Source organism: Neofelis nebulosa, chromosome 14 (genome assembly GCF_028018385.1).
Source record: "Neofelis nebulosa isolate mNeoNeb1 chromosome 14, mNeoNeb1.pri, whole genome shotgun sequence".
NCBI lineage: Eukaryota > Metazoa > Chordata > Mammalia > Carnivora > Felidae > Neofelis > Neofelis nebulosa.
Genome location: NC_080795.1, coordinates 60,598,031 through 60,670,119, shown reverse-complemented (window position 1 = coordinate 60,670,119; position 72,089 = coordinate 60,598,031).

Below are 72,089 nucleotides of genomic sequence, written 5' to 3'. Positions count from 1 at the left end.
CTCTCTCTCTCTCTCAAAAATAAACATTAAAAAATTAAAAAAAAAAAGAAATATAGCTTGGATAGAGTAGCTGCTCATGAGTACTTCTTCCAAAGTGACACTTATTCAGGACATATTTTAAGAAACTATTTTGACACAGTAATTCATAAGACTGAAGATTATTCATCAGATGGAACTGTTTACATTGTGATTGAAACATCAGTGGTCAAGTGGAGAGACACAGAAATAGAGTCAAAGGTAGGCTTCTTTTTAAATATCCTAGTTTTCCACAATCAAAGGAAGTCTTTGCTCCTCCACTGTTGGAACCTGCGTATGTGTACCTCAGCCCTCAGGATATCTGCTGGAGATGGTGGAAGTCGGGAGTGAGGCTGGGGAGCAGGGTGGCATTCAGCTTTGCAATTTCCTATACTCCTAGTCACTGTCAGGGATGTCTTTTCCAGTGATTTATAATGAGCAGCGATGTACGGGGATAGCCCTTGGTGGTTTAATCCACACTTGTGACTGTTGGTCTTCTTTCTTTCTTTTTTCTTTTTTACTGAAAAGTTTGGGTAACTAACTTCCTCAGCGTCCTAGATCATGAGGAAGAGATGGGAGAATCAGGAACCGGGTCCCTAGACAGCTTAATTCTTTGTTCCACATGAATTGATGGGGCCATATTGCCTAGGTTTTTCAAGGGTTTTCCACATGGACACTCCTACCCCCACTTTCCTTTGCACCAGGAGACTTTTCCTGTTTGATTCTTCCACATTTTGATGTCCTCCTTCCTGAGGATACTCCATTGTCCTTACCAAAAAGGAAGCCCTTGGTAGACTTTCCTTCCACTCAACCTTTTTTGACTCTAAGAAAGGGGGAGGTGCTATGTCTGATGTCTCCTTGGGGTGATGTCAAGGTGTGAGTAGTGGAGGCTTAGGGTGGAGGAGCAGGAAGGAGAAACTCTGGGACCTTGCAGAGGGTTGTGGGGAAAGAGCCAGGGCTTCTATTTCAGGGAGTTACTGTTTTCTCATGAAGAATTTGATATAAGCAAAGCTTCCTATGGTAAGAATTAATTTTGTTCTAAAGATCTTACTATCCGGATTACATGAGAAATTTATTTTCCTTCTAATAAAATGGCTTGGGACACAGCCCCTCCCCCCCCCCCCCCCCCGACCTTTTTCTTGTGAAATAAAAATCCCAGTTTCATGACACCAATGGAGCACTTGGCCCACATTTCAGTATAGAATGAATGTCCCAAATCCAGCTCCCTTTTCCTTAACACGTAGGTATGTATGCATGTATGTTTGTATCTATGTATTGTATTTATGCATTTACAGCTGATTTTTTTATGGGACAGGCTATGTGGGATAGTGTCAAGCTGAAAAATTGGTAAAGATAAAATGGGCTATTGGAACGTAAGAAGGGGGAAAGACTGGGGAGATCAGAAATGGTTTTGTTAAAGTAAGTGAGTTAGGTTTTAAGGTAATTTGGGTATGCAAAGGAAAGGACCCTTGAGGCTAAGAGATGGAGAATCAAAAGTGTGAGCTTGACAGTGGGCACTTTAAGAGAAGATACTTCTGGTGAAGGCTAAATTTAGGAGTTTAAGCATATCAAGTTAAAGTTCAAACTGGATCTTACACTCCCAGAGAGAACCAGAAGACTTTTGACTAGGGACATATCACTGGCCATAAACTCTGCAAGTACAAGACCATCATGTTTGTCTTCTCTTTTCTGCACTCAGCTAAGTGACCATTGACATGCAGTCAGGGTCCAAGCAATTTCAAATGAATAAATGCACAGAAGCTATATTTCAGGAAGAGTACTCTGGGGACCAGGTATAGGATGAATTGGAGAGGAAAGACAGAAAATAGAGCAAAAATAGGGGTGAGTTTAAAGACAACCACATTAGTTTCCTTTACCAAATATACCATGTGAAATGATCAAATTTTATGTCTCCTTGCTAGTACCACAAGTATAGTTGGAAATAGCTGAACATGAACCAATCATTGCACCAGGAGTTGTAACCAGAAATAGGAAATGTTTCATAAAAATCTGTTTGTTTCACTTTGACTAGTGGCCATGTCTTACCGTGCCTGGTTTAGGATATTCCATGATGCAGCATGATGAAAAAAACAATCAGGAAAATAGAGTTTGTGTTTGCCTCGTCACAGTCTTTTTCTGATTGGTGTGAGGAATAGCTTATTTAATAAATATTATTTCTTTTCATTCATACCATCTTCAGCCCTGTATCTGAGAATTAAATAATTTTTAAAAATTCACTTTTTTAAATAAATGGAAGCCAGGTAAGGGTAAAGGGTTAAATCTGAGTTATCAGAATGGATTTTCTTCAATTCTTAATTCTTTATTCTGCCCGGGTACTTGGTTGATATGTTTAGCTAGAAGGACTCACTTTCAAAATCTCTGTGTTATTGGGTTGAGAAAGAAGGGCTGAAGTCTATCCCCGGTTACGTCAAGTGGTGTCAAATTTGGCTTGCCATTCTTACTTCCTGTTGACTCCAAGAGAGAGGCTGCAGTTGGCGTCTCACAGTGAAAAACACGAAGCTCTGAGACCAGTCTGAATTACTAATCACTACATGTCCTGTTCAGTGTAACCACTTTCCAAGCGATTAAATGAACCGCCAGGTCAGTGACTCAGCTTCCGAGGGGGTAGCCAGCAGTCCAGGCTGATCTGCACATCCTGGTTTTAATTCCCAAGGTTTGATCCAGAACTGCCTCAGAAAGACGATTTCCCTTTGGAACTTGCCTCTCCAGGGACAGAAAGATGGACACAGATGATGAAGCATATAGTCTACTGGAGAAGGGCCATCTCACCATGAGTCCTTTGAGGGAAAGAGTTGCAAGAATGTCATCTTTCATCAGCTGGTGTCACTGTTTGGAACCAGTCACAAGTCATTGGGTGTGGCAGGGTGAAGTTGTCTGAATTTTGAAAGGAGAAAATATATTGAGTAGGAAACATTAACTTTTTTCTTTTTTGGCTTAGCTGTCAGTAGATACAGTATTCCGTGTTTATTTCAGTAACTTCCGAAGGTTCTTGAAGATGTCACCATTTTATAGTATATTTGGTGGGTTTTCAATGTGATTAGCTGAACTTTGCTGCTTTTTCTAAGCTTCATGTTCAGTTACCATAAAAAGCAGCACGTAGTCATTGGTGGAAATAAGGGTGGGAGTGTAAGGGCCACAGGGGAATGCAATTCCAGGAACTCCCAGTCTCATATGCAAATTAGATTAAACTGTTCCGTGGCCAGGGCTCCCAGAGCAAATAATTCCCATTCCCACCTCTTAGCATTGTCTCTTGTGGGAATAAAGAAATCACTTTCAATTTATGTCAGCTACTGTCTTGTTTTAAAAAAAGTACATTATATGCCTATTATATGCCTGTTTGTCCACCTTACTTAAGAAAACTCCTTACCAGGTAACCTTTTTAAATACCTAAAAAAGAAAAAGATTTTGATATCCTCAGAAGAAAACACTGTAAGCACATCAAAGTCTTATTTTGTTAGTAAGAAGTTGAGTCTTTTGAATGGCTGGTGCCACCACATCCTTCAGGCAGTTTTCATACTTGGCATAAAACTTTTAGACATTTCTCATATTCCCTTTGTTTTGATTAGTTAGTGCATGATAACTTGACAACACTTAAATGTGAAAGCTTGAGAAAGGGAGGGTGTCGGGGAGGGAAGAAGCCCTCCAGCCAGCAATTCTTTCTTTAAAATTGTTTTTCACATGAATATTTCTCAAACACATTGACTGAAGGTGAACTTGAAGAATACATCCCAAACCACAGCCTCGATTCTCTGAATGTGACCATTTCAGGGCTCTCTGGAAACAACGTGTGAGGGTGTGCACGTCAGAGAGCAAACATGTAAATCACTTGTTTCCCAGGACACTTCAAGTGCTGCTGCTTTATCCGCACAGATGTGCTGTGGGCCTTGCAGATAGCATCTGTTGGTTCTATTTATGGGGGAAGAAAGCATGTATTTGTGAGCTCAGCATGAGCACAGCTTTCTTTGTGGATATTTTATTTCATTAGAATTAAAAGTTTTTTGTATTTTGTGGGTGCTTGGGTGGCTCAGTCAGTGGAGCATCTGACTCTTGATTTTGGCTTGATCATGATCCCAGGGTGGTAGGATCAAGCACCATGTCAGGCTCCGTGCTGAGCGTGGAGTCTGCCTAGGATTCTCTCTCTCTGCTTCTGCCCCTCTCCTCTCCCTCCCCACTCTCTCTCTAAAATTAAATGTTTATTATTATTATTATTATTATTATTATTATTATTAGTTTTTGCATTTTGGAACTACAGAATTTGAGTAGTTGGCAGTTCCAGGCAGTTCTAATTCCTTTTTGTGTTCATTTCTCATTTGCTCCCCCTGTTAATCCCAAATTTTAACAGAGTTAAAATCAGAACTGGAGAGATGAAGTCACTTGCACAAGAATATATGGCATTTATTACTAGTTTCACTCATCATTATTGGTCGGTCTATCTATTTATCTCAAGGACCTATTATATTCCAGGTCACTGTTGAACATTCTGGAACCTGGTGGTGAAAAAAAATGCCAGTTTCTGCCTTTGTGTATTTTATAGTTTACTAGGGAAAGACACAACAATAAAAATAGTCATACATAAATATACAACTTCATATCTGACAAGCGCTACATGATGCCTTAAGAGCCTAACATAGGCCAATTTGAGTTGGTCATAGAGGTAACAGAAGATTTCCTTGAGGAAAGAATGCCTAAGCAGTGATCTGAAGGGCGAGTAAAACCCAACAAGACATATCAAGGAGGGAAGAGTCTTTCTGGCAGAGGGAAGGGCATGGGAGAAGACCCTGTGATGGATAGAAGCATGAAACTGAAAGAGTCAGTCTGGTTGGAGTGAAGGGAAAGAAGGAGCAGGACGAAGATGGGCTGATCAGTGAGTTAGAATCAGACTCTGCAGCACCTCGTAGCTCATTTTGAAGTTTTGTTTTGGGGTAATGAGAAGTCCATATAGTAAACAACGGGAGAGGCAAGAGTGGGTGAAGAAGACCACTGGGGAGTACTGTAATAGTCCTGGCAACAGACAATAGGTGCTTGGTCTAATATACTGAGTGGTGGAAGAGAGGAAAATGGAGTAGATATATTCAAGAGGTTCTCAGAATGTGAAAATGACAGGATATGGGGAGGAAGGGAAGAAGTGGGAACAAAGATGACTCCAGGCTTCTGAATGGGAAAAAAGCTGAATAGTGGTGCCATTTACAGAGATGGAATGCTAGAAGGTGGGGAAGCGGGGAGGATGGTAAGTTTATTTTAGGAAGTATTGGTGTTAGATGTTAAATTATAGGTGGACTCTTTCTTGGGTCTGACCCTCAAAGGCAAGGTTTGGGCTGGAGAGAAAATATTTGTGAATGAATTGCTTATAGTTTTGATACTAATACGATCTATTCCTCTTCAGTGTCTTTCCAGAATGACATCTCTGTAAGTAGGGATGAGTCCAGTGGTCTTGGACAGCAAGCTAAGTGAGCTGTTGAACAACTAACTCTGCATGGCAGGAATTTGAGGGACCTTTAGGAGGCAGTTCAGGTCTCATGTGGATGAATTAGGGAGCTGTATAATTTGCAGGATATCGAAAGGTACCTCTGTATGCAAGTATCTGTATTCTTCCTCTTGACCTGCCAGAGGGCCTAAAATTACTGGCCATTGCGTTGCTCTTTTACTGATTCTCATTTTATTTGGGTGAGAATGATAGTTTTGGTGTGTGAAGGTAAGGTGAAAGTTGTATACTGTAGACTTCTCACTCAAAATGAGTCTGCTTTACAAAATCTCTAGACATACAGCCTCATCTTAAACAATGTCTGTGATTGTGAATCCATGATTTGAAAAGGCAGTGCAGATTTTAGTTCTGTTCCATAAATTCTTCCTTTTATTGGATTTTCCCATCCAGGATGATATGAAGCACTTCTGCTTCCTCTTCCACACAGCAGACAATTGACTAGTGTTAATCCATAAAGCATCACTGTTCTCAACTAAGCTGCCACAGAGATGAATGGTTTAGATTCAATTGTGATTGAAATCATTGAAGCCCTTGAGCATATATCACTTCACTTCGAGTTCACAGTGACCCTTTGAGATATGTATTATTATTCCACAAAGAGATGAAGAAACTGAATCTCAGGTTAAATGACTTACCCAGTGACGTGTCGCATGAGTAAAGAACAGAGCTAGGATTTGAATCCAGGAATTTTGAGTCCCAGTCCCAGTCCAAGCTACCTTGAGGACCTGGGTTAGGGCTCTGAGCTGACTTCTAGAAGGAACACTTCAGTAGGGACCATCGAGTGCTCAGCTGCTAGCAGTGAGGTAGAGCTTACCCACCTGGACCTTTTGGGCCAAATGATGCCTGCCATCTTGTCTTGCTCAGCAGATATTATGAAAAAAAGTAATTACAGATGTTCCAACTGGTGTGAAGAAGGCAGGACGGGAGCGGTCTACTTTTCTACTTTCTTTACTGCACCCTTTAGCCCCTGGATTTCACCTATCTGCATGGCCTGCAGGTAGGCACGGGCTATAAGGCACTTGTGCTTATAAGGCACTTGTGCTTATAACTTTGTATCCCTTTAAGAACTGGACAGAACTCTTAATTTTCAAGTTTTTTCAGATTTCACTCCCTGTTAGTTAAAAGAAAACTTGAGCATGTATCCCAAATATTTTGTCTGTATATTTTTAGATTCAATACAAATATTCATGTAGATTACTGTATTTCAAAATATATTAAATATAAATTTAACTGACCATGAAATAATAAATGGAAATCCTAACATTTTCTTTTCTCACCTCAATGAATCATCTTCATGGACCATCTCCTTATGCTCCCACTGGAGGGACCACTGAAATGGAGTAGGGGAACAGGGGCAGGAGAGGAGCCTAGTGTGACAGGCCATGACTAGTTGGATGGAGTACAACACCTGGGGATGTATGGACACATGTTAGATATGCTGACGTTGTGCCTTCCTCTTTGTGTTGCCCAGCTTCAGCTCAGTTCTGAGGCACACACGCTGCTAAGATCTCTCTGGAGTCATAGCGAGTGAAGGGCTCATTGCTTTGGTCTGCATTGTTTGTCCTTGGTTTTAATTGCCACTTGTGTCCTGAGCTATGTGGCAATAGGACTAATAGCTAACATTTGTTGACTGCTTACTATGTGCCACTGTGCTAAGAGATTTATTCACATTACCTCATTATCCTTATTACAACTCTGAAATTTTGCTATCCTTGTTTTACAAATGGGAAAACTGAGGTGTGGAAAGCTGTGACTTACCCACGGGTGTAGGGCTTGTTAGTGACACAGCTGGGATTTGAAACCCAAGTTTGTCCTCCACCAAATCACTCATTCTTGACTTATATTTTCTACTGGTAGGATTAGTGCTTAAGTTACTGATAGTGATCTGGGTGGATTTTACATCACTAGAAGTGACTCAAAGGGTAAGAATCACTGACTGCACGGACCAAAAGTTTGGGTTCACAGGAGGTGTGGCTATATGAGAGGAAACAGCCAGGTTTATAGAAATACAAATGTGCCAGTGCAGTTGAAAATGAAACTCTCCAAGAAAATCTGGGTTCTTCTTTATTTCTAGATAATTTGGTCTCATTGTCACCCATAGCTCCAGGTACAAAAATGTGTTGATACTTTTCTCGATGAGACTGTTGGAGGCAGCAGTTGTTACATAAGGCATCTGAGTTCCATTATAGGCTGTACGTGTTTCAACCTGGCATTCCAGTGCTTGAACATGACACAGAGATGTCAGGGGATCCTGGAGTTCTCTTTAGTAACTGCCAGAGTGCTTTCAGCCTAGTGGAGTCAGACAGACCTGGGTTTGAATCCTCACTTTGCTATATATTAGCTATGAGAACTCTGGCAGGTTGTCTAAGCTTTTCAGGTCGGTTTCTTCATCTTTAAAGTGGACATAATAATACCTTCTTCAAAGTGGGATTGTTGGGATTAAATCCTCTACCATATGTAGAGTGCTACACACAGTGCTTGGTGCATAGTAGTGCTCAAAATTTGGCATCGGTTATTGTTGTCTGTGACCCTGCTTTCTCTAAAAGGAGGCACTGATTGATTATTTATGGCATAAACCCATGTCCTCTGCTGCATTGGTTATGTCCTATATGTCCTATTTGTAAATGAGGAGGAACCTTTTCCTAAATCCTCTCAGTATCTTGCTTCCACAGAAAAACAAATCTGTTTCCACAAAAGAAGAACAAGAACTGGAGACATTGGAAGTTTATGGGCTAGTGAAGGCGGCTCCAAGAAGAAAAGAATTCTAGTGATCAGCGACACCCTCCTGAGGGGGCCCAGATGCAGGCCAGATGCTGAAAATCTGTAGAGACATGTTAGGCTCAATGAAATGACTGTTATGCCATGACTTTCATCCATGTGGGCATAAAGAATATTGACTGATCTCACTAAGATTATTAAGAGTGACTTCAGGGTTCTGGAAACATGGAGGCTGGGACTCAAGGGGTGGTCTTGACAATCCTCCCAATTGAGCAAAAAGAGTATCTGTAGACGACAGCCCGCCCTAGTGATGGATGCCTACTTCACATGCCTTGCCTCGTGCTACCCCCAGATGGGCGCGCGGCAAAAACCACTGGAGATGCTTCAATGGGGAGTGATTTGAGATTTCTGCCTAAGCAGAAATCATCTCTAGTGACTTTTGTGTGGTGTTATTAAAGTTATTTTGATGGGATCCTAAATACAGTGGTTATTCCTATAATCACTTTTCTTCAGTCAGCCTGTCTGGTTGGTCTCTTTTCTGGCTGGACTTTCAACACATACCACCTTTTGATAAGCATGTTTTATTCTTCTAAATGTAAAAGGATGGCGAAAATTTCTCTTTTTATGACTGGTACATTAATATAACTCTTTTTAAATAAGGGCCAAATGCGAGAGCTGAACTCTGGACACAGAAAACATGACGTTGATGGTTGCTGCTTTTCTGCCTTCAGTTTCCCCCTTCTGGTTCCTAGTCAGTTCTTTTCCACTGCAGCCAGAGTGACATTTCTACCTTCATCCCTGCTAACTTAATTTTCTATTGCTCCCATAACTAGTTACCATAGACTTGGTGGCTTACACCAACACAAATTTACCAGGTCACAAGTCTGCCATGGGTCTCAGTGGGCTAAAATCAGGCTGTTTGGCAGGGCTGTGTTCCTTTCTGGAAGCTCTTAGGGAGAAACCTCTCCCTTGGTCTTTGCAGCTTTTGGAGGCTGTCTGTGTTCTGTAGCTCATAATCCTTCTTCATCTTCAAAGGAGCAATGTTGCATCTCTGTGACTGTGCTTCCACAGTGCCACCTTCCTCTGCCCATAGCTGGGAAAGGGTCTCTGTTTTTAAGGACCCATGTGGTTAGACTGGATCCATGTAGATAATCCAGGATAATCTTTCCACCTCAAGGTCTTTAACTTAATCACATTTGCAGGTCACCACTTTTGTCAGGTAAGGTGACATGTCACATGCTACAAGTTCCTGGGATTGGGATGTGATATTTTGGGGTGGCTGTTATTCTACCTACCACATCTACTGACCTGCTTTTTAAGCCCATCGTTTCTCTACTGCACAGTGGCAACTGCTTCGTAAATGGTTTCTCTTTGCGCACCCTTGTTCTACCACTTTCACCTTTTGTTATTTATTCTCCCCTTCCCTCTGATATAACCACACTGGCATCCTTTTTTTTTTCTTTGAACACACCAAGCACACTTCTGCCTAAGGCTTTTGCACTTGCTGTTCTGTCTGCCCGAATTTCTTTTCACTCAGGTATTCTCATGACTGCCTCCCTCAGGACTTTTTGAATGTCACCTCTTCAGGGAGGTCTTTTCCTGAAACATTTATGTGATTGGGCGCCTTTTCCTTGCATTTTCATTTATCTGTCCCTTTGTCTCTCCTTCTTATGACAGAGGACATGTTTGTTTGTGTCTAGTCTCTTTCTCTCTTTCCTTTTTCCCTCTTTATTTCTCCTTCATTTTAAAAGATAGTTTCACTGATTATATAATTCTGGGTTGGCAGTCCCCCCCCAATATTTTAAAGACACATCCGCATTGTTTTCTGGGTTGCATTGTTTGTCATGAGAAGTCTTGTTATTTTTGGTTTTCTTCCTTTTTATGTAACTTTGTGCATTTATGGTTTTCTCTTTGATAACGGTTTTCAGAGATTCAGTTATCATTTGTGTTGACGCAGTTCTTTTTGCATTTCTTTTGTTTGAGTTTACTCAGGTTCTTCAATCTTTGGGTTTACAGTTTCATCAAATTGAGCTATTATTTCTTCAGATATTTTTGTTGTCTCCTCCTTCTTCCGAGACTTCAATTATGAACATATTAGTTCATTTGATGTTGTCTCACAGCTCACCAATTCTCTGTTTATTCCTTTTTTGCCATGGTATCTTTTCTGTGTTTCATTTTGTAGAGTTCTGTTGCTCTGTCTTGCATCTACTGCTTCTGCTGTGTCTAATCTGTTGGTAATCCTACCCAGGGTTATTTTTCATTTCGACACTATGTTTTCATTCCTACAAGTCTGATTTGTATCTTTTCATACTTTCCACATCATCTCATCTTAAATAGACTTTTCTCTACTTTTTTTTAATATATGAAGTATATTTACTATGGCTGATTAGTTTCCTTTTACTAATTCTATCATTTGTGTCATTTCTGGGTCTGTTGCTACTGATTGACATTTATCCTCATTATGAGCCATATTTTCCTCTCTTTGCATGTGTGATAATTTTTGATTCATTGTAGATATTGTAAATTTTATATTGTGTAGTTGTTAGGTTTTTATTTATTTAAATAATTTTGGACTTTTTTTTCTAGGACACAGTTACTTATTGGCAGTTTTGTTAAGGGAAATCTATAACAGCTTTTAGTCTAGGGTTAATTTGGTCCTACTCCTGAGGCAGTATTCTTCTGAGGACCCTGTTCAGTACCTTGTGTGATGGGAGTTCTTTGTACCCTGTTTGGTGAGGGTAGCAACTCCTCTTCACCCTGTATTTTCCTTGAGGATTGTTTTGCCTGCTTTTTTCCGATGGTTCTTTCTTTGGCCTTTGTAGTTTTCTCACGTGTATGTGCTAATCAGTAGTTACCTAAAGATTCCACAGTAACCCTCTGAATATATCCAGAGCTTTTCCAGTAAAGATTTCTCCTCTCTAGTACTCTGCTCCAAAATTTTATCCACCTTGGGCTCTTTGAATCCAGAACTCTATCTACTCATTTCAGGGAGACTGTTAAGCTCTGTTTGGGTCCTCAATCTCTATGCTGTGGTCGGGAAGTGCTACCCGGGTGTTAAGCACTTGTAGGTATTGATTTCCCTTCTCCCAGACATTACTGTCCTATAATGCCAGTTGTCCAAAACTATTGTTTCACATATTTTATTGGAATTTTAATTGTTTAAGGTGAGAGGTTAAATTCAGTTCTTGTTACTCCTTCTTGCCCAGGAATAGAACTTTGTTCACTGATTTTGAGGTCCATTTGTATCGGAACTGTGTTTTCACAAACTCCTGGCTCTGTGCTCTAACTCTGATCCCTACCTCTGGCCCTGCCAAGATCTACTGCTCTCTTCACCATCTTTTTCTTGGTATTTGAATTTATATTTTTCTCCCCAGATTCTAATTTGGCTAACCTTTCTGACCCTTTATTTCCAGTCAGTTCAGTTGAGGGTCCATGTCATTGTTCTAGATCCTGGATCTTCATTCTGATTTCTTTAGTAAGCCTTGAATCCTTTGCTGTGAATGGAATCCGGACAATTATCCATTTTTTAAAAATGCATAATAATTTGATAGTTGGAAATAAAAACTCATTTTGATTTTTATTCTTTGATGACTGATGAGGCTGAATTTTTTTCCAAACTTATACTATTTACATTTCTTTTCCCATGAGTAGACACTATCCATTTTCAATTTTTGATTGCTTTTCTCTGTCCCAGAGACTCCACATTGAAAACTAGCTCCTACTGTAGTTTGGATAAATTTGTGGGACAATTGGTCATGCCAAAATTCCAATGCTTTCTCTCTCTCTAACAAATGGGGAACTCCTTTCAGATGAAGGAATTTTTTGCATTGAAATCTTCTTGGAGAGGTGTTTGTTTTAGTTTGAAATATTCAATGCTAGGAAAACATATCAATTATTGATTTTTTTCCCATCACTTTTTTCCCCCATCACTTTACCACACAAATTCAAATGCCAGGAACAATTCCCAATCACTGAATTTGAGTCTTTAAATTAATTTTAGTTCCAAAGGTAAATTGGGCACTATGTCTAAATGAAAGAGAGATGAAAGTATATCATGTAATGCATCCAACATTTTAAAGAGTGATTAATGAGTGATTTGCTATTAAAATCTTTTGGGGAGAACTGATGAGTGAACTGAGGAGAACTGGGAACTTTACAGACTGTAGTTTTACAATTCAAGCTTGGCCTAAATTTTATCTGAGTGATGTTAGTGGATTTATTGGTGTAGAACAAGTCATTGGATTATCATTACTCAAAGCTGCCCTTGATTATACTACATATGAACACCATCATCATTATAATGACTTTTAAATTTGCTATCATATTAGTCAGTCTCTAACTTTTTTCTTACACAATGATTTGAATTCCTGATAGATTTTGATCGTATCCATAGCCCACAATTTAACAATCTCTTTCATAAGCCCTCAAAATTATATCTTTCCCTTTTAATGTCTCCACAAAATGAAATTATCTTCTGAGATAACAGTTGGAGTAACGCAATCTTCTTAGCTTGAATGCTGGCTTCGTGTTAATGTCAAGATTCGGCAATTTGCAATTTTCTCCACCATCTAACAGAGTCTGCTTCCCAAGTGATGCCTTGTTTTCACTGATATTTTATAGGTTGGCGCTTTTTTGAGGGGGAGAAAAGGGTTTCAGTACATAACCCACCTTTTTTGCTCTTCCAGTTATAAAGTTGGATCCAGGCATAAGATAGACAAACATCAATGAATTGTGTCAGTGCTATCACTGATAAAACAAGTTGGAGCATGTGACATTTATTTTTTTGGCCAAGGGAATTTGCTGATACTTCAACCTGAATAGACAGACTTTACATCCACTGCCCCTTCTGTCTCTGACACAGCAGGAAAAATGCAGGTTTTCCCAGATGGAAACCCCTTACATTTGCTCAGGAAGGTACTTAGGAAGAGAAGAGATAGGAAGGATCTCAGAGAAGCATGCTAGTCCTATCTCTGGGCTACTGATTACCATGGGTTACTTAACCTCAATAGCCTGTTTCCTTATCTAAGAAACAAGGACAATACTACCTGCTCTTTTTACCTGCTGGGTGTAAAAATTCAATAAAGTAATACAAATGAATGCGCTTTATGAAGCACATTCCTAAATGTGTTTCCAGTGGCCAATTATTGCTAAACGACAAAAATTTGCTTAGAGATTATAATAGTAATGTAAGTAATAACAGCCACCCTTTATGTATTCCTTTTCATATCAGGCCACTGTGCTAGGGGCTTTACATGTATTTTCTCCATATTTTCTTAACACATATTCTGTTTAAATTCTTACTCTATTTTCTGTATCAACTCTCCATAAAAATTAGAACTGTATCCAGGTTATTCTTATCCTGAGTTTACAACTTGAGAGAATTGTTTGTTTTCCTCTCAAATACATGTTAAGTTTTTCACTTCAACTCTTTGCAAAACTTCGCAAGAATCTGTTGTTTTTGCTTCTTGGGAAAGGACATCTTAACGACCCTAGTTATCGTGCGCAAGAGAAAAGGGGGACAGAATCTTTAAGTCTTCTCAACACTAGGACATTCTCTGAAAACAAGCGCCAATAAAGGGAGCAAACAGTGCATTCAGGGAGCAAGCAGGCTGGAGGAGAGATGTCCTGTGTGTCGACATATGCTTGGTAAACACAAGGAAAAATTGTTCCCCTCCCATCTAGCTCCTTTGATGTTTCTTTTTGCTCTTCCTGCATCCCCACCCACAGTGGTCCCGGTTCTAGTATATGTGCTGCCCAAGTGAGCACATGGTCCTGGTTCTAGGAAACCGGAGGCAGGGGAAGCACTGAGCCTGGCACCATACCCAGCTTCCGGCTGCTCTTCCTGTGTGTCTTCTCCGCTTGCTTCTGCTCCTGCCCTGATCTCTTTTCAGACTGGGGCCCCAGGTTACACTGCACAGAAGGGCAGGACGACCTCTTCCTTCTTCTCCACTGTGCTTGGGGGAATTAAATACAGTAGATGCGCTCCGTTTTGGCTTTGCCTCATTAAGAGGTCTCTATGGATTAATTCCTAAGAGATCGAATCTCGTTACTTTACTGTGGCAAAGTGAAATTAGTGTGAAGTAACAAGGAGCCAGATTAATGTGACCCCAGGAAATAATCCATAAAAAACTTATGAGGCCTTTAGCAGGCTGTAAATTGGATTTCAGACAGGGTGAGGGGAGGGGAAGAATCATGTTAAAAACAATCAGTTGGTAATGAATAGAGCTAATATTTTAGCACTTCGAAATAGAAGAAAGCACCAAAGTAAATAACTCTGAGAACCCAATGGCAATATTTTCTAACGTGTAAATAATTGAAGTTGTGATTATAATCCTAACTGAATTTTTCTTGCTTTATGGCTGCTGGGAAGTGTATTGTTCATTAAGCATCATAGAACTCTAAATCAAAAGAACAAAGGAGAAGAGGAAGGCAGAAGAAAAAGATGGAAAAGAAAAATGTCTTGTCTGGGGTGATCAGTTGTCCAGTTCAGTGTGTAGGCAGGAGAGAAAACAAACAACTCATTAGGTCCATTTCTGTGATAAGGAAACTGAAAGAGGGGGTGGAATGGTTTGGAAGCTGATAGGATACTGATTTCTTTTTAAACTTTTTTTTTTTTTTTTTTTTTTTTTTAGCAGTGGCAGGAAGGGAGAAGTGACAAGTGCTTGGCATTTGTAACAGCAATCCTGTGTCATCATATGGTTAAGAAAGGATGCCATGGATATTTCACAGAAATGGAAAAGCATTGTAAAAATCCTAAAATTCACATGGAGTCACAAAAGATTCCAAATTGCTGAAGCAATCTTTAGCAAGAAGATCAAAGCTGGAGGTGTCACAATTCCTGCTTTCAAACCATATTACAAAGCTATAGTAATCAAAACAGTATGGTATTAACATAAAAACAGACATATCAATGGAACAGAATAGAGAACCCAGAAATAAACCCACATATATACTATCAACTAATTTTCAATGAGGGCGGCAAGAATACACAAGGAGGAAAGGACAGTCTCTTCAATTAATGATGTTGGGAAGATGGAATTATCCATACGCAAAATAATAAAATTGGACTCTTGTCTCACATTGAACAAAAATCAACTGAAAATGGATTAAAGACTTGAAGGTGAGACCTGAAACTGTAAAACTTTAGGGAAAAAGCTCCTTGACATTGGTCTTGGAAATAATTTTTCAGGTATGACACTAAAAGCATAGGCAACAAAAGTAAAAATGAACAAGTGGGATTACATCAGACAAAAGCAAAGGAAACAATACAATGGGAATTTAACCTACAGAATGGGATGAAACATTTGCAAACCATATATATGATAAGGGGTTAATATCCAAAATATATGAGGGACTCCTACAACTCACCTGTCAAAGGACCTGAATAAACATTTCTCCAAAGAAGACCTACAAATGGCTAACAGGTATTTGAAAAGGTGCTCAACATCACGAGTCAACAAGGAAGCATCAATAAAAACCACAGTGAGCTATCATCTCATACCTGTTAAGATGGCTATTATTAAAAAAATAACAGATAACAAAATGCTGGCGAGGTTGTAGAGAAAAGGGAACTTTGGTACACTGTGGATGGGACTCACAGAGGCGAAGGATAAAGTACTTGCCCTGTAGGCTCCCTGGAACCTGAGTGAACTGCAGACAGGAGCGGTCAGTGCCACCAGTTAATCCAGCAAGAGTCTGGGGCAAGAGATGGGAGGTAGGTTTCCAGTGTCTAAAGGGAATTAAAATCTCAGGCCTATCTGCTCAGCTTTACCTGTCTAGACAGTTATTTTTCATGTTAAATGAGAATTTATACCTTTCCTAGGTTATTCATTTAGTGCAATTTTAATATAATCCTAATTTTTGGTGAAACTTAAGAAAACGTCTCTGAAATTACCTGGAATAATAAACAGGTAAGTATAGCTAATGTGATTTTGAAAAACAAGGGTAATGAGGATATTTATTCTGAAAGTTAATAAAACATTATAAAAATGTAATAAGCAAAGCAATCTGGTATTTGGACAGGTAGATAGAAAAATAGATTGTAATGTAGTATTCAAATCCAAACTATAGAATATATGAAAACTTAATATGTGGTAAAGCAGATAACCATAATGAGAGGGAGAGAAGTTACTTAATTATTTTGTTTGGGGAAAGTTGATTAATCATTTAGAAAAAAAAGTTGAGATTCTCATCGCTTAGGTAGCAACATTTCTAGAAAGCGTGTGTGTGTGTGTACATATACATGTTCTGGATTGACTTGTGTTCTCCAAAAAGATAAAAGTTTGGTTTAACAGCTCTGGGAAACTAACACTGTATATATTTACCTGCATATATGCATGTATATAATTATAATATTTTCGACAGTTGATCTGGACACTGAAGTGCTAAAACTAGCTAATATAATTTGACAAGGAAGCTTGTGTGGCACCTTGCCTTTACAGGTTTTAAAACATTTTATAAAGCAATGATAATTAAAGCAAAGAGACCAATAGGTCATTAGAATGGAATGGGGAATTTAATATATAAAATATATGGGAGGCAACTAAGGATATGGGCGAGCAACTCAGTTCTTCCCAATGTGGATCTGCTTAGGCTTCCTTAGAATGTGGTGTCTGGGTTCTAAGAATGAGCATACTGAGAACACAAGGTGGATGTGTATGACATTTGTATGACCTAGTCTCAGAAGTCATACAGTGTCATTTCTGATATACTCTATTGGTCAAGGTGGTCACAAGGACCTGCCTGGGCTCAAGGGGATGGGGCATAGACTTCACCTGTTGATGGGAGAATGGCAAAGTTCTAAGAAAGCATGTGGAATGGGAGATTGGAAAGCATACTGTTATTGCCATAGGAAAATAGTCTGCCACAATTTGGACATGGGAAGTCCTTGCCTTCTCCATATATAAACTGTGTTGGGTATATAATTGGCTTTGCTTCCTGGGTTTCTTGGATTTGTTCTCATATTTGCACGTTTCTGACCTCTCGCTTTGGCCTCACTTTTACTATCATTTATTGGGGCAAAATTGCTGGACACTGGTGATAATTTTATTTTGTGGGACCTTTTGGGAAAAAATCTGAACTTGATTTCCATCAGGGTTAAAGTGATTGTAGAATTGTCCTAAACATAGCAACACAATGATTCAAATGTAAGACACAGAAAATACTGGGTTTTTGATAGTTTTAGATGATACAAATTTGGGGAATTGTCAAAGGAATTGTGAGCATGCCACATAGCCACACATGCAGGCTTCTAGATGTTTACAGTTATGGAATGGCCACAAGAATTTTGAGTTCTCTCCACATTGTTTTGGGGGTTCAAGGCAGGCCCTACCCTACAAAACCTAATTCATAGGCCATGTTAAATCTGTGGACTAGATATACTGTATTGACAATGCTATGACTTCAGCTTTGAGAAATTCCTTTTGTTCCTTGTACCAGGACTCCCTTTTTGTCTCCCCCACCCCAGTCCCTACATTCAGCCAACTATAGCCTCGATGGAGGTTGTCAGATAATGTCAAAGAATAAAAGATAAGTTTGTTTTATAGATTCTGAAGAAACTCTACTGACTTAAAACTCAACCCTGTATCATGGGAATCAGCTAGACCACATAGTGTCTCAAGTTAAGATCAAAGGAGCAAACTTGGACAAAACTTTATGTAAAGTAAAAATTTTCACTGCTTCCACATCACCATAGAAACCACATCCTGTAACAAGTAGCTGCTGTTATCAGAAATGAACTTGGAAAAGTAACCTTTACCCCAAAATGGAGTTCTGATGTTTCATACAAGTGATTTCATAGCCCATGATACCCATGGGCTAATTAGCACTTGAAAGCAGTCATTTGGATGAAGGTCAGCAAGTTATTGATATCGGAGATACTGCTCTGTACTCTTTATGTCTTAATACTGGTAAATAATGTCAACCCAGTCAATGTGGAGATGATATAGAATTTCAGCTTTATTTTATCTATGCTCTAATCAAAAATAAATGAAAGTAAAGGAACTATAGTATTTTAGAGAATGAGAGAACCATTATCCAAAAGGGGAAATGTGTGTGTGTGTGGCCAGGTGGATGCTAGCATATTCTCAGGCCTAACACAGTGCCTGCACATACAAATGATCAGCATAAATTTGTTGAATAACAAAATGAAGGAAAGAATTGGGATTGTATCAGTAAAAGAAGATAGAAAAAGTATGTGGAATGATGGATGCCTTAGAATTGAGCCATTGCTACATTGAGCATTAAGATATTCATTATCGTGTTGTATTTTTCACTAGGGCTATGGTTTTTCTTTTGAGGGAGGGGCCAGTTTGAAATCCTTAGCTTGCATTCATTGTATTGAATAGATCTCAATGAGCTCTATAAAGACTATAAATTTTGATGTGGCTTAACTTCAAGTAATTATTTTTTTGGTTTCATAGCATCTGGACAACATTTTAGATTTTGTTCTTTTTTGCATCTGATGCTTCAATGGCTGATTTCAGGTGGGGTTAGCAAACAAATTTTGGAAACAAGTGCAGGAAGTTATTGAGATTGTATTTTGACTCACTTCTAAACAGAGGGTGGGGAAATGCAATTGCAAGAATAATAAAAGTGATGAAAAAAGTCCTTGTGTAGTGCTTTCCCAAGGCATTTGGTACAACTTTGAAGATATTAATTAATGCTTGTTAAAGTCCTATGGGGTAGGAAGGGGGCAAGGATTATTAACTTGTTTTATAGGGGAAATGAAGCAAGAGAGCTTTAATAAACTCTGTCGTATCAAGCAGCAGTTATGGAAAAGAAAAAGGGTCAAGCCTCAAACTCCTTTTTCTCAGGGCCTTGCTCACCAAAGCACAAGTGTGATTGCTCTTGCATTGCGGCCTTGAGTGAATTTCAGCAAGCCTCATTCGTATCTCTCTTACCTTCACAAATTGTTCCTCAGATCAGGTGTTCTGAGTCCTTATTCACACTGTTCAAACCTCAGCCCTTTACTTCCCTCCCTCTCAGCAGATGAAATTACCTCCTATTCACAGAGATCCTTGAAGCCATATACGGTGAACTCTCAACTTCCCTTCTCTCTGACTCAAAATTTATTTTTATCTTCATCCATTTTCTGCTCATTCCTCTTCCTTGTTTCAGAGTCTCATAGCCTTGAAAAGTGGAGTCTGTCTATCCCTCTTCTGAATTCCATGCATGATAGTCTTCTGGCGGGGGTGAGGGACTTTCTGCCACCTGCCACTCGCTCCCCCATATCTTAATCTTTCCTTAGTTCTTTCCTGTCAAGCTAAAACCAGGCTCAAAACTCTCCTTCCCTAAAAAGACTTTTCCTTGGCCCCACTTTTGTTTCATGCAACTTCCCTATCTCTCTCTTTTCCTGTGATTGCTAAATTTATGAAAAGAGTGGTCTGTGTCTGTTCTTACAGGCTCTTAGTAAAGATCATTTGGACTACTCTTGTTTTCCTGAGAGGCAGCAGAAGCGTTGGAACCAGACTGCCTGGGTTCAGTTCCAATGAGAGCAAGACTGGCCTTATCACTACTCTGCTGTTCTCTGGAAAAAAAGTGATTACTGCTTTAATACTGTCCTTTCAAGCACTGATTTACCATGCTGCAGTTTACATCAGCTCTGCTGGGGGAGACATCTCATTTGCTTTTATTTTTCAAATTGGACCTCATGTCTGACATAAAGTCTTGTCTTTCCTATGAAATTCAGTTGAGCTTGTATACTGTTAAGTAGAATAACTTCCAGTTTTGAAATTTAGATTTTTCTTCTAATAAAATGAAGAGAACAAGAAGAACAACCACCACAAACTGAAAAATCTATTTACACATAATGGCTGGCTACCATTCACAGCTCTTCAGCTTTTTCTATTAAAAATCTCTGTACACACAGAACCAAATGATCACTCAGGTCTGTGGGGAAGTGATTTTTGTTCAACTTTAAGATAAGGATAAAGCAGTATTGCTTCACCAGTTACCTGAAAGGCTTATGAGCAGTTTTTTTATACTTGGTTTAAAGTCGCTGATTTGATAGATAGGAGAGGTCTAAATATATCATGGAGATTGTTCTAGAATAAGGAATGTGCTCTGATTGAGGGGAGAGAGAAGTAAAAACAAAGGGCTAATAACAGTTCGTGGTAATAGTTCTTTGGGTAAATAAAGCACCATTATGTTAACATGAAATTCCATGACAGTTATAACAAGAGACTGCTGACCTAAAGATACAGAGAAACCCAAGAGAGCCTCAGCTGCTTCCTCTAGCTGGTGACTACCAGATAGACATTCATTCATTCAACAAACATTTGGAAGCAGGAGTGAATAATACAGCTGTTGTTCTGAAGGAGAGCACCGTCTAGAGCATGAGACAGATAAACAAAAAGAGTGTGTGTGATAAATGCAGTGGTTCAGGTTTCCCTGAAGGTGTGATGAAATGGTATAGACTCAAGGAGTCAGGCAAACATCCCAGTGAGGTGCTGACGGAGCAGCTCTCGGGAGGACTCAGTCCAGCGTGGAGGGGTAGGAGTGGAAAGGCATTCAGGGAGAGATAGAGTCGGGAAGTTTGGGGAGCTAAGAAGAGTGGGGGGTGCAAAATAGGGTGGGAAAAGTAGGTCAAGTCTAGATCAAAAATTAAATGATGTTGAAATAATACCCGTGGCAATAAAATCGGGGGTGAAAAAATACAGATAAAGAACCAAGCACTACAAATAAAATGCTCTGGCTAGGAATGAGAAATGTAAACCATGACTTAAAATCCCCTCGGAAGAGGACTGTAAACCAAACTGTGTGTGGGTCTGAGTGACCTTGACCAAGCTCAGTAATTCCAAGTGCCCGAAACTCTTTACGCGGTCTCTAAGACTCCAGATCTCAGTCCTGATCTCAAACATGCCATGTTCTTATATTTCAAGGGAAACCCACTTTTCACCTGTGTTTATTTTTATCTTTGTGCTTGGTGCCCTGCTGCAGGGCAGTGAGGACTAGAGGTGCCTACTGAAGTGTAAGTTTGGTTTGCTCTCTAGACATTCCTTCTAGTCACAAGGATAGATGTGTAATGTCCTAGGCTGTGTTTGCTTTGTAGATAGAAGTCTGGAGTGGCTGTATTTCTACCTTTCCCCTCAAAATTTTCCTACAGATGTTATAGCTAGTGGAAGTGATGCTTGATGCTTTCATGATCTCACGTAGCTCAATTTTGTAAATGAATTTTCATAAGTTTTATATGGAAATAGGCAGTTTTTATAAAGAAAACTACTACTTTCCCAATTTTACAGGTATGGAGTAACTTCTCATTCAATTCTGGACAAATAACTTTAATCATGGCAGTGAAAATGAAAAGAAAAATAGAGATATTGAGATGGTTGGTTTTTTATTTTTTTTCTGTGGTGTATTTGCTCTGTTGAAAGATAGACTTAAGAGCAAAACTGAGGGGAGTAAGTATTTATTTGGCTCTTGTTATGTTGAATTTGTTTTCACATAGGTTACTTTATATATGTTACATATCTAGTGAGGCAGGAAGTGTTACTATCTCCATTTTCTAGAGGAAGAATAAAAAAGATTAAATAGTTTATAGAATAGCAGAGAATTAGTAAAAGAGTTGTGAGTCTAGGTCTTACCTATCCAATGCTAAAGATTCAACTTTTCCTAATGCATTAAGTTGTAGAAGTTTGGGGGCTACTTAGGCTCACAGGACCCTGTCCTTCCTCTTTGTCAATAAAAAAGTTACACTTTTCATTGAAGTAAAATATACAACAGAAAAATGCACAGGTACTTTAGGGGTATAGTTCGATGGGGGTTTCACAGACTGGACACATCCATGAACTAGCTCCCAGATCAAGACACAAAGGATCATCAGCATCCCCAAGTGTTCCTCATATTCCTGTCCAGTCACAGACTCCCACCTCCTGAGTAACCACTGTCCTGACTTCTGTCATACACTAATTTTGCCTCTTTCTGTATTTTTTTTTTATTTTTAAATTTTTTTTTTTCAACGTTTTAAATTTATTTTTGGGACAGAGAGAGACAGAGCATGAACGGGGGAGGGGCAGAGAGAGAGGGAGACACAGAATCGGAAACAGGCTCCAGGCTCCGAGCCATCAGCCCAGAGCCCGACGCGGGGCTCGAACTCACGAACCGTGAGATCGTGACCTGGCTGAAGTCGGACGCTTAACCGACTGCGCCACCCAGGCGCCCCGCCTCTTTCTGTATTTATTACACCTAGACTCATGTCATCTGTTTCTGCCTTCTTTCACTCAATATTATGTTCATGAGATTCATTTATAATACTGCAAGTCATTGAGAAATTTCATTCTTACTGACATATAGTGTTCCAGTATGTGAATAAACCACAATTATCCATTCTTTAGTAGCTAGGAAGTTGAATAGGTGTTTTTGGTAGACAGAATAATGGTTGCCAAGATGTCCATATCCTAATCCTTATGAATATGTTACCTTACATGGTAACCTGACATGGCAAGAGGTATTATCCAGGTAGGTCCAATGTAATTGAAAGACTCCTTATAGGAGAGAGGCAGGACAGTCAAAGTCAGAGAGGAGATGTTATGATGGAAACAAAGGTTGGAGGGATGCATTTTGAAGATACAACGTAAGGATGGCAGGTGGCCTCTAGGAGCTGGCAAAGGCAAAGGGACAGATTCACACTTAGCTCCTCCAGAGGGAATGTAGCTATGCTGACATCTTGATTTTAGCCCTAGGACACATGTGGAATCCTGACCTGCAGGATGGTAAGATAGCATGTTGGGGTGTAACCCATGAGGTTTGTGGTAATTTGTTACAGCAGCAATAGTAAACTAATACAGGGCTATTATGGGTAGAGCCACTAGGAGCATTCTAGTACCTGTATTTCGGTGAACATACAAACATATTGCTTTAGAATATATATCCCTGGGGAGGAGATTGCTGAATCACAGGATATGCATGTGTCAGCTTTAGTTGATAATATCAAATATGTCTCCAAAGTGGTTATACTTATGTATACTCTGCACTAGAGTGATGAGAGTTTTGGTTACTTTACATCTTTGTTGACATTCGAAGTTTGCTTTCCTCATTTTAGAAATTCTGGGGGTGTGTAGTGGTATCTCTTTGTGGTTTTAATTTGCTTTTCCCTGATGAGTAATGAGGTTGAATGCTCCTTCCTGTATTTATTCACCATTTGAATTTTTTGTGAAGTGTTTGTTCAAGTCTTCTGCCCATTTTTTCCCCTCCCAATTGGGTTATCTGTCAGTCTTGATTATTTTGACTATAGAATTCCATTCAGCTCTGCTTTCCAGAAACTGTACTAGTGCTTCAAAATGAGTTTTCTCTCTTCTTTCCCATTTTTCTAACTCTCGTTCTTCAATTTCCCCCAAAGAAATACATCATAAGCTGATTCGGACCTAGTCATGACTTACTATTGGAAGTTTGTGATTATGTCCTTTAGAGCTTTGCAATTATTTTTTAAAAGAGGATATCTGGTCTAATTTCTTGACAGCACCGGCATCTTCGCAACCTCTCCTTATCTAGGTCTGTAAGGTAAGGCCTGGCCACTCCACATTTAGACACCTCGGGGCTTTCCACCAAAAAGCAAAGTCTACTTACCACACAGCTACTCTTCCCTGTAGCCAAATCTGATGGTTAACATGTAGTTGGAAAGCTCAGTGGCTTATGGAGTTCGGGCTTGGTGGGAGACACCAACATAACTGTAGTTCTTTAGTTTCTTCCTGATATTGGTGACTTGTGACCTCTCTCTTTTTCTTTGTCAGTCTTGGTAGAGATGTACCAATCTTATTGATCTTTTAAATGGCCAGTTCTTAGTTTCATTTATTTTCTCAATTGGCTTTCTGTTTTCAGTTCCATTGATATGCTGTTACTTTCATTAATTCCCTTATTCTTTGCTTTCAATTGTTTTAAGGTGGAAGCTTGGATTTTTTTACTTATGATCTTTATTCTTTTGTAACATAAGATTTTAATGCTACACATTTCTAAGCACTGCTTTAGCTACATCACACAAATTATGATATTTTGTATTTGCATTTTTGCTCAGTTCAAAATATTTCCTAATATTTTTCTAATTTTCCTTTAGTCTCCTTTTTTGACCTATGGGTTGCTTAGAAATTTAGTTTTTATTTCCAAGTGTATGGTGACTTTCTTGTAGTTCTATAATTAATTTCTAGTTTCATTCAGTTATGATCTGAGGACATACTTTGTATGGCTCCAATTCATTTAAGTTTGTTAAGGTTTGTTTTTGGCCCAGAGTGTTTTCTATCTTGGTAAATGTTCCATGTGAACTTGGAAAAAATGTCTGTTTTTTCAAGATGTTTTTGGATAGATTATCTGCTGCTTTTAGGTGGAGCTCTGTATACAACTAGATCTACTTGACTAATGGTGTAATTCACTTGCTATCCGTGCTGATTTTCTTCCTTCTAGTTTTGCTTACTACAGAGAGAGCAGTGTTTAAGTCTCCAGGTATACCTGGGACTTGTCTATTTCTCCTTTGAGTTCTGTCAGTTTTTGCTTCATGTATTTTGAAGTTTTGTTGTTATATGCATACACATTTAGAATTGTTACATCTTTTTGGTGAATTAACACTTTTATCATTATGTAATGTCTCTTCAATTGCATAGTTTAATTTAATTTTTTAATTGGTGTATGTAATCTGAGAAAAATATGTCTAGGGCATTATGGATTTTTGAATGTAGACTTAGTCCTGATTATATCATGCCTATTTATTTATTTATTTATTTATGTAGAAATGTTTATTTATTTATTTTTGAGAGAGAGAGAGTGACAGAGCACATAAGCAGGAGAGGAGCAGAGAGAGAGAGAGAGAGAGAGAGAGAGAGGCAGAGAGAGAGAGTCTGAAACAGGCTCCAGGCTCTAAGCTGTCAGCTCAGAGCCCGACATCGGGGTTGAGTCCATGAACTGTGAAATCATGACTTGAGCTGAAGTCGAACACTTAAGCTACTGAGCCACCCAGGCACCCTTATTTATTATTTTTTAATTAAAAAAAATTTTTAGGGGCACCTGGGTGGCTCAGTTGGTTGGGTGTCCGACTTCAGCTCAGGTCATGATCTCACAGCTTGTGAGTTCAAGCCCTGCATTGGGCTCTGTGCTGACAGCTCAGAGCCGGAGCTTCTTTGGATTCTGTGTGTGTGTGTGTCTCTCTCTCCCCTCCTCTGCTCATGCTTTTTCTCTCCCTGTCTTGAAAGTAAATAGACATAAAAAAAATTAAAACAATTTTTTTTATATTATTTTGGGAGAGCATGAGCTGGGGAGGGACCAGGAGGGAGGGAGAGAAAGAATCCCAAGCAGGCTCTGAGCTGACAGTAATATAACACTCAACCCCATGAACTGTGAGATCATGACTTGAGCCAAAATCAAGAGTTGAACACTTAACCAACTGAGCCACCCAACTGCCCCTGTGTTCTTTCTGCAAAGCTGCTTTGTAAAGGTCTGGACTCTGAATGTTAGTTGAACCAATATCACCTGTTTGGCTATATCTTAAACAGAAAAGTTAGAAGAGCTGGTCACTGTTTTAGTCGAGTGAAGTCACAGACATTTGCTGGGGCCTGTGAGTAGCTACATTTTCTCTAAAACTATGTGGTGGGAATTGTCTGTTTTTAAAAGACTTAATTTTAGTTAATGGATTCCAAGTGAATGAAGTTAGCTTCCAGGATCCTTGTCCAAGGGCTTCATCTGCTTTGGTTGTCCTTCAACCCTGCTGGTGAGAAGACTGGTACAGTTTCTGGAAGAGAGAGGATATCTACCTGTGACACAGAAGGCCAAAAAAGATGAGCGGAGAGAAAAAGGATATTGTGGGAGTGAGAGAAACCACAGCCTAAGAAAGACTCTTTCCTTTCCCTAGCAGCTTTAAGTTTTAGTCACTCAGTTCTACTGCACTTCTGCTAGGCCGATGATCTGATGGAATGTGGCAAATACAAGTTTCTAGACTGTTCTCCCTAACCCATGGCTCAGCAATGGAAACCACACTGGCACCGACTGGTGCCAGTCGTCCCTGAAACAACCACTCCTTATTCCTAGTCTGCACTGAAGCAGGATATGACCATCCTGGAGAGCAACATGGAGATGCAGCAAGAGGTTAAGAAGATAGGAGAAGGGAGAGAAGTCCCTGAAAACATTTCTCTTGCTTCTTCTATTTGTCAAGTTAATTATGCTTCACCTAAAATAATAGATGGTCACCAAATTGAATACCACCCCAAAACTCATTCTCAGCATTAAACTACCATGGTTTAACTGCTGAAATGGTGAGCTTTAGTTTATAGCATCAGCATAGCCCTTGAATGAATTATGGACTTGTATTCACTCCAGAACAATCTATTACCCTCCCACATAACAGAAAATGCCATTTATTGCAATTTGTACAAACTATAAATCAAGACATTATTACTTAGAGGCATGTGAGCTGTGGCCATACTGCATACTCCTGCATTTGTAATGGTGTGTGTGTTGGGGGTGGGGGAGGAATAGATACAGATTAAAAAATTCCCAGGGGATTTAAATGGTAGCTGCTATATCTCCTTATGTTGTGAAGTGGCATCTCTGTTCAAGTGTTCCTTCAGTTGTGAAACAGGTATTGACCAGTCTCAAATAATCAGCCTTTGAATGTGGTTTTAAATTGGAGGAATTGATTGTGCACACTCTAGAAGGTTGTAGAATCCTCTTTCAGAGATTCCAACCCTGGGTGTACACTGGAACCATCCGGGAGGTAGGGCAGACTTTTGGAAAACACCGATGCCTACACGAAAATCCCAAAGGATTTTCGTAAAAATTTTGGAGTGGCACCCTGATGCCAGAATTTTTAGAAATCCATCCAGATAATTTTAATGTGTAGCCAAAGTTAATAACTTCTGCTCTACAGAATAGGGAGAGGAAGAAACAGAAAATGTAAAGGGAGGGTAGTTATTGGCTGTAATTTTCTCAAATCAAAATGGAAATGCATCTTCGGGATTTCAGATACAAGCAAATCCATGGGATGCTGCTTACAGTATTTCTGTGAACACTCTGAGGAGTGGAAAAAAAGATAAAATTAAGTGTGTCTGAGAAGAAGTAAGTGCTTAATAAATCCTTATTTCCTTCCTTTAAAATGCAGATACCTAACAGAGACCTACGTGTGCAAATAAGCACCTACCAGTCTTGCATAAAGCTTTGTTGCCTTGCTTTGGTCTTTCATGCAGTGCTTCTCGAACCTTTTTATATAATGGTACACTGAGAAAATGATGTTTGATTTGCACACTGGAGTAAATACCAGAGGCTGCAGCCCAGTTACCCCGAGTTCTGAGGTGTTGACATCTGGTGGGAAAAGGCTGTGACTTTTTGTCCCCGGAAGACTGCAGAGTTTGCAAGAGTTGCTGGATATTTCTTTTTTTTTTAATTTTTATTTTTTAAATTTACATCCAAGTTAGCATATAGTGCAACAATGATTTCAGGAATAGATTCCTTAGTGCCCCTTACCCATTTAGCCCATCCCCCCTCTCCACAACCCCTCCAGTAACTGTTTGTTCTCCATATTTAAGAGTCTCTTATGTTTTGTCCCCCTCCCTGTTTTTATATTATTTTTGTTTCCCTTCCCTTATGTTCATCTGTTTTGTCTCTTAAAGTCCTCATATGAGTGAAGTCATATGATATTTTTCTTTGACTAATTTCACTTAGCATAATACCCTCCAGTTCCATCCATGTAGTTGCAAATGGACAGATTTTATTCTTTTTGATTGTCGAGTAATACTCCATTGTATATATACACCACATCTTCTTTATCTGTTCATCCATTGATGGACATTTGGGCTCTTTCCATACTTTGGCTATTGTTGAAAGTGCTGCTATAAACATTGGGGTGCTTATGTCCCTTTCAAACGGCACACCTGTATCCTTTGGATAAATACCTAGTAGTGCAATTGCTGGGTCCTAGGGTAGTTCTATTTTTAGTTTTTTGAGGAACCTCCATATTGTTTTCCAGAGTGGCTGCACCACCTTGCATTTCCACCAACAATGCAAAAGAGATCCTCTTTCTCCTCATCCTCGCCAACATCTGTTGTTGCCTGAGTTGTTATTGTTAGCCATTCTGACAGGTGTGAGGTGGTATCTCATTGTGGTTTTGATTTGTATTTCCCTGATGATGAGTGATGTTGAGCATTTTTTCATATGTTGGTTGGCCATCTGGATGTCTTCTTTGGAGAAGTGGCTATTCATGTCTTTTGCCCATTTCTTCACTGGATTATTTGTTTTTTGGGGTGTAGAGTTTGATTAGTTCTTTATAGATTTTGGATACTAACCCTTTATCTGATATGTCATTTGCAAATATCTTCTCCCATTCCGTCGGTTGCCCTTTAGTTTTGCTGATTGTTTCCTTTGCTGTGCAGAAGCTTTTTATTTTGATGAGGTCCCAGTAGTTCATTTTTGCTTTTGTTTCCCTTGCCTCTGGAGATGTGTTGAGTAAGAAGTTGCTGTGGCCAAGATCAAAGACGTTTTTGCCTGCTTTCTCCTCGAGGAGTTTGATGGCTTCCTGTCTTAAATTGAGGTCTTTCATCCATTTTGAGTTTATTTTTGTGTATGGTGTAAGAAAGTGGTCCAGGCTCATTCTTCTGCATGTCGCTGTCCAGTTTTCCCAGCACCACTTGCTGAAGAGACTGTCTTTATTCCATTGCGTATTCTTTCCTGCTTTGTCAAAGATTAGTTGGCCATATGTTTGTGGGTCCATTTCTGGGTTCTCTATTCTGTGCCATTGATCTGAGTTCTGCCATTGTCTGTTCTTGTGCCAGTACCATATTGTCTTGATGATTATAACTTTGTAATATGTCTTGAAGTCCAGGATTGTGATGCCTCCTGCTTTGGTTTTTCTTTTTTCAAGATTGCTTTGGCTATTTAGGGTCTTTCCTGGTTCCATACAAATTTTAGGATTGTTTTGTTCTAGCTCTGTGAAGAATGCTGGTGTTATTTTGATAGGGATTGCATTAAATATGTAGATTGCTTTGGGTAGTATTGACATTTTAACAATATGCATTCAGGAGCAGGGAATCTTTTTCCATTTTTTTGTGTCTTCTTCAATTTCTTTCATAAGCTTTTTATAGTTTTCAGTGTATAGATTTTTCACCTCTTTGGTTAGATTTATTCCTAGGTATTTTATGGGTTTTGGTGTAATTATAAATGGGATCAATTCCTTGATTTCTCTTTCTGTTGCTTCATTGTTGGTGAATAGGAATGCAACCGATTTCTGTGCATTGATTTTATATCCTGCAACTTTGCTGAATTCATGAATCAGTTCTAGCGGTTTTTTGGTGGAATCTTTTGGGTTTTCCGTATAGAGTATCATGTCATCTGTGAAGAGTGAAAGTTTGACCTCCTCCTGGATGATTTGGATGCCTTTTATTTTTTTGTGTTGTCTGATTGCAGAAGCTAAGACTTCCAATACTATGTTGAATAACAGTGGCAAGAGTGTTCCTGACCTTAGGAGGAAAGCTCTCAGTTTTTCCCCATTGAGGATCTTAGTGTTGGGTCATTCATATATGGCTTTTATGATTTCCAGGTATGATCCTTCTATCCCTACTTTCCTGAGGGTTTTTATCAAGAAAGGATGCTGTATTTTGTCAAATGTGTTCTCTGCATCTATTGAGAGGATCATAGAGTTCTTGTCCTTTCTTTTACTGATGTGATAAATCATGTTAATTGTGAGTTGCTGGATATTTCTTGACTAAAGTGTACCCTTTGAGGCTATTTTCATTTTACCTACAGCATCAACAAGGCACTGGAAGTTGGTGAGATGGCTGCCAACATCATAAGGTAATAATAAGAGCTACAATTTGTCAAATGAATCCATGAGCATCTCCTATGCTAAAGTGATTCTGATACCTCAGCTCATTCAATTCTTCTGACCAGTAAGGTAGGCAAATTTATTCCCATTTCCCATTTTCCTGATGAGGAACTTAAGATCCAAGGGGTAAGTGATTTGCTACCCCCACTTCTCCTGACCATCATTCTGTGACACTTTAACTACATCATCTCCATTCCATTCGCTCTCCATATCTAATTATTCCTTCCTGGATTTGACTGTGGCCGGGCCTTTTAAGGAGTATTCTACCCCAGAGTTTGGCTACGTGGAACCCTCCTCCTTTTCATTTGTGATTTAAAACCTGCCTCTATGATGACCTTCCCTGACCACCATATTGGTCTCCTCTGCCTTGGAGTTCTGTGGCACTTAGAGTCTGCTATGTTGCACTCACACTTTCTGTTCCATGTGGTTAGTACATTTGTGTGTGTGTTCATGCGTGTGTGTGTGTGTGTGTGTGTGTGTGTGTGTGTATGTATGCTTTATTTGCCCAAAGAGCTTACAACTCTTGGGATCAGGTCTGTGTCTCATGCTTCTGTTTCTCCACAAATGCCTTAATTCATTACTAGTACCTATTGAGCCCTATTATGATTGTTCTTCAGGAGTTTTTAACAAATTTTTTTCCCCTTGAGGAGTGGAATAAAACAGGGTAAGCGGTGACCTGTAGTGGAAAAGGTGACATTTTGAGGCAAGGCAGACCTGGGTTTTAGTTCTGACTCTGCCATTCACTGCTTGCATGGCAAGTCATATAGTTCCGAGATTGTCTGTTTTTTTCATTTGTAAAGTGGCACTATAGTATTACCTTGCAGAGACTGGATCATTTGCCTCCATGGAACAACATTAGTAAGGTTTATGAGCGAATGAACCAAAGCAGTATCTTCTTTGTGACTTCACTTCATGTCCTTCTCTCTTAATCACCAACAACTGAAGTGCTGGTTTAATTTATCATCCAGTCATCCAGAGACACTTTTGAGAGTGAAAGGGCTGCTGCTGACAATTAAACTAGAACAGGGATAAATTGGGACTTTTCTGGATCAACCAGGTTGTATGGCTATACTTCCTCTTGATTGCACTTCTTTGTTCACCTAACTTCCCTACCAGATTGTGTTCTCTCCAGGGCCGACCGTGTCTCACTCATCTCTAGACTCCCAGCATCCTATGTAGGGTCTAGGACATACCGGGTGCTTAGATGTTTGGTGAATGAAGGAACTCATGAATTGACTAGCTGGGGATACATTGGGTGACCTTGAGCAGCTCAGATGAACTCTTGGTGCCTCTGAAAAATGAGCAGTAGACCAATGATTTCAAGGTCCTTCCAACTTCCCAGCATATGACTCCTCCCACTGTGGGCAGTTTCGCTTATACCCTGTCCTCTTGGATGACTGAGATGTGCTCTGTGAGTACCAGAGGAAAACCCTGGTCCTGAGCTGGAGCTGGTGAGATGGCTCCAGGGAAAGATCTCTTCACGTCTGTGGGAGTCTGAATGGTAGAAGGGAGAAAGAAATTAAGAAAACCATGTTTGTGCCTTTCTAATTTATGGTGAGAGAGAGAGAGGTAGAGTGCCTGGAGAGGAGGCTCAACAGTGCCAAGGTCATACAATAAATTGGTGATTGGGATAGGAAGAGCCTCAGACAACTATTTACTAAGGGAAATCTTTCAACCTGAGCTGAGGGAGCTGAGCCTGTGGAGTTCCTCAGCACAAGCACAGGGCGGTATTTTTGTCAGCAGCAGCCCTTTCAGGGAACCATAACTGCAGTCATATTGAATCATGAACTAGATTAGCCACATTAGAGGTTTAGCTACAATATATTTCAAAGTTAAAACACAGGCTGTGGCAGTGGTATCAAAACCTATAATTTCTGATGCAAATGAACGGCATGAAAAATGGCCCCTGGCTACTGGGATAGACAGAGGAATATGTGAGTGAAATAACATGGCAGTTATGTCAAAATTGGAAGAATAACTGTATTCCAGAATAGTAAATTATTATCACGGCCTGACTGGTAGAGTAACCCATAAGGTAAGAGAATGTGTTTTTTGGTACCTGTATAAAATTACATTGTCAATTTTGTTTAGTCCCTCTTTAAAACCTGAGCATTCATATTTGAAAATATGTGTGGAACATAAGGTGACATTTGGAAAAAAAGCATAATTTTCAAAGAATACTGATCCCATTAGTTCTTATATTACAGATGTCGATGAATTTAACTTTTATAGTGTTGCTAACACATGGAAGGCATAAAATGGACTTTCAGCTACCTAGGCTTTTCAACAACATCTTGGGAAAGTACCTGAGCTTTATAAAATGTTTTTGGGGGTCATACTGTGGCATCAGGTTTCATGGGCACAAGCCCATGGAATCAGAAATCTCTACCTTTAAGTGCTAGGGCCATTTCTTATTGGCTGAATGACATTATGCAACCTACCTAATTGTACTCAGCCTAACTTTGCTTATCTATAGATAGATAGATGGGGATAATAATACCTTTTTTATTAGGGACTCATTAGAAATGATAATATGGGGAAAGTTTTAGTAAATATCAATCTTCATATATCTAAACACTCTCTAAAGAACAGCTGATATTACCGTGAAAGCAAATATAGTGGCTTCAGTGTTTCGTTTACACTTTTGACTTTTGTACATGTTTGTATTGACTCTGATAGTGGGTTCTGTGTATAGTGAGTCAACGAATCTTTCTAAAGTTACACTTTTTAAAGTTTTTAACCAATTGTAGAATCCTCTCAATCTGATGGAAAATATAGATATATTTCATCTTTATTAGAATATCATTTATTAAACATTAGATATTGAAATACAAAATATATAAATATCATTTATTAAATGTTATATTCAGAGTTACCACAAATTATGTATACACACTCACACACATAAGCATACACACAGTAAGCAAATTTATGTATTTTGATTAATTGCATATCTATTCCAGACAACAACAAACCAAGGTGGCAATAATGTTGTTGAGAGCAAGCCTTTGGAGTTAGGCAAACCTGGGCTAAATTTGTGGCTTTTTTTTTTCTTGCTAGCTGTGTGACCTTAGACTCAGCTTCTACATGCCCCATCTAGGAAATGAAATTAATATCTATTATAGAATTTTAGGGATTAAACAAGGCAATGCATATAAATGTTTGGCATGGTACCTATCAAATGGTACAGTCTACATAAATACTGTCTGTTATTAAAAAGTTATCTAGGGTTTAAAACTATAATTTGATCAGAGTGAAGAAATATTCACAGGGTTATTCCATACCAAGACGTCATGTAAATTTCCAAATAGTTCTTACAAGATGGTTAGAAGAATGGATCTAATTTCTGTGTAGACAATGGGATCTTTTTGGTCATTTTCATGACTGAATGGGGTTATTCACTTGCTGTTTGAATGCATTTCTTAGCTCCCCAAAACTCTTGCAGAAAGAAAAGCAAAATTGAACATTGTACATGGTTAACTTAATATTATATTTGGAAGAAGAAAGGCTCTTTTAAAAAATATGTTATTTTGGCTACCAACAAGTAGATGTGGTCTTGTGTTAATGTTATAAGTAAACTTAGTTTGATTCAGTGCATTACAGTGTTCTAAGCATTTTTCACAACCATTATTCCAGCAAGAAAGTATGGATATGATAAAGAAGTGAAGCTGATATTGATAAATGTAAGGAAAGCTAGTAAAAATGTTATGGTCTGAGTGAACATTTTTGTAGACCTGTTTATCAATATATATCTATATGTCTACTACCTCTGTTTATCTATCTATCTATCTATCTACCTACCTACCTACCTACCTACCTATCCATCTATCTGTTGTTTGTTATTTGAGGATTTGAAAATGGTCATCTAATAATTTTGGTTATAGGTATCATTTCTTTTGTTAAAAACAGTCAAATTCAACAATTTGCACTGGCTTTCCCCCATGGTGACTATAATGCATTATCATAATTCAAGTCATATTCCGTCAACTCTCTGGTTTCAGGGAGCCCATACACTTCAAATTTATTTCCAAGGTCACGAAGCCATCCCTTATGGCAAGTGCAAAATGCCTTTGATGTGGTGGGTGCAACATCTGTGCAGACAGACACAGTTAACTTATGCAGTGCTTTGATTTCACATTTTGGTTGAGAGGTAAGGTCTTTTGAACCCAAGTACATTTAAAACAATTTTTTTAATGTTTATTTATTTCTGAGACAGAGAGAGACAGAGCATGCATCGGGGAGGGGCAGAAAGAGAGGGAGACACAGAATCCGAAGCAGCTCCAGGCTCTGAACTGTCAGCATAGAGCCCGATGCGGGGCTCGAACTCACAGACCATGAGATCATGACCTGAGCTGAAGTTGGACACTCAACCAACTGAGCCACCCAGGTGCCTCTGAACCCAAGTACATTTAAAGTTAAGTCATATTAAACAGCTAGGCAAATGGGCCTTGTTAGTTGGGGAGATAGCATCCTGGTTATAAAGTCTGTCCTGGAACACCTAACAAGGAAAGAGAAAGAGTCGTGTGCTGTTATCACCATCATCTTGGGTTACATGCCAGCAGTAACTCAGAATCAGCTCTTGAAATGCAACATGTTGAACATTAAACTTCTGAGCTCCAAAATCTGCCTTTTCTCTTGGTTTTCCCAACTCAGTTAATGGCATCAATGTCTACTCAGGTGACTGTACCAGAGCCCTCGTGTCATTCTTAATCCATTTCCTTCTCTCATCTTCATTTCTGTATCTAATGATGACCATGACTACTGAATCACATGTGTCTAGCACTGCTTTTTCCTCTTCTCTTACTTGATAATCACTACAGTTTCCTGATTTCCTTCCTGACATAGGCTCACCCCACTCCAACCCTCCATTCTGTGGCCATGATGAAAATATTTTTATTATTTTTATTTTTTTTATGTTAGAAAGAGTGAGAGAGTGCTAATGGGGAAGAGAGGGAGAGAGGGAGGGAGGGAGGGAGGCAGAGAGAGAGAGACAGAGAGAGAGAGACAGAGAGAGAGAGAGAGAGAGAGAGAGAGAATCTTAAGCATGCTCCATGCTCAGCATGGAGGCACATGTGGGGCTCAAACCCATGATCCTGGCATCATGACCTGAGCTGAAATCAGGAGTCGGTTGTTCAGCTGACTGAGCCACTCAGGCGCCCTGCCATGATGAAATCTTTAAGCTACTTTCTTTCCTGCACCAGTTTCTGCAAAGGATTTCTCATGTGAATTCCAATTTCTATTTTCTTGTTGACATCACCTGCTGACTGTAAACTCTCAGAGCAGGGAATAATTCCAGTACCTAGCAGAGTGGCACATATTCACTGTTCAAAGAATATCTGTTAAATCGATATATGATTTTAAATCTGCTCCTCCCTTTCCCTACAATTCAACACTAGATCTTGATATAGGTTTATCTATATAGCTGAGTCTGTGTTGGGCATAGGAAAGGTTCTTGTATAGAAATGCCATTGGAAACCTAGATTATTGTGATTTAATGAAATATTATTAAGAGATATTGGAGCATGAAGTTCCATCTCTCGTCTGCAGGTAGTGGAAGTGGAGCAGAACTGATGTACAGCTTCTTGTAGGGTACACGCCAGGGAAAGAAGTATGGGGAAAACAGGCACAGTGGAAAGAATGTTTTGTGCACACATTTCTTTCCTCTCTTCAGTTTATAGATCTTTTCTGAATGGTGGTATTTAGTTGGGTGATAAGAAAATTCATTTGTCATGTATGCAAGTTAATTTTCAAGGGCTGTCATTTGGGCAAGGCTGAGCAGGCACCCGTGACACCACACAGGAACATGGTTCCTGCTCTAAAAGATTTGGGAAGATTGAGAAGATGAGATTTTGAATAAAAGTATCAATTAGAAAAAGAGCCAAAACGGGAGTTATTTAGATAGTGATGATAATTGAGGTGAGAAGTGCTGAATAGATGCAGGGCAAAAGAAGTATAAATTCTCAGTCACTTCTCTTCCATTGGCCTCCATAAAGTGAAAGTTCACACCAGAAAGAGTGTGAAATTGGAGACACATGAGTTTGTCTCTGTCATATCCTTGAACAGAGCTGTGGGACATTGAGAAAGCTGCTTAGTCACTCTGATGCTAATTTTTCTTATTTAAAAAAATGGGGATAAGACATATTTTATGAGGTTATCATTACATAAGATCACATGTGAATTAAGATGACTCATGCAAAATTGCCTAACATTATAACTATTTGTTTAAATGTCAGGGCTCAGAATACACAGGAATTATTACATGCATAAGGGTAGAGGAAAAATTTAGAGAAAAGGCAAGTTTTTGTTTTTAGCTTATTTTTTGAGGGGGGGAGAGAGAGTGAGAGCGAGCGAGCAGAGGACAGGCAGAGAGAGAATCCTAAGCAGGCTCTGTACTGGCAGCACAGAGCCCGATGTAGGGCTCAAACTTAGGAACCGTGAGCCAAAATCGAGAGTCAGATGCTTGACTGAGCCACCCAAGCACCTGAGAAGAGCCAAGTTTTTAAAGGAAGATTCAAGTATGTAATAGTTTTGCCCAGGATCTGGGAGGTAACATTATGTGCAAATAATATAAGCAGGATGGAGCCATCACATAAAAGGAGTGGGAGGTGTTTGTGGGGGCAACCAGGCGTATGCCAAATCAGGCACTACCATGGCTGGCCAGGAAGGAAACATGTTTATGCAGGATTCTAAGATAACCTCCCATTGATCCATGCCCTTGTATCCCCTCCTCTTGAGTGTTGATGTGACTTGCAGATATGATAGAATTTCTTTTTCATAATTATGTGGTGATATATGGGGAAAGGATTTTACAGACATAATTAAGGTCAACTAATCAGTTGACTATGAGTAGATCAGAAGGGAAAATATCCTGGGTGGGACTGACCTAACCAGGTGAGCCCTATTTATAAGAGACAAAAAGCAGCAGTAGAATCTCCAACAGTTCTTGAAGAAATCGGTCATTTCCTTTTGAGATGAGCGGTCCATATGACAAGAAACTGAGAGTGGCCTTTAGGAGTTGAGAGTGGTCCCTGTCTGACAGCCAGCAAGAAAATAAGGACCTTGGTTACACAGTCGCAATGAAATGAATTTTGCCAGTAGCAGTGAGCTTGGAGGAGGATCCCAATTCACACATGAAACCATAACTTTGGAAAACACCTTGATTTCAGCCTGGTGAGACCCTCAGCACCTGGCTAATCTGTACCTGGACTGCTGACCTAAGAATATGTGTGGTAATAAATTTGTGTTTTTAGCTGCTAATTTTGTTCTGCAACACTAGAAAATGACCATACTTAGTCTTCTTTGTCTGCTCCAGGCAGAAGTAGTTGTTTCGTCCTTTAGGTTCTTGTAGGCTTCTGGTCTCTCCTTAATGAGAGCCCCAGTCACCTTATTTTGTAATGCTGGATTATGGCTGTGTCTTTCCACGAACTCTTTATAAGGAAGTGAGCTCTTTATGGAAGCTAGGTGTAGTGGAAGAAAATCAGATTCCTTTAGAATCAAGGAGATTTATGTTCTGTTCTTGGTTCCACCGATTAATCATTGTATAATTTGAGCAGCCTGTTGAACTTCTCTAAACATCAGTTCTCATTTACAAAATGGCAGTAACACTACTAGATCAGTGGTTCTCACAGGGGAGCAGTTTTGCAACCCCCAAGGGACATTTGGTAATTCTTGAAGATATTTTGATTATCCCAACTCAAGGTGGGGATACTACTCACATCTAGTGGGTAGAGGCCAAGGATGCTGCTAAATATAATGTGCAGGACAGGCCCCATTACAAGGAGTTATTTGGCCCAAAGTATCAAAAAGGCTGATGTTGAGAAATCCTTTAATAGACTAATAAAATTGTTATGAAGAATGTGAAATGGTCTGCATAGTGCTTTATATTCTGTGGGAAAGGTCAAAATTCCCCATTGAAAGGACTCTTTAAATTATTTGGAAAAATTTCTATAAACTACACATGTGCTTCTACTTTTCTTACATGATCCTGAATTTGTCTTCTTGTCTATTTCTCACCACCCCTAAAATCACTGCACATATTAAGAGATATTACGAATGGGAGTTTCTTGTGTAAGAAATAGCATGCAGCCAAGAAGTAGTTTGAGAACCACTGGCTATAAAACATAGTGGATGCTGGAGTGCCTGGGTGGCTCAGTCTGTTGAGCGTCTGACTGGCTCAGGTCACGATCTTGCATTTGTTGGTTTGAGCCGTGTTTGTTGGTTTGGTCTGACAGCTCAGATCCTGGAGCCTGTTTCGGATTCTTTGTCTCCCTCTCTCTCTGCTCCTCCCCTGCTCATGCCCTCTCTCTCTCTCTCTCTCTCTGTGTGTCTCTCTCAAAATAAACATTAAAAAAATTAAGACACAGTGGATGTTGAATGGTTCCCTTTTTCCTTTCTGAGGCATATGATTTATATCTCATCATTAGCACATATCTACAAGCCTAACCTATATCAGGAATATTTTCAGTACCTAACTAACTGCTTGAATAGATGAATGCCCTCCTTTGGTGGGGGAGAGTTTATTTATTTTTGAGAGGCAGAGAGAGAGAGAGAGAGAGAGAGAGAGAGAGAGAGAGAGACAGAATCCCAAGCAGGTTTGTGCTGTCAGTACAGTCCCATGAATCGTGAGATCATGACCTGAACCAAAATCAAGAGTCAGGCTTAACCAACTGAGCCACCCAGGGGTCCCGATTGTTTAGAAAAAAAAAAAAATATATATATATGTATATAATATATATTATATATATATAATATATATATATTTTTAAATATTTTATTACATTTATTTATTTTTGAGAGACAGAGTGAGCTAGAGCACGATTGGGGGGGAGGGGCAGAGAGAGGAGACACAGAATCCAAAGCAGGCTCCAGTCTCTGCGCAGTCTGTCAGCACAGAGCCTGATGTGGGGGTCGAACCCACGAATCATGAGATCATGACCTGAGCCGAAGTCGGACGCTCAACTGACCGAGCCACCCAGGTGCCCCTAAAAAATATATTTTGTAATTTATTACTTCTCTGGCATTTTGGTCCTATTATGTTGTATTTTGAAAATCAAACCTTATGGTATAAATGGACAGAGAATAAACTTGCAATTGGAAACTAACTGTGTTACATTGAGTTATTGATAGGACATTTCTGAACCTCTCGTAAGGAGATGTAATAACATCTGTCCCATAAGATTGCAAGGATTAAAGGAAAGCTGATAAACCACTTCCATCTTTCAAGATTCAGTCCGGATTTCAGCTCCTTTGGAAAAACTTGGTGACTCCCATAGTGCTACTGTTCTGTGCAAGGAATTTCATCTCTGTGTCAATGATTGTACATATTTATGGTATGTTTATTTGTACTTCTGTTACCTCTGCTTGAGAGATGTGTGGGTCATTTTCTAATTAAACTAAAATTTTGAGATAATTGTAAATTCACGTCTTATAAGAAATAAGATAAAATCCCATGTGTTGTTTACACAGTTCCCTCAAAGGTAATATCTCACAACACTGTAGTACCAAATTACAACCAGGATATTGACAGCAGCAGCCAAGAGGAAAATATTTCCATCACCACAAAGATCCCTCATGTTGCCCTTTTATAGCAACAACCACATCCCTCCCACCCTACTTACTTCTTTACTTCCTTGTGACCATAAATCTGTTCATTTCTATAATGTGTCATTTCAAGAATGATATATAGGTGGAATCACAGCGAATATAAGCTTTTGGCGTTGGCTTTTTTCATTGAGTATAATCCTCTGGAGGTTTGTCCAGATTCCTATGTGTGTAAATACTTTATTGTTTTTTATTCCTGACTGGTATTCCACAATATGAATATACTAGAGTTTAGCTACTTGTCCATTGAAGGGCATATGGATTGTTTCCAGTTTGGAGCTATTGTGAATGAAATTGATATAAACATTAGTGTGTAGAATTTTGAGTGAATATAAATCATCTTTTCTTTGGGACAGATGCTCAAGAGTGTTACTGCTGTCATATGATAGTGGCACGTTTAGTATTTAAGAAACTGCCAAATTATTTTCCAAAGTGGATGTATCATTTTATATCCATGCCAGCAACATATAAATGATCTAGTCTCTCCTCATACTTCCCAGCATCTGGTGTTCTCACTATTTTTTATTTTAACCATTCTAATAAGTATGTAGTGATATTTCTTTGTTGTTTTAATTATCGCTTCCCTAATGTGCCATGATGTCAGGTGTCATTTTACGTGCTATATGACATCTGTGTATTTTCTTTAGTAACATATCTCTTCATATCTTTTGCCCATTTTCTAATTGGATTATTTACTTGGAGTTTTGGGAGTTCTTTTTCTAGTCTCCATTTTGGTCCTTTCTCAATTTGTGGCTTATCTTTTCATTTTCTTCATGGGGTCTTTCAAAGAGCAAAAGTTTGAATTTTGAGAAAACCTAGTTTATATGAATGCTTCTTTTCATGATTTATGCTTTTGTTGTTGAGTCTAAGAACATTTTTCCCTAGCCTCAGATCCTGAAGATTTTCTCCTATATTTTTTTTTCTAAAAGTTTCATAGTTTTACATTTTATACTTATATTTGTTATCCATTCTGAATTAATTTATAAAGTGTTAGATTTACTTTGAGTTTCTTTTCCTTTTTTTTTTTTTTGGCTATGGATATTTAACTGTTCTGATGCCATTTGCTGAAAAGGTTTTTCCTTAGTAAGTTGCTTTTACACCTTTGTCAAAAATCACTTGGGCATATATTTATGGGTCTATTTTTGAGTTACATATTCTGTTCCACTGAACTATGTATCCCATTGATAATATCACAGGCTCAATTATTCTTTCTTTATAATAGGTTTTGATATTGGGTAGATGGTTACATCACACTATGTTTTTATTTATTTTTTTAATTTAACAATTCTGTTTTCTTTGCTCTTCCACATAATTTTAGAATAATCTTGTCCATATCTACAAAATATCTTGCTGAGATATCAGGAGGAATTTTATCAAACCTATATGTCTTTTAGGGAGAATTACATCTTTACTGTGTTGTCTTCTAATGCATTAATATTGTTGTATCTTCATTTATTTAGATCTTCCTTAGTTTATTTCATTAGCATTTTATCACTTTTAGCATATAAGTTCTATACATGCTTTGTTAGATTTATAACTAAGAATTTAATTTTTAAGTGATTATAAGTATATTTTTATTTTCAGTTTTCATGTGTTTGTTGCTAGTATATACATATAAAATGAATGTTTTTATGTTTATTTTGTATCTTGCTACCTTGCTGAAGTTACTTACTAGTTTTTATGAGGTTTTTTTAGGTAGATTTATTGTGGTTTTTTCTATGTAGATAATGATGCGATTTGCAAGTAGGGGCAGGTTTATTTTTCTCTTCTGATTACTCTGCATTTTCTTGTCTTATTATATTGGTTAGAACCAACAGCAATATATTGAATAAAAGCAGTGAAAGCAGCCATTCTTGGCTTGTTCTTCATCTTAGGGGGAGACATTCAGAATGCTACTATTAAGTATGATGTTAGCTGTAAGCATTTTTGTAGATGCACTTTATCAGATTGAGGAATTGCTCCCCAGTCTTATTTTTCTGAGAGTTTTTGTTATGATCCAATGTTGAATTTTATCAAAGGCCTTTTCTGCATCAATTGATATGATCATGTAATTTTTCCCCTTTAGCCAATATATAGTGGATGGTATTGATTGTTTTTCAAATATTGAAATAGCCTTGTATCTTGGAATAAATTGTACTTGGTCATGGTATATAACTCGTTTTATATGTTGCTAAGTTCTCCATTTGCTAATTATTTTGTTCAGAATTTTTGCATCTGTTTTCATCAGGAATATTTTTATTATCTTTCACTGATTTTGATATCAGGATAATACTAGCCTTGCAAAATGAATTGAGAAGTGTTCTATTCTGTTTTCTGGAAGGGATTTCATTGTGTTTTAAGTCCGCTTTAATGTTTGGCATATATTTCAGTGAAAGCTTCTGGAATTGATTTCTTTTTTGGAAACTTTAAATTATGAATTTAATTTCCTTGGTAGGTATAGGGTGAGTTTATATTATTTCATATGGATGAGGTGTGGTCATTTGTGTTTTTCAAAGAGTTAGTCAATTTTATCTAAGTTGTCAAATTTAGGTGTGTAGAATTTGTAGTATTCCCTTATTATCCTTTTGTTGTATGCAGATTTTGCAGTTAGTGCCTTTTTTTTCATTCTTGAGATTGCTAATTTTCGTTCTCTCTCTCTCTCTCTCTCTCTCTCTCTCTCTCAATCTGTCATTGCTCCCTAGGGAGGTTGGAAGTCCAAACTCTCCACCTGGTTTTTATTGACACTTTGACAGGGATCTAATGGGGATGAAATCCCTAGCCCCCTATTCTGCCCTCTGTCATACACCTTGGCAAGAGGGTGGTTGTGAGCAATGGGGTGCCTTGTTACAGCCATGTGAGGGTAGAAATCTAGGCTTCCTCCTTGACCTTTGTTGCCATGGGTGGAGGTGGGACCACTTTTTTTTTTTTTTTTTTTGAAGTGTTTGGGTAGAATAGAAAGGTTATCGTCTAAAAGTTTTCTGTCTTACTGGAATTTCCCTCTAGAGGGAACAAGTTTTTGATTTTTTTTCTGAATCTTTTGTTATTTCCACATTGAAAACCTCTTCAGCTCTAAGTCTTGGGTATATGAGGAAAAATAAAAACCCAAGGAATTCACCACTTCCTTGTGTTCTGAGGTCCCTGGCTGGTCTGCTTTATTCCTTCTGCTTTACAAAGTCTTTCTTGTTTGTTTTATACATATATGTATAAAACATTATATATATTATATATATATATATAGTATTATATATATATAGTATTATATATATATGTATTATATATATGTATTATATATATATGTATTATATATATGTATTATATATATATATGTATTATATATATATGTATTATATATATATGTATTATATATATATATGTATTATATATATATATGTATTATATATATATAATGCCCAGGGCTTTTAACTCTTCTTAGTGGGAGAAGTACTAAAAGTATATCCATCTTCTTGGAAACAGAAATTAAACAGTATTTTTATTATTTTTATTTTAACCTGCAGCACCTGCTTGGGGGTATTTAATGAAGGTTGAAAGACATAGTGATGGAGAAATTATTTTAAACTGTAAAGCAGAAAATAAATGTAACCGATTATTTTCTTTCCATCATTTTATTATTTTTTAATAGTATGGAAACTAGGAAAACTACTTGTTACTAACGATAGTGGTTTTGAGATTGTTTTTGTTATGTTTTCTCTTTTGACTATGGAGTTAATGCTTGTGAAGTGGAATAGTCATAGTCATGGTGAGGCAGCACAAAAGGAAACAGATTCCATTAACATACATGAGCTGATACCACAAAGACCAATATCCTCTTCAAATTGCTTGGTAAACAGGAAGTATAAGAAAAATATGTCTAAGTGAGCACTGTTTCTTTTGAATTAAGGCAAGCAGAGTGTACAGTCCCTATTTCATTAGTTAATCTGTCAGAGACTTGGTCATTGTGAGGAAAGTATGTCACTGAGGGATGGACAGTTGTGTGACCTAGGAACTAATTTAACATGTCAAAACATCACGTAGCTGAAACATCTACTGAGAATTGCTACTCCTTTGAGAAGAGAAACAGAGCAAATTTAATATTGGGGAGTAATAAATGCTTACCTGAATGGTTGTCTGTAAAGCAAATTTTGGAAAATTGAATTGAACTTTTCCATTTGGTTCCATTATATATTTATATATAATAAAAATCCCCAGAGATAAATTCTCAGTAAATATAGTAGTCACATGTAATAGACTAAAACTTTGCTTGCAGAGAAGCCTTCCCTGGCCATATATTGCATATCCCTCTCTTACAACATCTATCCCGTAGAATCCCAAGAAATATCTGGTTCTACAGCTTTGTTTCTATTCCAAGTTAAATATGCCCTTGGAAAATCTGAGCATTCATTTTTATGAAACCAATTTTCTTTTTGAAGAGCTTTCTTGACAGCATATTCTTGAATTGAAGTATTTGAAGTGCTGTAAAATGATTTTATGCTGTTAAATGTTTTGGTTTAATATTGGTGACTCAGTTTTTTTTCTGGTTTTCTATACTGTTCACAGAACCACTCAAAATAGGTATCTTTCTTCAGTTCTTTCCTACCTTTTATTGTCCATGTATTCCACCTTCTTCCTCTTTGGTGAGTTAGTGGGCTTTTTTCTAGAAAATTCACAGTCCTATTCCCTTTGATATGCCCTGAATTTCACCATTTACAAATGGATCTTCACTGTAAGGAAGGTGTCACAGGCTTATTGATTATCACCATACTTCAAGGTGCAGTCTTGGATCCTCTTCTTGGCTTCAATGAAACTAGCTAAATGGCCATGATTCAGAGCATCAGGCAGTCATAAATCAGCAGCGTGAAGTAAGCGCAACCAGTTTCAGAAGTTAATACTTCAGCTCATGTGAATCAATACATTGTCTAACTGGCTAGCTACTATTATTCTCCCTGCCTAGAATTTTCTTCACACTTTGTTCATCTAGCTTAAATGTCACTTTCATAGGGAAGTCATTGCTTAGGTTAGGTCATTTTTCTTCTAATGTGTTCATAGCATTTATTATTTTATTTACTCAATCAATAAATATTTATTAGGTATCTATTATGTACTAGGAATGATTCTAAGCTTTGTATATCTCAGGAGATTCATGTTCCTCTTTTAATAATTATTCAAGACCTTATTCACTTATCATCTATTGAGCACCTACTATTTGGTAGGCTTTGTGCTATGTACATTCCCATGCATTGTGAACATTTTTGCTTTTAGTTGCTTCTTTACATAGATTGTGAAGTTCTGACCAGACTTTTAACTCCCAGAAGGCAGGAACAGTGTTTTATTATGTTGATGTTGTATCTTTAATAGTGCCTGGTTTGTAGTAGGTGCTCAGAATATATTTGATGGATGAACGAATGGATGAAAACACGGGCAGGTCTGACTTTGGTAGTAGAGAAGGTTCTGTGTGTCATCGCATGTGAAAGGTTTTCTCTGCCTGTGGTGTCTGACACGTTGATTCTATCACAAGCAATTCCAGCCAAATTGACTCTCCTCAGGCATAGAGATGTTTTCTCTCAATCAGATTATGTGCCATTTACCATATTCTACTTGATGCCAAAGTATGCTCCCCTGATGAGCATGACATTTTATTTGCATGCACATAAGCAAGTCATGGTGTTTAATTTAGAAGTGCAACCCCGCTAAGAATGCATTTGTTTGTATTTATTTAAAAGCTTTGTTTGGATGGGCACATGGGGGTGATCTAGGATATGGAAGCCTGAAAAAGCTGATGAAAACTGGCTCTCCCTTGAAGAATGCATTTTGGATAAAAAAAATGTGACCTTTAATGACCTTTGGTCCTCTTTTTATTCTTGTTCCAGAACATTCTGTGAGTAGAAACTCCTAGACCTCTTCGGTTCTTTTATGTTGATTTTATAGACTGATCATATATGCCTTTGGTATTTGAGATGAGTGTTCTGGTGTTTAGGTAGAGTATGTTTAAAGGGAGTTGGTTGGTGGTTGGGAGGGTATATTCAAGCAGAGTTTCCAAGGACTGACTTGTCTAGATTTCAAACAAGTGAGGAATAACTATCACTCCTTCACGTCAGCTTCAGCTATCACCGATAAATCAGTCAATCTATCAAGGTAATATCATGCTGTCTCAAGGGACTGGGCTAATTTTTTTTATGATTTTCTCAAAAATGTTATAAATGTGGTGGATGGAGCAAGAGGTTCCATTTTGCTTCCATCCAGAGTGAGGAAGCCCACCTTAGATTGTTGTGTTACAGGTGCCCCTTTGTTGGTAGAAGATTTAGAAAAGAAAAGAAAACAAGGAGAAATCAATTTGTTTTTCATATCCAATGATGTTGCATGGTGTTTCTATTTAATGGATGAGAGTACACCTTGTACATTTCTTATGTAGAGAGACTTGCTTGGGATAGGCAATGAAACAGAAAACCCAGAGCAAACACTGAGGGAAGGAAATGGTTACTTTAGCACAGTCTCAAGCACCTCTTGCCTTCATTTCAAGGCAGTCAACAAAAAAGTCAGCCTCCTTCTCCTGTAGGATATCTGTTTATATTTCAGTTAACCAGGAAAAGGGGAATTTTTCTGAAGTTTGGTTTTGATTGAAGATTTGTAATTTAAATGGAAGCTACTGCTTTCAGGATTAAGAGCATTATAAAGAAATTTCTCATAGGTTTTCGTTCTATAAAGTTTATAATGGTTTATACTCACACAAAATATCAACCTATATCCCTGTAGGTTTGTGCTTTTTCCTGTTTTTATTTTTTTATTTTTTTGTTTTTGCTTTTTCCTTTTTTATGCCAACTTCCTCATTGCAGGAAACACCTGGATTCAACCACAGTATTGGGGGTGAAAACAGACATATATTCACATACACCCATGGACTCTTGAGAATAATTTTCTTCTTTTATTACTATAGAAAGTGATTTATAACCAAACCAAGGAAAACCTCAAGTCACTGGTGTGGTGAGATTTATTATTACTATCCAAAGTCAAGTAGGTTGGAAGGGTTATATTTGGTTCCTAGGTTCATCCAAATCACAGTGGTTTGGAAATCATCTTAAACTTGAGTTCTTTTTCATTTTTTCCACTTAAACTGGCATCTTATATTCACTTTCATCAATAGGAGTTAAGGTAATTTTAGGAGAGCTTTTGGTTTATAGCTTTGTAGCCTAATTTAATGCTATGAGATTGGCTCACATAACTCCATATGCAGTGCTCTCACCATGTTCTAACTTTTCCCACTCTGCTGTTAACATGTGTATGTTTTGCATCCAGTGTTTGTCCCTCAGGAAATATGAAGAAAGTTGGTTGGCATTAATATTAGAAGACAATAATTATAATATCTTGGTTTTGTATAGTGCTCTAGTTTGCAAGGCACTTTCACATGATTAAATCATTTGATCCTTAAAACAGTCTTTTGAAGTCAGCAAGGAGGATATTATTATCTCCACATTAGAGAGGAAACAGTCTCAGAGGGGTTAAGTGGTTTGTCTGTCATGATTAGTAAGAAGAAGAAGCAGGATAGGAGAGTGTGAGGTCACGGCCCATAGCTGCCCACTAACCACAGTGCCCCTCAACTCTGTTTTGGACCAGAACCCAAGGAATAAGATTTTCTCTGAATGAACTAAAATAAGGTTGTTTTCTTTTTTCTTTTCTTTTCTTTTCTTTTCTTTTCTTTTCTTTTCTTTTCTTTTCTTTTCTTTTCTTTTCTTTTTTCTTTTCTTTCTTTTCTTTTCCTTTCTTCTTTCTTTCTTTCTCTTTCTTTCTTTCTTTCTTTCTTTCTTTCTTTCTTTCTTTCTTTCTTTCTTTCTTTCTTTCTTTCTTTCTTTCTTTCTTTCTCTTTCTTCTTTTTTATAGTGCATAGCACCAAAACAAAGCATTTACTCTTGAAACTACCTCAAAAGTACTTAGAAAGCAATAAAATAGCAAGATGCTGTCAATAGGTACTTAGAATTTTAAGGGCATACCTTTAAGGAGTGTTAATGAGAAGAGTTTACTGTGGAAGGCAAATTTGAAAATTATCGCTTATGCGTGTTTTGTTTGAGTCCTCTGAGAAGCAGACACCAAGACAGGATTAGACAGACAGGAGACTGGAGAAAAGGGTGTGAGGGGAAAAGGGCAGGCGAAGAGCTGGAGGAGGTGGGAGGACATTCAGGGCACCATGCAGGTCTGCCCCCTGGGAAGGAGGGAGGGAAGGCAGAGAGAAAGGTGGGTAGGAAGAGTCTCAGACTGCAGCCCAGTTATAAGAAGGTTTGCATTGAGGATGAGGGGAAGCCCTTGAGCCAGACTCTCCCGTAGAGGGGTCCTCTACCTCACAGGATGGGGTCTGTGTTAGCAGACCTAAAGGGCTCAGCCTGTGGAGTAGCCTGTGGGAAGCATGGTCTCAGCATGAACGTGGTGGCTGCTTTCAGAGCCTAGCAGCTGGGACAGGTCAGTCAATTACATTCCCCACAGCAGGGGACCTGAGTGGCATGCTTTCCTGACTACCACGTATATGTCATGATACCACATTCGTTTTCCACCTCCTTGAGAGTAAAGAGCACATGAAAACAATAGCCAATATTCTTAGCAAAATGCTGGAGTGCCAGAAGTAAAATTGAAAGCTTAGGCATCATCATTAACAAACTGACCTCTAATATAAAGGATATGCTAGGATTCTAGAAGACTTAGATTTTGGTTTTTCAAAGGTTTTGTTAGCAATCTTCTTGATAACCAAACTCTATGCTCTGTGATGGCTAGATTGGTAAACTATTTTTGTATTCCTAACACAAGCAGATTGCCTGGTCCATAGTAAATGTTCAGTAAATTGCTGTTGAACAAATGTGTGACCAAAGTTAAAAAAAAACAAAACCAAACACATAATTATTTCTGAATTTTTTCATTTCTTTGGTATTTGAATGACTTCCAAGGGTATTTCTTTATTAAGCTTATTAACAGCAGACTCTAATTTCCTGAAGTCAGGGGGAAACTAGAGACTCTAGAAAAAATCATAAAAGTCAACCTTTTCTAGTTTAATGATTTTGCATCTGAGGACTTGGGCAGCTGACTTGGCCTTGTACATTCCTTCTCTCTGCACACTAGTCTGCAGATGGAAAAGCTTATTTGTCTAAAGGGGATTTGCTTTTTCTTAGCATTCTTGTTTAGGGAGTCAAGAGGCACTAGGGATGGGGAAGAGAAGTAAATGGAAACTATGGGTACAGAGGTGAGGCTATTCCACATTTGTAAAATCAGTAGAAATTCAGTACTTAAATGATTTGTTCATGAGTTTCAGGTTCTGTTAAGGGATATTTATATGGCATTCCAGTGCATATTTCTGTTATTAAGACCTCAAATATCCCAGGCCTTTTGGATACGTTGGATTTTTCCTGTCCGTCATATCCAACTAGTTAGGAAATACTGCCAATTCCTCTGTCACATTATCTATTAAGATCCTTCCTTCCATTTTAGGAAACATTACTTAAGTGCCCCGAACTACTATGAATGCCCCTGATGGGTTTGCTCACCTCCAAGAGCTCTTGGCCTTGTGAATATGTGTTGTGTCCACTTAGGCTTCAGTCTCAGATCAGCCTCTGCCCAGCAGTGAACTCTTTTATTTTTTTTATTTTTTTTATTTTTTAATATATGAAATTTACTGTCAAATTGGTTTCCATACAACACCCAGTGCTCATCCCAAAAGGTGCCCTCCTCAATACCCATCACCCACCCTGCCCTCCCTCCCACCCCCCATCAACCCTCAGTTTGTTCTCAGTTTTTAACAGTCTCTTATGCTTTGGCTCTCTCCCACTCTAACCTCTTTTTTTTTTTTTTTTTTCCCTTCCCCTCCCCCATGGGTTTCTGTTACGTTTCTCAGGATCCACATAAGAGTGAAACCATATGGTATCTGTCTTTCTCTGTATGGCTTATTTCACTTAGCATCACACTCTCCAGTTCCATCCACGTTGCTACAAAAGGCCATATTTCATTTTTTCTCATTGCCACGTAGTATTCCATTGTGTATATAAACCACAATTTCTTTATCCATTCACCAGCAGTGAACTTTAATGCAAATCATTGACCCTCTTTCAGCCTCTATCGTCCCACTGGTAAATGGGAATAATAGATCCTACCCCAGGGGCTGAGGTGGACTCGAAGTGAGATGATACATGGAAAGCACCTATTACCACACCTATGGCATAGAAGTTTCTCTCTGCCACCAGGGAGCCCAGGTGGCATCCCTGATACCATTGTCTGGCTTATCTTCTGCAAAGATTATTTCACTCCAGTCTTCAAGTTAGCTGTCCAGACTGGCTGCTGTTTCTTCAGACATCTCCAATGGTGTGAAGTCAAGGAACCACAGAACAAATTTCAAGTTTATCAGTCTGCCATTTAGTGTCCTCTGTTAAGTTACTCTTTCCTTAAGTTCCTGATGGTATCTTCTATTATTTTCTTAAGGAAAACCTCCTGTTCCACTTGAGCTGGTTTACTTATTTTCCCTCTTATTCCACATATGGACATACCTGTGAACCTTAGTCACACCTTTGAAGGTACCTTTGAAGGACTGAATTTCCCCTTTTTTCAAACATCCCAACTCACAATCCACAGTGATCCTAGTTCCATCATTTATTTACCATGTGATCCAGGGGACTGACCTCTTTGGGCCTCTCTTCCTTATCTACACTATGAAGGTGAATAATACCTACTCACAGCATTGAAGAGAGGATTATATGAGGTAAGAAATGTAAAGCACCTACCTGGCAGATAGCAGGGGCTTGCTGAATATTAACTACTATTATTTGGCCTGTTTTGCTTCTGAACTCCTCTGCACCTCTGTCTATGCACTGGTGACCACCTGTGGCTCCAAACCCAAACCTGGTGGCTGCTCAGTATGTGCACATGTATTTTCACTATGTTCTTGTACTGAAAGGACAACTTTTAACACAAGTCCTAAATGATGTTAAAATTAGGTCTGCTGTTGATTTGGGAATTCGGATAGCTTTCAAAACATCCTTATCTTTTTTGGAAAATTTTCTGTCTTTCCAAATGGATCTTTTTTAAGGTTTTATTTTTAAGTAATCTCCACACCCAACATGGGGCTCTAACTCACAACTCTGAGATCGAGAGTCGCATGGTTCACTGACAGAGCCTACCAGGCTCCCATCCAAATGAATTTTTTAACATATGAGGACCGAGATAGTGCTTTTTGTTAGTGTCAAAGACAGAGCTTTTTGTTTTTTAAGGTATACTTTACAGTAAAATTTACCCTTTTTGGCATGTAGTTTTATGAGTTTGGACACATATGTGGCGTTTAATCACCACCACATCAAGAAATAGAATGCTTCTAACCCCTCCCCCGACTATTCTTCTGTGGTCCTTTGTAGTCAGCCTCTTCTCCAACATCCAGCCTCTGGCCACTGGTAATCACTGATCCATTCTGTGTCCCTTTAATTTTGCCTTTTTCAGAATGTCATGTAAACAGAATCATTTGGTATATAGCCTTTTGAGTCTGGTTTCTTTTACTTAGCATAATTCATCTGGGATTCACCTATGTTATTGCATGTGTTGCTAGTTGTTCCTTTTGATTGGTGAGTAGTATTCCGCTGTGTGGATGTAGCATGGTTTGCTTCTCCATTTTCCTGCTGAAGGACATTGGGTTGCTTCTAGTTTTTGGAAACTAAGAATAAAGTTCCTATAAACATTTGTGTACAAGTTTGTGTATGATTACAAGTTTCTATTTCACTTGTGTAAATAACTAGGAATGATATTCCTGGTTCATATGGTAAGTGTTATGTTTAACTGTATGGGAAACTGCTAAACCATATTCCATAGTGGCTTTACCACTTTCCCTCCTACCAGCAGGATATGAGAATTTAGTTACTCCACATCCTCACCAGCATTGGGTATGAAGAGAGTACTTTTCACATAATAAGCACTGAATGTTTTTAAAGTAATTTCACTCAGTAGTGCTTACACTCATTCCATTGCTCTTGCTATGACCACTATCTCAACAACCTGTCTCATGAGTTAACTAACTTCTGAGTGTGACTCAATTTCTCTCTGGAAGCCAGAGCACCTTTTCATTAAAAACAAAATATTGGGTTTGGCAGTTGAAGAGGCCACACAGGTTTTATGCCTCATTAAAACAAAACTCAAAAACCAAACACAATAGGCAGGAGGATGGGGATTAATAATTTAGGATCTTCAATTTCTAGGGAGTAAAGAAATCTTCTATATTTGTTCAGTTGAAATGGGACCCTGCTTTAGCTCACTCTCCCTCTAGCCATGCTTTTCTCTGGTTGCCTGATTAGACCATTCACTGTTTCCACGAGTGTTTGTGTATGGTACTTTTTTTTTTTCCTGAAGCCAACTAACTGCAGTGAGGGGGAGGGTGGGCAGAGATAAGTAATGAGGCACCAACTAGGTGCTAACAGAGGGCTATAGCAAAGAGGAGAGAATGTGGAAATGTGATAATGAAGAGCGTCTAATTAGGTTTCATGGGAAGCAGAATTTTTAAGAAGGGCTGCACTAAAAAGGACATTAAAAGCAGCAGAGCTTTGAATGCATGAGAGTTAACACCAATCTGCTGGAGTGGGTTGCAAAGGCTAGCGAGGGAAAGCACTGGTGATTTACCTATGTTCGTAGTCATGAGCATAAACAACTTCATGGAAACCAGCAAGCACTTCCTTGAGGATAGGTGATAGCTTGGCCCAAGATGTAGATGGAAAATTAAAAACAAGGAAAAAATGAAAACGAAAACAAACGAAAACTGCCTTTTCTGTCTATACTGTAAACTCCTTGAATAATCTTGAACGATTTTCACCAGGTTTTTGTTTGCCAATCTTTTATCTGTGAAAGTAGCTGAGATGTATTTATGGATTGCTTTGTTTTAAAAACAAAAGACACTTTTAAAAAAAGATTCTAAGACTATAACCATTTAAATATGGTTGGAATGGAAAAAGGCCAAATGGTGTAGCAGGTAGAACTTCCAAATGGGGATTAGAACCTGGGTACTAGACCTGAATCTGCTGCCAACCAATGAGATCTTGGAAAATACTTACTGATATTCCTGAATCTCATTTTCTTAGGAATAAGATCAAGGTATTTGAGTGGGAAACTTTTCAGATCCTTTCTAGCTTTAAGATCCCATCTTTCTAAAGAGTAAGCAGAATGCAAGTGACCAAATGCTCAGTTTTCTTTTGGAAATATTTTTCTGTGGTTTTTGGCTAGAGAGATAGGAGGTAATCCTAGTTTTCATGGCTTACGGTGAGGTGAATCCTCTTATAAGAGCTGTCCCGTTAGGGGTGCCTGAGTGTCTCAGTCAGTTAAGTGGCTGACTTTGGCACAGATCGTGATCTCACGTTTCTTGGGATTGAGCCCTGCATCGGGCTCTGTGCTGACAGTTTGGAGTCTGGCGCCTGCTTCGGACTCTGTGTCTCCCCCTCTCTCTGTCCCTCCCCCCAGTCACACTCTGTCTCTCTCTCTCTCTCCTTCAGAAATAAACATTAAAAAAAGTTTTTTAAAAAAGAACTGTCCCTTTAAATTGTTTGAAAATTCTGATGTATGTTTCATGGACATTCGGAGTTGTGAATCACCATAATTATTTTCTAAAGAAATCTCAGGTATCTATTGTCTGTAGGCAGATCAGCTAGGGAAAACCAGAACACAACCATCTTGAGATTTAACTGGAATGCTGTGCTAAAACTATTTTCCATTTTCATTACAACTGTCACAAGAATAGATGTACATAATAGCAATTTTAGTTTCTTCTGTTCCTCATTGCCTCGTATGTGCTGTGAATTACGAGGGTATATGGTATTTCCCATATGCTCTGATTGAATTTACTGCTCCTTCTAGTTAGGTTTTTAGTAACCTGTGAAAGAGAAGGATGTAACAAGAAACTGAATCTCATGATGTGGAAAAGGTGAAAATACTACTGGATTTAGGGATAAAGAAGGAGTGTCAGAATGCATCGATGACAGAATTGCATTAATTGCTGTTGCTCTCTGAGTCTTCTCTTTCCCTGTGTTTAGATAATAGCTAAAGAGACAAGGGTCTAGGGTCTTGAGACCCTTGAGATAAGGGTCTCAAGAGCAGCAGCTAAATCTCCTACATTGAGACTTCATGAATGGGACTTCAATAACTGGATGAGGAGCCTCTCTTTTGTTAGCAGAAGTACCTTAATGCTAGTAGTCAGGGTCTGTTACATTGACCTCACAGCCAGATGTGTATAAGATGGAGAGGAAGACAGAGAGCAACTCATCCCCATTTAGGGAGTGCTTCACGCTTGAATGACCATGTCATGATCTATTCATTGAGTTGCAGACATTAAATAAATTTTTATTTACAACATATTAGATGCTGTAGGTAGGCAGATCAAACCCATTGTTAATTAAGCGATATATCCTTTTACCAAACAACATTGGCAAAACTAAATGACTCAGATTATACGAACATTACACATTTTCTTTTTCACCTTGAGGCATTATTTTTTGGGTATAGTGATAGGCAAATTATAAGAAAAGTATTGATTTGGATTATGGCAGGGTGCGGTACTAGCCACAGGCTTGGCATTTGTGAAATATTTATTGAATAGGACCTTTCTTGATAGGTTCCATTACTTTTCAAAAGAGATCTTAGACATTTTCGTTTTTCCTGATCTACTAACAATGTAGTGGAAAGAATCCTGATCTCCTAGCTGTCACTACCTGGTTAGTGATTTGGGTTCATTGTTTTGATTTACTCAGAACTTATTTTTATCATCTGCAATGGAGTAAACAAACTATGGCCTACAGGCCAGATCTAGCCTGCCACTTGCTTTTGTAAATAAAGTTTTATTGGAACATAGCTACCCTCATATGTTTACATACTGTTTATGGTTGCTGTCACCTATAATGGTCAAGTTGAGCAGCTGTGACAGAGACTGTATGGCAAGCAAAGCCTACGATATTTACTATCTGGCTCTTTGCAGAAAAGAAGTTATGGATCTCTGATCTACAGTGTAAGAGAGATAAGTCACTAGATTTCAAACATTTTTTTTTTAACTGGCGAGACTAACTTTTTAAAGTAAATCTTATGCAGAACTCCAATATACAAAACAGACAAAAACAAAGTTTCTGTGGTGGAAGAAGTAGCTGGGATTGAAGGGATCCATCCAATTTGGCTCTCCCTGTCTCCTAAGTTATTGTCAAAGACCCCCAGGGCTCCAGTGTGAAAACCCTTTGAAGAAGTCCTCTCCAAGGTATTTTACAATTCTGGAACTACATATACAGGTTCTTATTTTTTAACATATGTGGAAAAGTAGAATTAAGTGATAGATTTGCCTCTTGTTTCCAATCTTCCGTTCTTAGGTTGTGGCAAGGCTTCATTTGTCTTTAAGCCAATTTCAATTGATAGTACTGTGGTGATTCTATAACATGATGTATGCTGTGTGGCAAGTCTTTAAAGTCTTCATGTTTCTTGGAAAACTTTTGTATACTGATAAAAGAGAAACTAGAGTTACACTTTTAAAGCAGAGCCCAAGGGTAGAATCTATCAGAGTATAATGTCTCAACTGCTAGAATCTATCAGAGTATAATGTCTCAACTGCTACATGCGAGTTTTACTTTCAAAGCATGGACCAATGGGTAAATTGTTTATTTCCATAGACTTTAAGCCAGCTTTTCTGATGATGGAGGCAGCAAAGGAATTGGATGTGGTCTAACAGCATAATAAAATCCAATTCAGTTACTGTTTATGGAGTGCCCACAGGGTGTGGGCTATTGTGTTAGACAAGATAAAAACCTCTGTGATGCTCATTTTCTCTTCAGTGCATTTCTAAGGCCTGTTTTGCCTTCCCAAATAAGCTGGAACCTTTCAGTTCATTGGAGAATGTCCTCAGTGAAGGGTATGTTCTTGTCCCGTGACTTTTTCGTGCGTAAAGGTACAAAAGTGTTAGTGAGGTAGTGTCATAGACTTTAAGTCTGGAGTTCTGTCTTGTCCAGCAAGAGAGTGGGCCCATAATTAAATACAAGAGAGGCTAATGTCCAGGAGGAGACAAGAGCCCCAAGTAAGGGTCCTTGCTTCGCATTTATTAGGATCAGAAGGCTTACAAACGTGATAGATGTGCAGAAAGAGACAGTGAAGCAGTGATCATTAACTCGTGTGTGATAGAAAGGGGGATTTCGAAGATATGTGGTGTTAGGGGTTTGAATCAATACAAAACAGAATCCCGGTGCCACCAGCAGATGGCTGTTTATGGTAGGCACCAGGTGCCGTGTCTGTTTATCTTAACTTGCCTAGGGGATAAGACAGATAGAGCATGCTACCTCAGGGTCAATAAGGCACCTTTCTTTTGTTAATTAGCTCTGGGCAATTTCACCCCGCTGCTGCTGCTGCTGCTGCGGTGGTCTGTCATCCTGTTTACCTGTTCTTGGATGCTTTCCTCTTGTGGAAGCAACTTTCTCCTTTCAGTGCTTTCGCTGGGGGTGCTTTTGCCCTGTTTACCTATTCTCGGGTGCTTTCATCTTAAGCCTTATTAACCCATTGGTGCAAGCTCAGGGAATTCCTAAACTTATTCCTCACAAGGTAGGATGAAGGTAGAGGAAAGGAATGAGTAGCTATGGATTATCTAATAATAGCTATGGGTTATCTAATAACTTTTTCGTAAAATGTTCTCTTTTATTTCTCAAAACTGTGTAGGGGGCAGGTCTTAAGTTATATAAATGTAAAAACAATAGCTTCCCAAAGTTCCACAACAAATAAGTAACAGAGCTGAGATTCTAAATCTGGATGCTTACAAGTAAAAAATTGTAGTGTTTGTTAGCTCTGGTTCAGATACTTAAAATACCATGTATACTCATGTAACTAGGAATAAATACATCCACAACCACATAAAGGCTGGAATTGTCATTCCAAATGCACAGGACAGCATTACTTTGCATAATCAGTGCCCTATATGACTTGGGAAATTATCTTGCTCTTTAGTCCAAACAGATAATAGGGAGTTGTTTTAGGAGGAGATCAAGAATGAGAATATATCCTTCCAGGAGTCTATAAACATTTTCTGCAAAGAGCCAGACAGTAAATATTTTAGGCTTTGTGGGCCACATGATCTCTGTTGCGACTACCTAACTCTGCCTTTCCAGTACCAAAGTAGCCACAGCCAAATGTAAACAAATGAACATGGCTGTGTTCCAATGAAACTTTATTTATGGACAGAATTTCATACAATTTTCACATCATCAAATTATTTAGATTTTTAAAAACTATTTAAAAAATGTAAAAATGATTATTAGCTCGCAGGCAGTGTCAAAACAGGGGCAAGTTGGATTTGGACTGTGGGGCATTGTTTGCCCATCTCTGCTTTAAACCAAGGCTTCACAAACACTCTAAAAATCAACCAAAGAACTTGTTGAAATGGTTTCCCACGCTTCATCTCTAAAGGTTCTGATTCAGTCGAGGCCTAGAATATGTATTTTTCAAAAACTCTGTAGATTATTTTTTTGGCAATGTCACGTTTCCAAATGAAAATAGAAGGCATGCTAAAATTAGGATAACTTAGAGTTTTATTTCTGTGAGAACTAATTAGAAAGATGTGGGTGCAGTATAGGAGAGCCATAAGGGAAATGCAGGAACTCCGGGTTAGCAGCGGAAGCTCTGTCAACACCAGGCCTGAAGGGTAAGGAAGGCAAGGGTCACTAGAATCCAGAAGGAGACAATTGCTGAAGTCCACCTAAATTTCTGTGGTGTTGAGGGAGGCATCCATCCAAGCAACTTTGTAGGGAGGGAGCTGGAACAATAATGGGCCAACTTTACTTTTTTTCCCTTTCCTGATTTCCTGGAAGGGGTCCCCATAATCAAAGCTAACCAGAAAACGGGAACACTGGAGCCCCATTTGTGTGATCCATGCTGGTCAGCCTTTTAGCACAGAACAGGCTGGAGAAAACAGGAGTAAATCTGAAGGGTCAAACAAGACACCTTGAAGAGTGGCATAGGCATTTAGTCTTTGTCTCTCCTCCTATTCCCTGCATGATACATTTCATCCTAACTCCTGATTGCCCACAGCCGAAAGCAGTAACGGCAGATGATAGCTGATTACGCCCATTTCTTTGGCTGGTTGCCAAGCATTTGGAGGTATAATTTTGTCACATGTTCTGATGAGTACGTGAGGGTTCAGGAGACATTTGTGGTGTCTTTTAGCTCCACAAAAGCCCTAAAGTTGACTCACACAAGAAGTTGGTTGAATGGTTTGGGTCAGAGACCACAGATCCAAATGTCAGCGTAGGTCTTAGCCTCTGATTTCCTTTTTATTGATGTGCTTGGGAGAAGAGATGTGAAACTTCTAAAGCTTGGGCATAGGGGACAGAATAGGGAAAACAAAGAAGACCTTGGGAGTCTCTTGAGCCTGAGGTTCAGACTTCACCTATCTTGGTGTAGAGGATTGTCAAAAGTACCCATTAGTTACAAAAACCATTTATTGTTTAAGTGACAGGTAGTTGAGATTGGAAAAAGTTAATCTAATGGTCGGGGTGGGGGGGATTGATTCCAAATAATAACATATGTTGTAATATACTATAATATGTATTGATATATTGAAACCTCACATCTTACCAGAGGGGCTGAAAGATAGGTGAGATCAATGATTTGGAGCGGAGATACTTGACATACAATAATGATAACTGGGGAAAGTCTTCTGGATTTGGTTATTAAAAGGTCACTAATGGTCATCAGTAGCACAGTTTCAGTGGGCTCAAGGCTAAGAAGCAAGACTTGTATGGTTTAAGGAGAAAGAGGAAGAAATGCAGGTTCCTCATGCCAACAGACTGAGCAAATCTCACTTGACAAGGTGGTCATGAAAGGAGAGGGCAGGTTAGTTTACAATTTAAAAAGGGCATGAGCGTTTTGGAAACTTACAAATTTTTAGAATTTAAACTTAGTGGTTACCATCCCTGGAGAATCTGCTCACTGCAAAATATGTCTGTTGAAAAGTATTACTCCAACTTACCTTTTTTCTTTTTTTAACTTTTTTAAATGTTTGTTTATTTTTGAGAGAGAGAGAGAGAGAGAGAGCGAGCACGTGAGCACATGAGTGGGGGAGGAGCAGAGAGAGAAGGAGACACAGAATCTGAAACAGACTCCAGGCTCTGAGCTATCAGCACAGAGCCCGATGTGGGGCTCGAACTCACCAGCCATGAGATCATGACCTGAGCCAAAGTCGGACACTTAACCTACTGAGCCACCCAGGCGCCTCTCCAACCTACCTTTTAACAACCTCTTCTTTTCAAAGAACATGATTCCATAGCTGATAAGTATTTTGCATGCCAGGAAGGGCTGAGCATAAACATTATCAAAAGGTGCAAGTACTTTTCTACTACTGGTTTTATGTTTGTTTGGTGCACTTGAAAGAACCACACAAACTCAGTTCATTCATTTTATGGCAAAATTCTGTTTCTTAATTCTTTTATCTTCCCTATATATGCCCATATATGGGAAGACTGTCCAGTCTACTTAAGACTAAGAAGAAGGGGGAAATAAATATAAGCTAAAGGTTGAATGCTAGATCTCTTGAGTTGATTTTGGTTCTTATGGGTTGAGGAGCTCAAAGGCAAGAGCAAAGAGAACATTTCTTTGAGAAGGCGCCACTGTGGTCTAGGACATTTCACATATCCATTTGGCTTTTGCTATTTGCATAATAACCATCCATTTATTTTCCCATTTGTCTAAATTTACACATTCATATGGTTTACTTTATACACAAGAAGACATCACTCCCCCTTACCCCCCATCAGTATGAAGCAATAAAGAAAATCTGTTTGCCAAATGAAAAATTTAAGAGATTTTCAAAAGGCACATTAATGAATTGGTGGTAGCTCTGGAAAAAAAAAGAATGGCAATAATTTTCAAATTAGTAAGTTTCTTCTTTGTTCTTCTCCAGAAGATTTTGAATGGATTGTCCTAACCTCAAGCCAGAAAGCCCACTTTTCTCTTTAATATCCTGATTATCTCATAAGTCTGTGATTCATTACTTTTTCTGCTGTTCTATCCTTATATTTTCAGACAGAGCCACTTTCATGGGAAATTCAGGATAGAATTCCAGTATTTCAAAAGGAGTCCACATACAAAGTTTGGAAAACCAATGTTGCAAAGAGCTTTTCTCCTATTATCTTCTTCAGTGACACCGAAGCAGGGCTTGAGAAATTATTAGGCATTTTCCACTTGGAGATTCTTAGATAATAAGATAAAAATATATAGTTGGAATGGCAGTGAACAGAAAAAAATAAAGAAGTAACTAACTGATCAATCACCGGAGTAGCTAATTACCCAAAAATAAGTTTCCATTTGCTTTGATGAATTCTCTCTGGCTCTGGCTATCTGATTAATTACAGTGTATAAATCGAAACTAGCTCCTCAGAGGTGAGAAGCCACTAGAAATGCTCTTATAAAATGTTCAATGAATTCTATCTGTTCCTTAAATCATGAATTGCTATTTAATCCCAGGTTACTTTTATTCAGCAACATAGAAAGGAATGACATAATAACCCCTGAAAATTGCTGAGCCTGCTTTTTTAAAAGTATACATATAGAATAAAATATTTTTCCCAAAGATATCATTAAAACTAAAGATCTTGACTCTGTTGCTCGATTTAGTTTTAAGAATATTCCCTGCCTCAATCCTCAGCGTTCTGTTTGGTTACCATTTTGTCATTGTCAATTTTCATGCCTATAATCTAGTTTTTTCCTCAAATTATTGTGTCATTTTCTTTTATTTCTGTAAGTTACTATTAAAATATCAGACTTTTCTAAATATCCTATGATTTGATCACCTTATAACTATAATTGTGTCTCAAACTGAGATTTGGGCGAGGGCAGCAGGGGTAGGAATTGTGAGAAAAAGGTATTAGAAAGGGTTGTCTTATCTCTTTAGTTTTCTTCTTTTTTTTTTAAGTATATTTTATGAGTAGTAGATGAGACACAAAAGGGAGCAGGAAGTGCAGGAGGAACTGCGATGCACTTTTCGTCTTTACAAAAAAGCGTTCTAGTGAATAATTTCAAACACAACAAAAGACAAAACAAGAAACCCTGGAATTATGTTCTGGTTTTCTATTTCTGTTCTTCCTACATTCTTCATTGTGCTCTCCCTCTCTGAAAATGCTTTTCCAGACTCTGGTCGCCTTTTTTTTTTTAAGCTTATTTATTTATTTTGAGAGACAGCGATAATGAGGGAGAGGCAGAGAGATTGAGGGAGAGAGAGAATCCCAAGCGGGCTTCACGCTGTCAGTGCAGAGCTGGAGGTGGGGCTCAAACTCACCAACCATGAGATCATGACCTGAGCCAAAACCAAGAGTCGGACGCTTAACCGACTGAGTCACCCAGGAGCCCCCAGACTCTCGTCACTTTTAAAACCTGAGGATGTGGAATGAAATGCCTACAAGACAAGACAGGAGCCCTGAGTAAAGGACCAGCTGAATGGGACTGTCGAGTTCTGGAGCCCACCTGCCATCTAGAGGGAGTGGCTAGTGATTTAGGAGGGATGTGTGCCCAGTGTTCCCAGATCTCTGTATTTTGCAAGTCTAGAAATTTGGATTTTCATGTGAAATATCTTGAATTTTCAGTGTTGGAGACTAATTCAGTTAAAGGAAAGGACTGCACACGTGCAGGCCAGATTGACTCTTCGGGCCACCACTTTGCAACCTCTGACAAACAGAGTATTACAGGCTTTGGATAGATCCCTGCTCCGGGGACTTCAGCACTACCAAGAAAGGAGAAACTGCTGTACATATGCTTTGATTTTAGTAGAAGGAGAGAATTAAACTGACAGAAACTCATAAGTACATATATTTGCACGAAAGAGAGACCCAACTCTAGCTCATTGTCTTTGCGAGGAAGACAAATGTGGAATTATATACCTATTTAGTTTTTTCTCGTAGGAGCTACTTTTTCAAAGTCTAATTAGCTCATAGAAATATTTTCTGATTTCACAGAAGCCTTTGATTCATACATTTTTTTTTTGTTTTATATCAAGGAGCTAAGATAGTTAAATATACTTTCATCAATTTTTAGCATATATATTTAAGTGAGACATCAATCTTTAAATATGTACTTGTCTTTGAAAATTGTACCATGTGTAAGTCTTGGCTAATGTGGTTATTAATGGAGCTAGACTTCTTTGTTTCTGTTCGCAATTTATACTTTTTTAGTTGATTAAAAAGGGTAGAGTGGTTAAGAGCACCAGCTTCTTGGTGCACAGAAATTCAAGAACCAATGAGGGCAGCTTTGGAGTGAGAAAAGCTTGAGTTTGAATCTCCCCTTTTTCCTTCCCACAACATGTCCTTGATCGAAGTACCCAACATCTTTAAGCTTCAGTAGTACTATTCACAGCACTCGTAGTATGCTCTGTGTACTTCGAAGCCACTAGATGGACGGAGACCTGGTGAGCTGGTTGTGATGAAGGCTTTGTTTCAGGAGCAACTAACAATGTGGGGTAGTAGATAGAGCCAGATAATGGAAGCTCTTGATTACCTGTGAGGAGTTGGGAGTCTGGGGTCCAAGTTTGGAGTCTAGGGTGAAGAACAAGAGCATTTGAGCAGGGGGCATCCTAAAAAGGGAACGCTTGAGCACAGGGATGGAGCTGCAGCTTGTAGCATGGCCCAGACTTGGGTAGCTATTGTAGTAATCCATGGAAGAGGGGAGAGCAGTCTGAATTCGATCGTGGTAGTGGAAACAAAAAGGAAGAAATGAGTTTAAAAGATAACCACTAGATGTAACTTTCAAATGAATAGACTCAATCTGAAATTCTCAGGTTTTTGGAAAAGCTACACTGCAGCAAACTGAAGAGTTTTAGGATTATTTTTAAAGTAATTTAAGGTTGTCATGAGAGACAAGAGCGCTAAGGACTGAGAACTTAATAAGGTCTAACAATTAGGAATTGAGAAGGGAAAATATACCAGAGGAAATGGAGAAGAAATAAGGAATATGAAGAAGGAATAGAATATCCTAATAAGTTCTTTTTTTTTGTTTAAATATTTCAAGCTATTTTTGCATCCCTTATATAGCTTCAATACTATTGATAATGATAATTCATATCCCACGTATCTCCTAGGAATGAAACAGATTTCCTCTCCTTGTGTTTTCCATTTTTATATGTCACCTTAGGGTTTGTCTCTCCTAAGAGGTTTCATCACTTGGTTTTCACTATTCTGTGCCTGCCTCTGAGTTGATGTGGGGTTATGGAGATGAACAAGATGTAAGACATCGCAATCTGGTGTAAAATATGATACTGCATTTCCTGGCCCATTTTGTGTGTGTCTCATATCAGCAAGGAGACAGAGCCCATTTCATTTTCTTCTTAACGAGTTGTGTGATTTTCATTTTGTTAAACATAAGACTGTCAGCGTTTGCAGGGCTGGGGCCTTCTTCTGTTGTTGCTTCTGTATATTAAAATCTTATATTATACCTTATGATCTTATCTCATGAAATATGAAATTGAACTGTGTGACTAGGTTTTTGCTAAATTTTAAATAGTAGATATTTATTTTCCAAGCCTGCCATACTTAGTAGAAGCTAAAATAAGGGGTGATGTCAAAATTTGCAAAGGATTGATTCATGCTTTCTGGTCATTTAAATTTTTATTTAACATAAGGTAATTGATTAACTTATTTGCTCCCTCACTTACTCTGGTCTCTGGTCACTTTAAATATGGCTAGCGTAGGCCATTCCTTCCTCTGGCTTTCTTCCACATTTGTTTTCCATCACTCAGTCAGTAGTTTGGGAAGTAAGTCTTTATAGCATTTCTTTCCCTTCTATATCCTCTTTACTCTGCTCTAATATGTTTCTCTCCCAGTTGCCTCATTTTCAAATGTATTTTTGTTGTTGGTCTTGTTCTATTTTGATATCCTTTCTAGTGCCTTGATGCTTGCTTTCCTTACCTTCTCCCCTTTGGTATGATTGAATTTAATCTCCTGGAGGGCAGAGGCTGTTTCTTTGTGGCCCCACATCCTGAGGTAGCACAGTGCTTCTCATAAAACAGATGGCAGTAGATACATCAACACACAAATATTTAGGATCTATTTGAGTATGAGTCGCCATGTTAGATGCTGGGATACAAATTCAAATAAGATGTTGTCTCTATTCTCCATGAGCTAAAGTCCAGTAAAGAGGTGGGCAAATACATCAACAATTGTATAAGAAATGGCAAGAGCTTCTAGAGACCTCCACAGGTTGAAATTAGGGACATCTTCCCAGAAGGGGGAAGCCCTTGCTGAATTTTGAAGGATGTATAGGTGTGATGAGAGGCAATAAGACCTGATCTTAGATGGTGTTAGCAGATGAAGAGAGGACAGGATGAGGGTAGGAGATGATAGATTCTGTAGGAATTCCAACTGATGGAATGTGGGGAGATGGAGAAGGAAAGGGTCAAGGATGTCCCCTATATTTCCACCTTGGACTACTGGGTAGAAGGTGGTATCTGTTCAGTAATGTAAGTATTAATGGAAAAGGAATAAGTTTAGAAGGAAGGTGGATAATGATGATGCCAAGAATAGCATTGTTTCTTTATCTCTACTCTTATATAGTCCTTTTTTTCTTCCTAGTGGCAGAATATTTAACTAGAAAGGACTCAGTCTTGGATTGTGATGAAAATGTGGCCATCCATCTGTACATTCCTCTTCTTTTACATCTTATACATTGGGGGAAGGAGAGCCGTGTTGAGGGGAGGAGCAAGTGGATGCGGGACCCAGATCTCCTTTAAGGAAGGACTTGTTGCCTCAGTCCTCAGTCATGTGGAATGACTAAGCATGACAGATATGTAAAGATCTAGGCATTTCATGCCGCGGGAGATGTTATGATGGCAAAATATCTGCTTGAGAGCTCCCTGCTAGGTTGACTGAGGCTTTGTGGGATCTACCGCATAATTCGATTTCCTCCTTTGCTCCATCCTGTTTCGTCGCCTTCCCTCCCCAAGTGTGATCTCTGATATAAATTCTGCTCTCCAAACTACTCTACTGTCTGCTTTTGGAGAAGCCAACCTATAACACAGATGCTGCCAGGCAGATTTTTCAGAACTTTCAGCATCCCTGGGATTGCCCAAGCTCTCTTTCCTCTTAGAGTTCCAGAAGGGAGGGGTCAGGGAATGTACCCTAGAATATAGTGGAGTAAGGGGCTGCAGTTATATCCTAGTTGTTATTAGCCTAATATGATGAGGTGAGGTTGCTTTAGCTTGGGAAGAAATGAATCTGAGAAAACAAGTGAGCAGTTAATTTTATGATTGGATTAAGGGTACTTCCAATCTCCAAAAGGGGCTTAGTTAAAAACCAACATATTGCAGCAATTGACCTAAATGGGAGCCTCCTTCATATAAAGAATATCAAAGAAACCATGGGAAAGTTTGAAGCAAGTTTAGTTGCTATGAACCGGAACACTTTAATCTCTTATTAAATGAATGCAGTGTGATAATAATATAATGATACCTTGCATTTAGATTGCATATTTATTTTCCCCAAGACATTCCTAAAGCACTTTAGTGCAATGCCTTTTTCCCCCTTATTGCTGACTTTCCTCAAGTGGGGGAAGGAAGAATAGAGATAATTGAATCTTTAATAGCTAATGTCCCATTTTTTAATTCAACTGCTTTCCCAATACACCTGTATTAGAGCTATGAGATAGTACTAGAAATGATTTTACTTCCTGTCCCTTTGACAGTCTAGGGGAGGTTGTCAGAATAAGAAATGAGATGGTTTGTATGAATAGAGAAATGAGGGTTGTGGGGATAAGGAATCTGGCTACTGAACAATCTACAGACAGAATAATTTACCCCTTGATCATCAAAAATTGTTACTGATTCCTAAGCTTTTATCATAATTATTAAAAAGCTCTAATTATTGATATTTGTGTATCTTAGTGGTACGCTTAGCAGGTATTCTGCTAAACATTTTATATATACTATTTATTCCTCACAATATTCCTGGGTAGTATTTTTCCCCTTATTTCATAGAAGCAAAAACTCAGGTTCTGAGTTGAGTAAGAGGTCCAAGGTTACAGCTGGTAAGGGACAGTGCTGGGATTTAAAACTAGGTGATAATTTCACTCCAAAGGTGGAACTTCTAGCTGTATGGCTTACTGCTTCCATAATGTGGAAGTCCCTTATCTGCAATTGCTGCACTGACTCTGTAGTCAGAACAATGGTGTGTGTGTGTGTGTGTGTGTGTGTGTGTGTGTGTGTGTGTGGTGGGACAGGGTTTGTGGGGGAGTCTCCTGAAATAGCCCTTAAGAGAACAGCTTGCTGCATATGCTTAAAACAAAACAGCTTCACCAATCAAGCCTCAGGCTTCTATCAAATATTCCATCTTCCCAAACTCCCCCTTCATGGAAATCTTTGGCTTTTCCAGTACAACTCAGGGAAGAGGATTTGACATCTTCAAGGATGACATCAAAAAATAAAGGAATAACAAACAATAAACATTGCACAACTATGCTAATTCATGCCCCAAAGGGAAGACAACAGGAAAAACCTAGAGTTTGCCAAATGGAAAAACAACTAAGCTGGTAGAGACAGAAATGTTAATTCAGACTTCAAGATGATAAAAGACTTGTTATAAACAATGGGGATTGGAAAAAAATGTTGTACTCAGCCAAATCCCTCAGATATATGTAAGCAACTAACTCCCACTGAGATAGATGGATGCCTCAGTTCCTTCATTTTAGTGAAGACTGTTAGACTTCGCATGTTCACAGGCTCTCTGTGTTCAAGTCCTTTTCTGGTTGGTACTGATGAAGCAATAAAAACAGTCAAATGCTTACACTGCAGTCAGGGTAAGAAGTAGGCTCAAAATGGAAAACGCATGGCTCAGTTTGCCCTGGTTCATTACATCCTGCTTAGCCCGGAGGTAGGGGAGTATGGGCGCCTATGTAGAATAGCTGACCTTATTTTTGAATTCATGATAGGCCGTTATTATTATATGTTTGTTCAATATTGTTATCTTAGGAGCAATCTTCCCTAAATTGCTACCTTCTACATCTGATATTATTTAGAACAATGTACAATTAGCCGCATTTTTGCGTGAAGAACTTTTCTTCAAAGCAAACATGATAAACTTTGGTAGTATCGTATTCCTACAAACAATGCTTGATTGAGGCAGCTTAATTTAGTAATTTATTTATCAGCTTAAATGATCCCAGTCGTCTTCGCACATGTCAACATCCATTTGTTTTTGTGCATATATTGGGGTCAAAATCAGCCTCTCATTCATAGGAATATTTATCTATACCCACAGATGCATCTGAGTCTGCATTTGATATCGCTTCATGCTAATCCATAAGGAAAATTTTCCTCTCTAATTAAATTGCTTTTATATTCTTACTGGGAGATATGTTAATTTGTATTGTTCCCATGTAATTCCATTTGTTTATTTTTGCCTCTCCAACCAGATTTTGAACTCTTAAGAGTAGAGAACAAGGTTTCTATTTCTTTCATAACCTTGTTCCTTTCCCCTAGCCAGTTACCAATAGATGCTTTTTAAACCTTGCACCCTGAGGAAGTAGATATTAAATAAATATTTGCTGGATGACTTTGTAGATTTGTGTATTCAGACAGACAGGGAAATACCCTTAGAGAGAGAGCCTAGTTCCAAGTATGTGAAGTTTTAAAAACCAATAAAAATGAAAAAGCGGTTTGAACCTTTGAAGGACTTGGATTGCCAAGCAAGGTTCCTCTGGCAGTTCCTCAGGCTTGATGACCACCTCCCCTGAGAGATGTAGTCATCAGATGAAGCAAAGTTAGCAGCATGTGTAGAGGAGGTGGGACATACACAGGTGAGTCCATAAAATAGGTGTTTCCCTGTGACTTTCTCCTCAAAGCATCTCATGGTTTCACTTCTGATATTTCATTTATGCCTATTTCCCATTGCTTCCTCCATTACTTTTTTACCACCATCTTTCCCACTATCATGTTACCATATTACTGTAAATCTGTTTCAAGGGTGTCATTTTGTAGAATGTGCCTTAGGGAGAAAGTACTTTTCCCTAGCCCAACCTTAGTCTCCCTACAGTTTTGTCTTTCCCCTGGAATTATGAAAAGCGCACTTAGAATGTATAGGCCACATATCTCCCACTTCTTGTCAGAGTAACCCATGTTATCCCCCCAACCCCTTCCTGTTCTTAAATGACTTCTGGGCCGGCCCATTGGAAACTAGTAGAGAAAAAAAAATCATGGGTACCGCGAGCCTTTGCTGATTGATTATTTCATACTTGTGAAACAATTTTCTGTACCAATTATGTTTTTGCAGATGACAGAAGCCATTTAGTCTAATGACCATAATAATTAATTTTCATTATGAAGCAGATTGGTTAATGATGCTAAAGCCTAGATTTCATTATGGAATTAAAACACAAAACTTGCTCACACTCCCAGAACGTAACTTTCAAGTTTGTTAAATCAGGGAGTAAATGCAATCATTGCTTTTCTTATAGGGTCAACTGAGGCAAAGTTAGGATGAAAGTGTAAAGGGCTATAGCAGAGATTTTTTTTGCTTCACTTTTTGCATTGTGAAATCAGCTGTGCATCTCAAAAAGGAGTCCTTGACCAGCAGCAGCTGCATCACTGGGCAACTTGTTAGAAATGCAAATTCATAGACGTGGCCCTAGCTCTAGACTGCTGAACCTGGAGACTCTGGGGGTGGGGCCCAACCATCTGCATTTTCATAAGCCTTTCAGATGGTTTTGAAGCAGGCTAAAGTTTGAGAAACACTGGTTTGGAGAACATAGGAATAAACAGTCTTCCTTGTCATTTTTAGTGTTCCTTCCTTAAAGTGTTGGGGACTATAGGTCTCTCCAGTATAAGAAACTCAACAACAACAACAAAAAATCCAAGAGCAATATTTGATATACTAGTGTTTATTGCCTACCATTTGGAATGTTAGACAAACATTCCAAAAGCTGGGATTCAGACAGAGGTCTGTAATTTGAGGTCAAGGCACTCTTCTAACCACTATAACATCTAGTGGGTGGAATTCACTAGATCCAAGATCCCAGTGAAATTTTAGGCAATTTTAAATGTATTTATTCACTTTTTAAACAATTATTAGCAGAGCAGCACTTTGTTTGGATCAAGATCTGTTCTAGGTGCTAGGGGTTTTAGTAATAATAAAAAAGACAGAATCTTTGCTACTATTCTGGAGTGGAGAGGCAAGCTGCAAACGAATAAACAAACCTATAATGCCATGTGGCATGACGTGCCATGAAGATAAATGAGAGGTGATAAGGGGAGAGAGAATGACGGCATGAGGGACTGCTATTTGAGATAGTTGAGCAGAGAAGTTCTCCAAGATGAGCGGACATTTCAGCAGTGTAGGAGAAAGGCAAGCAGATATCTGGGGAGAACATTTTAGGCAAAGTAAACAGAAAATGGTATGCAACTGGTATGTTTATAATCCACCTTTCAAGGAAAGTACAAAATTTGGCTGAGGTCATGAAGCCTAAATATACTTGGCTGATTCCCTTATGCTGTATTCTCTCCCACTATATCTTTTCAGTGGGTAGTTACCTGAAAAAAACCTGTGTGACTATATGCTTGATGGTAAGACCTGTGGTTGATGTTTGATGGTTTGATGGCGTGTTACGCCCCAGGCTGGGACTTTTGTTTGAACTGACCAGCTGCAGTGGTTCTTTTGGTCATATGGCTGACTCCATCACTTCCAATGAAGGTCATGGTTATATAACTCTTGGTGCTGTTTAGAGAGGGATGGGGGAAGAGACAGAGCTTCTCTGTTGTAGCTGTCATTCTTGGTGACATAATTTTTGAACTGACATTGATTGACCATTTGCTATGTTTTAAGCACTGAGCTAAGTGAATTACCCAGATTGCATTCTTTTAAAACTCATTTTTGTTTTTGGTGTTGATTGGGACATACTAGTATGTGAGTTCCACAAGGGCAGCATTTTATCTTTCTTTTCACTGAATTTTCCTGGAGCACTGCTTGTTCATAGTAGGTACATAATAAATATTTGTTCAATGTAAGGATGAAGGAATTTCTGTAAGTCACAAGGCAACACGGAGACTTGAATCCAATCTATGTAGTTCCAAAGCTTTAACTAATGTGTTACACTGTGAGTTAGCCTGGAATGGAATGACGAGGAAAAGATGGAATTATGAAGGTTGAACATAAGCAAAGCAGCAGTGTGGAAGAAGCCACTCATCTGGGGCACCTGGGTGGCTCATTCAGTTGAGTGAATGGCTCAGGTCATGATCTCATGGTTCGTGAGTTCAAGCCCCACGTTGGGCTTGCCGCTCTCAGCACGGAGCCCACTTTAGATCCTCTGTCTCCCTTGCTCTGCCCCTCCCCTGCTTGCACTCTCTCAAAAATTAAAAATTAAAAATTAAAAACAACATAAAAAAAGAAGCAACTCATCTGAAGCTATTAATTAAGCAAAAATAGTGGGTCTCCACTCTGTGACTGAACTTGTCTTAGACTTTCTTGAGGCTAACAGAAGGCTGTAACAATGCCAGTTCTCTGCCCTCTAAAAGAGCAGACTGGCAAGACTAACTCTCATGGAATAATTAGTCAGCAATACGATAAATTAAGTGGGATGGCATCTCATTTCATACTGTCCACTCTAGAGCTTGTCATCCTTGGAATCACAAACATGAAACTTGTAAATTACAGCATTATGTTAGAAACTGAAATTATATCAATATGAGAATGACCCTCATGCTAGTTTTAATTAGTTTCAGTTAATCCAAATTACCAACATTTCTAATTTGCTGAAGCATAGTGTTCAAATGCAGTGTAATGCTTTGAATGGGTAGGAGGGTTCTCCTCTCTTCTCCTTTCCTCTCTCCACCCTCCCTGCTCTTCCTTTCTCTCTTCCTCCTTCTCTTTCTGTTTGCTTTCTTTCCTTTTCATCTCCTTCCCTCTCCTTCCTCCTCCTTTCCTTCTCTCCCCCTCTTCCTCATCCTTCTTTCTTAGATTTATTTTTCCATTTCCAAGTTTGTGATTGTAACCTTGTAACTTTTATGTGGATTATGAAGACGTAATGATACCCACTTTACACATGAGAAAACTAAGTCATTGCAGACATTATGTAATTTGTGAATTTTGGGGTGAAAATGGAAAAGAAAAAACATTTCATAACTTCAACTACCTTGTGCTTTTTGATATGTCCACAGATCCCAAAGCAAAATTTCAGGTTCAACCATGGGCACTGGTTTACAGTGTATAATGAATAATGATACATTTATTAAAGGTAAATGAATATGAAGGGTAGCTTGAAAGCCCTTTCTGACTTGTTATGTTAACTTGAGTAGTTCACATCACTTTTCATCTATATTATAGGAATAATAATGGATCCTCCTATATCAGGGATGTAAAATCCTTTTATAAAGAGACAATTATATTTTAAAGACTTGTTTTCTGTGGGATTAGATGGCCTTGGATTTGACCAAACATCGAGAAGTCCTGTCTTTGGGTATCATTTCTTGCCTACACTTGAGTAAGAGTTATTAGGTTGGTTCTGTTTTTTTGCCAGTAGGTGGTACTAGCAATTTGTATAGTGTTCGTGAACCTGTCTTCATAGGGGAAAAAAAGGCACGCTTGGGTTTTTTGAGGAGATAAATAAACTCTTCAGACTCTGTGGTCAATGAGGAGCCTTCGGCTGGAAGCATTTCCTTAGGCTCTATGGTCTACCTACCAGGGATACAGTCTCTAAATGGTTAAAATGTAATTATTTGAAGAGTTTTAGTTTTACAAAAGAAGAAATAAAAAATAAACAGTAGGGAGCTGACATATTTCCCCCCCCCCCCCAAGTAATTGGACTACCAATGACTTCTGATCATATGATAGCCAGTGTTAACTCATTTTCTGGGGAACATGCTATTAGATCAGATGGTAACTTTTTGCAAAAGATGTTCTAATAATGAAGCTGTGTTTGAAAGACATTCAGCAGAACAGGTTTATTGCTTCTCATATCATAATGATTGTCATTGTCCTGCCTGATTCTAATAAGGCTGAAGTATTTTAGAAGCAGGTAGTTCTGGTTGGAGATAATGTCCCTGTATAGTTTTTTTGGGGAAAAAAGCCCAGTTAAACAGCTGAGATACCCAAAATGGACCATTTAAGGTTCAGAGTACTTTCCAAATGTGTTTTAATATGAAGCATATGAGAGAACCTTGTTAATTTATAGGAAGGTGGTTGCAACACTAAGTCCAATTAAAATGAATGGTAACATTAATGTGAAGGGGAGCTAGTGTCATCACCATCTCTTATTTTCCTCAACTGCCACCCTCCACAAAACAGTAAGAAATGAAACATGACCACAGACAATCCTACTGTCACTTAGTTTGTAGACAGGATGGGACAAAGTGGTGGAATTCTGAGCTGAGGACCTCACTGTAGTTCTCAACTCTTGCAGCCTGGGGGACCGAGTTGGATGGGAACCTTTGGCCATGAAGACTGTCCTCAAGTCTATTTCAATGACTGTATATAAAACCCCAAGTGAGATAGGAATGCATAGAACTGCTGGAGTTTTCAT